The 72,089-nt window shown below is 44.6% G+C and overlaps 2 long non-coding RNA genes across 2 annotated transcripts; both read right to left on the reverse strand.

Annotated features, from left to right (window-relative positions):
* Positions 1-10,529: 10,529 nt before the first annotated feature.
* On the reverse strand, positions 10,530-12,844 carry LOC120846503. The gene is made up of 2 exons (XR_005717042.3): positions 12,782-12,844; positions 10,530-10,787 (listed from the first exon to the last, which is right to left on the reverse strand). It is a non-coding gene; the product is annotated as an uncharacterized LOC120846503 (long non-coding RNA).
* A 19,173-nt stretch (positions 12,845-32,017) lies between these two features.
* LOC120846502 lies at positions 32,018-34,663 on the reverse strand. The gene is made up of 2 exons (XR_005717041.3): positions 34,602-34,663; positions 32,018-32,229 (listed from the first exon to the last, which is right to left on the reverse strand). It is a non-coding gene; the product is annotated as an uncharacterized LOC120846502 (long non-coding RNA).
* Positions 34,664-72,089: the final 37,426 nt, after the last annotated feature.

Below are 72,089 nucleotides of genomic sequence, written 5' to 3' on the forward strand. Positions count from 1 at the left end.
CCTGTAAAGGCCGAATCATGTGCTCCGCTGCTTTCCTCACCGAGTCGCTTCAAGACGTCCTTTAGCAAAGGCACGTTTGGGCGTCAGGCGCTAGAGGTCGTGATGAACGTCTACTTTTAAATTCGGCACGATACTCCGGCCGCGTTGTACCGCGATTGCACTGTAACCAAGAAAAGCGTCCGAACCACTACAATTCATCTGATACGTGGCGAAATCAGGGCACCCCTTTACCTGCCGATCACATTGAACGCCGAGAAGCTGGTGTAAAGGACTGCGCCTCGACCCCTGGTATATAATAAATAATAGGAGTTTATTTTCCAACAAAGTACAGGTTGGAGGGCGGCTTGGATCCAGACAATAAAAAAAAAAAAAAAAAAAAAAACATCAACGGCCGGGTCATCGGGCCCCTTGCAATGTGTACTTACATCTCGAAACTATGCCGAAATGCCGAAGAGGTGGAAAGCTCGGACACAGACACCAGCTGCCAGCCTACGTACTGAGATCCCCTGTGACTAAATTTCAGAACGTGAAAGGTCACTTTTTAAACCTGTAGCAGACGATACCGTTGGTACACCCGTAGTAGACGAAATACTCATCGAGCGCGGGCGGCGCGGACGACCAGCGGCGCAGCGGAGTGATACACAAGTGCAGGCAAGATCGCGTGACGTATTACCGCCGCGTGATTGGCTCCGGCCACACGTAGCTTTGGCTGCGCTCGGACGGAAGCTGGAACGAAGTATAGTCATTGAGTAATATAGTAAACGTAAAGACAGGACACAGGAGCCGATTCGCGGCCCAGATAGTGCGTTTAATACCCTCCGCTACGTGGCGCTTTTCTGCAAATTGGTTAAAATTAATTAAAACTCTTTCTGTGAAAAGTATTTATTTTTTAAATGGAAATGCTTTAAAATTGTTTGAAGTACTTGAAACGACTAAATAGTTTAGATTGAATACGTCACAAAACCACGTGATGAATGGCGCCTGCCATGGCCTGCCTGCCTGCACGCCGTCGCCTCTGCTCGTCCCTGCGTCGTTCGTCTGTGCCGTGCGTGCCGTCCATCTGTGCTTTCTGCTGCATCATGTCGGTCGACTTTGCATCAATCAAGGTGACGCATGACCGCCCGCGTGCTCGCATGCTCGGCGTGAATTCGTGGAGCCGATCGGTTCGAGCTTCTCGCGCTGTTGTTTCTGCCAGGCTGTCTGGCTGCATTTGAACGTGTGTGCATGTTGATTTTCGATGAGATTGTTTTAAAAAAAGAATATAAGTTACGACCCGGCACACGACATTGTCCATGGGTTCACAGATGACGCTGTTGAACGAACCTCTAACATTGCAGGTAGAGGCTTGGTTGTTATGCTGTCTGAAATTTCCAGGAGGTGCGCTTAGCCCCTTGCGTACACTGTTGTGCACACTTCAACAACGTCTTCTGTTTAACGCAGTCTCCTCATTTCTCTCATTCGGGAGCTTAAAGGAGCTGTGCAACAATATTCAATTGGAATGTTTTTCACTTTATACGAGCTTGCTGGCACTAGTGCGACTCAAGGATACTCGCACGCAACGCCACTGACCAAGAAACTCCTTTGTTGCGCTGTAATTTCGAGGACAAAACCGAGTGTTTTCATTCAATCTCTCCTTCGAAAACCCTGATGACGTAGCTGGGCGGTAGCAGTACCGCCCAGTGACGATATTTGAATACGGCTCATAGATTGGACCCGAGCATGGCGTGGACACTCGACTACGGCTCGTGATAATCAATAGCTCGAGAAACATTCAGGTAGTGTCTAGAGCCACTAAATGTTTAGTGGCACTAGTAGTGTCCTGTGTCCAATCGCTGCAATGACAACAGCCGAACCATAACAATGTCTGGAACTCAGCGCGTGTCCTGTGCCATGCCAACTCCAGTGCATGGCTATGATCAACATTGGCGGCATATAATCGGCTCCAGATCACGGGGCCGCTTGTTCTGGCTGCGAGTTGAAGGAGTAAACTCTGCTCGTTTCTTTCTTAATTTTTTTTTCTGAAACTTCGATTGCGTGTGGAGTCAGTGCGGCGATTGTGTAACTTCAATGCTTTACAATGGAAAAAGAACAAGAAATATATATACTTCTGCTTTGTGAAGTAAGTTGAAATATTGTTTGACACATTTTGCACGGAAACTATCGTAAAAATAAAGCAAAAGTGCGTCAGTATTAAAAAAAAAAAAACAACAACAGCGGCTTCGGGAGTCAAGGAGCTCCCGAGAGCCGAGCGAGGCGGGGAGGAAAGAGGGAAAGAAGGGTACCGGAGAACCGGAGCAGAAACGCCGAAACCGAAACCGAAACTAACTTGACCGGAAACGGAATCAGATTATACTTAACACCGCCCGCTAGGAGCGCTACCTGTCACTAGTCTATCTGGGCCGCTGGGGCCTATGGCAGTGTCCGCTCTTTACGTTGTGTATATTACTCTATGGTATAGTCAGTCTCGCCCTAGCTCACTCCCGAACATTCTAGATCAAATGTTTGATATGCCAAGTGCAGTAGAAAAGAAGCTGACCGTGGCCTTGCCAACTCATTTCATTCCCGCGCTAGCCAGCTGTGACGCCGACGGACCGTCGCTCGCTGCTGCCGCCGTCGACGCTAGCTGCTTTCTTGACGTTTGTTCTTTTTTTTCTTTCCGGCACAAGTGCGTCGATTAAACCTTTATTTTCCGTTCATTCTTCATCGTCTCTTCGCCTTCACTCATGGCAATATCGTCTGCGTACATGGTGAGCTTCGGGTGATAATTTTTCCTGATTTCCCTCGCAAGATTCCGCATCACAAGGTTGAAAAGAGAGTGATATAGAATAGTGCTTTTTGGGGACACCGCGGGAATTTTGTAAAAAAAAATATTGCATGCTAGGCTACGAATGAGATAATAAAGGTTTGGTTGTGTAAGAAGTTTTTGATTAATTTATTCATCCGGATTATTGCCCTACATTCATCGAATGCCTGTATACTTGCCGAGTGGTCTACGGTGTCAAAAGCCTTTCGGAGATCAACTGCAACGAGAATAGTCGGGACGATGTTCGTTCCGCGACGTTCTTTCCCAAGAAGTTTTCAAAGGCGACATAGTATACCATGAGCACATAGCGACGACCGGAAACTCGTCTGAGCGAAGTCGTAGAACGGAATGCCTTCCGATTCTTCTAGGATGCATGTGAGAAGGGTGAGAATTAGCTTCTCGAGGAGTTTACACATAGTCGATATAAGGGATATTGGGCGGAGATTCTGTATTCTGTCTGCCTTCTTCCCAGTTTGGGTATGAGGTGGACGAAAGAGGGCTTCCACTCTTCAGGAAGGTTACGTGTTTTCTATACTTAATTTCGAATAACAGTTTCTGCTTTTCCGGTTCGTCCAGGTTACGTACCGAGTGCCATGTTATGCCTTCTTTGCCAGGGGCGTTGCTCTCCTTGACAGATTAAAGAGCGAAGAAAAGCTCCTGCATAGAGAAAAGGACTTCTAAGACACTGTTGCCTGTTTTTTGGGTTTTTTTTTTTCGAGCGTAAAGGTTGTCTGAAGTGTTCAGGGTAATTTAAGGGAAGATTGTGTTTGCTACTTCATCTTCAAATTGTTCTGTTGCTAGATCGGTGGCAATTTGCATGTTGTGTCGTGCCACGTTGGGAGTTTTGTCTTACCCCACTTTGCTCGGTGGGTGTACCAAAGCTTCTTTATGCCAGTACGGTCATCAAAAGAAGCGCAATGCTCAATCCAGCTTGAGCGAGTGAGACGCTTGGCGGAGCATATTGCTTGAGCTGTCTTAATGAGCAATTTTAATTAGTACATATAATATTAAATCTGTATGCAATGAAAATAGCCTATTTTGATTTCAGGTCATTAGAATATCTAAATAGTTCCCGGAAAATGTTTTCCCAAACTTCGCCAAAAACCGTTTTCTTTTCTAATCTTTTTAAAGTAAAATATTTTTTTTAATAATTAAAAAATGAAACTTACCTTGAAAGTCTCACAGAAGAGGTTTAGTGCAGTAGTGTGAGAAGTGACAAAATACCGACAGGGGAAAAAAAAGCGTTAAATTTTGCCTTTACGCAAAAACTGAAAAAATAAAAAAAACTTCAACCTTTACGCTTTTGCTGTTTTTTGTTTTCTGAAATGCTCCCAAAACATTTGTTTTTGGTCAAAACCGAAAGTTTGAAGCCGAGCCCGCGCCTAAAAAAAGCCACAGTTATATATTTTTTTTTTCATCTCTCTTTTGATGCCGAAATTTGTGTTGTGATCTCAAGCAATGATATAGCTATCGAGGTATAATTGTATTTTTTTTGTCGCTGCATCAATATAATATTAATTACAGAGGCCTCAAGCAGTTCTATCATCGTTGACCCCTAACAAGCTCTCTTCATTGAGAGCGGAACCGGCTTACGACGTAATTAGTTCATTATCCACATACTAATTGCCCAATTAAATAATAATCTGTTCATTAGGTAGTCATTACTAATACATATATTTATTGTGCGGCTACTTCATATTTGAACGGGGTACCGTGTCCTTTATTTTACTAAGCTATTTCCTGCGGCATTTTAAAAGGAGGGAAATGGGATTCTTTACGCGTCCGCCTCGCCGAGAGCGACGCTAGCACTCGGTGACGCCAAGACACACGCGTTTTCCGCATCGCCATGAGCTCTTATCGAATTTTAGCGTCTTTTCCCGGTTGGCACAACACACGCTCACTCTTTTAACAAGGACGTAATGCACAGGCCTTTTCTTTTAGGGGTTTGCTACTTCGGTGCCTGCAACGCGTCTTCGACCGGTGTTTTCACGCCTCGTCCTCTAAATTATAACTTTCATTTCCGCCTAATGCAAAAAAAAAAAAAAAAAAAAATTGTTTTTGCCTGTTGTGTTATTTTAGCGATGTGACGGCAGCAGACAGGCGGCCGAAATTGGAAACATGCGAAACCGGGAATACTGCCATGCGTCGTCTGCTATGGGCGCACGCCCTGAAGTGTGGACATCGACGACACCAACCCGTTTCCGGCTCAGCTTGACCTTCCTTGTGAAATGTTTGATGTTTTAGTTGTCGTTTCTTCTTACTAAAGGTTGTGTTGTATCGTTTCACACGCATGGAAACACGGCAAAGCGATTATTATTAAGTCGAAATCTTCCATAATCTTAGTTTGTTGGTTCGTATAGAACAGCTGGTCCCACGTATTTCTGCTATTTTGCACAAACAATAGTTTTAATAAAACATTCAATGCTGATTGGAGCTGTGGTTTGATTGGAAAATTAACCCTACTGATCGGCTAGCCTTTAATAGACGAACCAATTGATAAATTCGTTAGTTGATTTTTCCCCGGTTATATTGCGTGAAAGAAGTTAAAACCACATTTTTTACCATTTTTACTATGACGTAAATGGCACATTGCATTAAAATTTTTAAGCTTCTCGTTGTGACGCCTACAGAAATATGAACACGGGAAGCCATTAAGACTGAAGAAATTTTCAAGTTATTATTATAACAGTGTGATCACGCTCGGTGACAATCACAAGCACGTTGAAGTGGTTTACCGTGCAAGCCTGTGTCATAAATGACATAAAGACGTCAAAAATATTAGAACAGGCATCTTTTACTTTTTGCTAACTTTCTCCAGCACAAGATTGCGATTAAACGACAAAAAAAAACGCAATTAGAGCATTACTTGAGTAATCTAAGAATTAATGGATGAACTGCTCAGTCCCCATATGCGATGGGTCAGGGCGGAGGGTGATCGGAAAGTCTCGTGAAGGTTTCTTTCCCTCATCAGTAAAAGAGTGTCGCTACGACCGATGCTGTATGTGTCGTGGATCGGGTTATTTGCTGGAGTTGCAGAACCTACTGTTTTTTAATAGAAGATTATTTAGCCAGAGACTTATAATATTAGCCTATTGACATCTGCGGCCCTCACCAAGAAGATTGAAGCGGGTAAACCCACACTACCGAGCAACGCAGCAACACCAATGTTGCTGCGTTGCTCGGGTACACTAGCTCATTACACTCCCGGCAGATATATTAGAACAGCTTGTTTCACTTGTTTTAGTTATGCTGCCAACGTGCAGTTTGCGGATTGTAACTGGAAGAGGCACTCTCTCCCCATCGCAACGTAGTAGAATTGTTCCGAGTCCGAAAAACTTACCCACACCATGGCACATATGTGCCATGGTGTGGGTAAGTTTACCTTTACTGCAGTTGAGGAAAACATTGATTGCAGCGGAACTCAATGGTTCCTCTGCCTCTTGCGCAGGGGGTAACGGTGACGTCAGAACGCCGAGCCCTGATTGGCTGATCGCGACCCCCTATCTGAGCGTCGTCTGCTCCTTTGCAACGTCGTCTGCTCGCAACGTCGTCTGCGTCTGTCTTACCTTTCCTGCGACTTTCGGAAGTGCAGAGGCCAGATTCACGAAACTATCTTACGCCAAAAAAGTGCGTAAGACAAAACTTAAGAACAAACTCGTATTCACGAAACAAAACTTTCGTAAGTTTGGCGCAGGTTACGACGAAATCCCACGACAGCTCCGAAGCTGTCTTACGCACTCCTTACGATCAAATCAGCATGGCCGACAGCGTCACGGTCGCGACGACCCACGGACGTTTATTTTTCTACCTGCGCATCTGACGCGTCCCGACTTCAAGCAGCAAGAAAAAAAGTAAAAAGTACTTGAAACAGAACGCGACGAACAAGAACGCTGGATCCATAAACATCCGGGAAAAGCTCCAAAGGCCACGATTCCACCGAACGCGACCAAACGAGCTGGGCAGTTAGGCCTTGCAGGCACTCCGCGACTCGGCGACCGTCTGCCCACGACCGGCTGGCGTGCTGAATGAATATGCCCGCGCGACCCTTGTGAGCCCTTCCCGTATTATACTTTGATGGCTGACCTCAATTTTAGATTAAGAGGTCAATTTCTTCCTCTTGTTATCTCCTTGTTTCCCGAGGCAACGGTGACTCTCGCCGGAGAAAAAGCGGTGAATCTCCGACGGGCACAGGAAAGGTAAAGCCGCCATCGCTTTGACTAGCAGACGTGAAGCAGACGACGTTAACTGCGTCAACCCGCCGACGCCGTTAAAGAGTGAGGGGTCTCGCCGCACACGAATGGAGGGAAAAAGTATTTGGGAGGGAACTTGCGGACACTAACACGCTCACCTATCGGTTCTTAGCGAACAAACCTCAGCGCCTCGAGACACCTTGCCAGTGAGTCCTTTGACTTCCCTCCTTGATGCGCGTCTGCTAGTTGTTAGACAAAAACAACGTACCGCTCGAATTATTTCGTCTGCCCTCTCTGAAAGGCGAAGTCGAGCTCGCTCGAAAAGATACACTTCCGAAAGTCGCAGGAAAGGTGAGAAAGACGCAGACGACGTTGCGAGCAGACGACGTTGCAAAGGAGCAGACGACGCCCAGATAGGGTGTCGCGATCAGCCAATCAGGGCTGGGCGTTCTGACGTCACCGATACTTCCTTCCTCATGCGCAGAAGACGAAAATGAGCCCACTTGCGAGGCGTATAGCACGGCAATTTCCGATAGAGCAGTGACCTCTGCATGCTAAATATTTATATTACTGCAAAATCTAAAAGTAAGAAAAAAAAGTATGGAACCTGCGATTTCATAGGCCACATTACCAGTAATATGTTCTCCGGGTTGGAATTCAATGTTTTGTTGAATTCACACGCTGGTAAACCGATACACGCACACACACACACACACACACACACACACACACATACATATATATATATATATATATATATATATATATATATATGTATATATAGTGCCGTTTACCAGGAGACAGGCACCCGTCGTGGTGATACCACGATGGATGCGGTACCGTCACTAAAGCACCGGACTGTACCGCGCCATTTTTCGCTATAATTGTTTTCCCATCGACACTATGCGACAAAATGAACGCAAGAATCTACGCCGCCTCGCGCGCGAACGTGGAAAGCCGTGCTTCTATCCCCTCTTTGATGATGATTATAGCGCGACAGTAGCGCCACCTCTAGGTGGACCTTGAGGCAAATACCGTGCAAGTAAATGAGAAAAAAAATTTCTTAGGTAGATGATTCAATTAACAAACTGCCTTGGACAACACAAATCGAACATATAAAATTATATTTTGAGAGCTATATGAGTAACCTACAAGACAATGGATATATCCCCTGCCTTTATTACTGGAAAAAGCGAGCGAGTTGAGTATGAATATTTAAAATCGAAATAATAAAACACGGAGGACGAGCACAGGATAACCACGTTCTTGCATTCAGCAATGACATTTATTTTTGACACAAAAACTGCACCCGGAACGAGATCCCAACTAAGATAGGGTGATAAGGCGGAAGGAAATACTGGGGGATGAAAAAGGGGGGGGGGGGGGGGGGAGAACCACGAGGCACGGGCAGTACTACAGCTTTATCAAGATGGGAAATATAATTGATCAGGCCTGAACTTGAAAAATATCGCCACTACCTGTAAAAAACCACACCATCACTGTAGTTCTGCCCGTGCCTCGTGGTTCTTCCTCCCCCTTGTAATCCCCCAGTATTTCCTTCCGTCTTATTACCCTGTCTTAGTTGGGATCTCGTTCAGGGTGCAAGTTTCCTGCGCAAAATAAACGTCATTGCTAAATGAAAGAATGTGGTTGTACTGTGCTTTTCCTCCGTGCTTTATTCTTTCGATCTTAAGTACCTTTATTAATGTGTACTATTTTGCCGAAAACTTCATGCTTTGTAAGCTAACAACTTGACGGGCTGATTAGTTTACAAAAACGTATAATACGAATTGTGTATCAAACACGAACCACAATGCCAACGCCAAAATATTACTCCATGGCTTCGACATTTCATCCTTCACTAGACTACAGCACTATAATATTGGACAGCTAATGATGCACACAAAAAGTCCTAATAGCTTTAATCCAACTCTTTCAGATTTAACGGAACATAAGCTAGGAGTATTGGCAGGATATAAACTACAGCGTATCTAAACCAATTACTGAAGACAAACGATGATCTTTCAGTACCCCAACTGTTAAACACCATTAACCACAACGTAGCACATATCGATACTGCAATTTTTTTTTAAAAGACATTTTTCAATAATGGGGGAAGGAGCGAAAAGATTATGTTAATGAAATGGCATCGAATTTTTTGCATATTTAGTGCTTTTGGTGTTTAGTTACGAAATTATGGGCAGGGGTTCGACGGCATAGAAAAAGGGATAGCGTCGTAGGCGTCGATGGCGGCCTAACAGCAGGATCGAACGCTGGGGCAAGTCCGGCAAGGCCCTCGCCATGCGGAGTTTTTTGTGCACCCTCGTGGCTTTCTGGATCATTCGGCGTAAAACTTTCAGCGCGTAGAACATTCGGAACTCGATCAGACGAGTATGTTCTTAAACTTACAAGAACACCAAGTTGAAAGAATAAATAAAAGAACATTCCGCTGTCTGGAACCGAACCTACACCTTCCGCGCGACAGTCAAGCGCGATAACCATTCTGCCACACACGCGCTCGCTCGGCGACGCGCGCGGCAATATTGTGTGATGCTTCTTTATAGATACAGTATTTTTGTAGATGTCTATATAAATATTAGAATATTAGATTGTAAAGTTCTTTGTTTTGTGTATTTTTGCAATATTGTTTTTCTCCTCAGGCGGACGGTGTTTCTTTTGCAACATTTCCTCTGTTTAATATCGGTATGCACGTATAACCAATTTTCAAAGCATGGAATGCATTTCAAGGGAATCCCTTAATCACAAAAAATTGTCCGTCCGTACTTTCATGCATTTACTCTGCTAAATTTATTGGGGTAATTGACATCCCGTGACGTGACGTCATGTGACCCATGTACCAATTCAGTTTCCCCATTTCGTGCTGAATCAGACGTCCCGTGAGCTACACTCCAATTTAGTTTCCTCGCTTAATTTAGCGGGAAAATTGACGTCTCATAATCTCCCCATCACTGCAAGCATTTTCTTTTTTTGTCTAGCCCTAGAGTGCATGGTGACTTTGCTTCCAGCATACCAATTATATACTGTGCCTCATAAGCATGAATCGCGAGTCCACACTCGCCCGAGCGTACTTCGTACCCCCTCCACCCCCCCCTCCCCCCCCCCCCACACACACACACACTTCCAGCCCACTATACCCCGGAATCGTGGGTTATCAATTCATAACCCTGCCCTTTTCGATCTGGCTGACCTTCATACCGGCGTGCGGTCGCGTACAAGTGCTGGTACGACTGCAAATCTGGGGTGAAAGACCCAGGGCCAGCAGTTGTACAACGCTGACTTAATTTCCACTTTACAACGTAAACCAGTATCTTCTCACCCCAAAGCCAGACCGACCTTACAATGTCTAAGCACAAACGGCTATTTTTCTTCTTTTTTTTCGTCGCGCAGTGTTCTAGTTTAAGAGTGGACGAGCCTTTTGACATTTCACAGTGTGAGAGCGACGAAGTTTGTGGCTCGTTGCAAGACGATGCATCTGCAAGAAACAGAAAATCACAGAGAGAGCGAAGAGCCGAGTGTTCTGGTTTGAAGTTCCGATATATACATTTATTTGGCAGAGTTCATTCCGAGACGACTAGTGCTTAACCGAAGTGGCGGAATTTTCCTCCACCATGGCCGAATCCTCCGCCATGCCCAAATCCTCCACCGTGTCCAAAGCCTCCGCCGTGTCCGAACCCTCCGCCGTGTCCTTTGCCGAAGCCTCCTCCGTAGCCCTTTCCGAAGCCCTTGATGGCCACTACACTGGCAATCAGCAGGCACAGCACGAGCGCGTACAGCTGTAGTGAGGAAGAGCAACGAAAGCACAAGGATGAGACTCAGACGGTTTCTGACTACTGGCTATTCGAGGCAATCCGAAAAAATGTAAAGGAATAACAAAACAAAATGAACAGGCTCGACGCTGTTTTCAATCGCGACGGGCTATGGTTAGCTTGTTATGCAGGGATAGAAAGAAGTATAGTATCACACCCATTCAGTGACTCTAGCTGTGACAATCGCACGGGCGTGAGTGGTACCAAAATTCCTGCCTATGAAACGAATCATAATCGGTATGGGAGCATCTTGCATTCCAGAGATAAAAAACAAGAAAAAATGCGGGAAAAAATGGGCACGTTGGGCATTTTATCTCGCACTGTAAAGGCATTGTTCAGCCTGAAATGTGAACATCAGTCTTTATGTTTTTAACATATATTTCCTTTCTCTGTTTTACATAGAACCCGATTTCCGAAGAATTAACTTGACTACTATAAGCACGCTCACTGTGGGCGTGTAGGGTTTTGGTGAACACTTCAGAGTAAGTAGAATTGAGAAAATTGCAAGTTATATCTATTACTCAATAAAAACAAATAGAAAGACGTTCGAGTGGCGCTCGCATATGATGGGAAATTGCGTTGTGGGCAAGCAAAGACATACATTGGAAAAGTCCCAGGACTGCGTTGTTCATCAACCCTGCGCATTATCTAATTCGTTTCTATTGGCAATCAAAATTTGACTCAAACCTATGTACAACACGAAGAAATCATTGACCACACCGGAATGCAATAAAAAGAAAATGGTAAGACCTAAACAATACCTAATCTACGTAAAAATCTCTCGATATTTCGTCTTTCGAAAATATTTAATATTCTTCAGTCTTCACCATCACCTAATCTATGTAAAAATCTCTCGATCTTCAGTCTTTCGAAAATATTTATTATTCGTGGCGTCTATTTAAGAAGTTGGATAGCGGATTGGCGCCATCATCGGCTAAATGAGGTTTGATTGGATGCACTCTTCTACGTGGTTTTGAATTTTTGTTGCTTCAGGGCTATCAGACCTTATGTATACAAAGGTTTACTGAAGAGGACCTTAGAATGATTATCCGCTTCTCACCGAGCCCGCAAGAAGCGGAGCGTAGAAAGCATGACAAATGTTTAGGCTGCAGATGATCGCATTAAGCATTCTACAGCAACACGGTTACAGTCACTGACAGAATGAAAACGGCAGAGTGTCTTTCGAACGCCCGGCCTTCACCACGCGCTCCGTGCCTTCCGCTGTGATTTGACAGCGCGCGCGCTCAAGCTGCACGAAACGCCGAAGCGTTGTCGGAAGTAGAAAGCTCATGCTTGAGGCGGAACAGCTGAAGGTACCTTCTCTGACATTCTCACCTTGCAAGTGGCTATAATCCACCAATATTTTCCCCATACACTGTTCACGTTATCTTGGGACATGGGGAAATAAAGATTGCAATTATGCATGGCATACCTATTTATTATTATTTCATTCAATAAGTCGAAATTTTTTTTTTTAAACTTGCCAGTTTTAAACGGGACACTAACATATATTATGCTTGTCCAAGATTAATACGTTGTCGTAATAAACTCGCTTCTCAAAGGAATAATAACTCTCTAGCGTCTCGTTCAGATGAATTAAAGTATATTTATATGAATCCTGAATTATTCACCATATTTTGAAAGGTCTAGAGATTATGAATTGAAGTATCTCTTTCTTGAAAATGAGCGCCATCAAACTAAAGGCCGTCTCAGCTGTTGACGTTAAAACTCTAGCAGCATATGACCTATGAAAGCCACGCATTGGTGTCTAGTAATATGGAACGAACTCTTTACGAGATAAGCGTTCAAGAGCTAAGGGTTTGCTAGTAGCCAAGCTTTGGCGATGAATACACACGGTAGACTACTCACGTCGGATTTCGGATTGTGTTTCGCCTTCGTTATCCAAATCCTAACTAGTTCATCAGCTAAACCAGAAAATAAGAGTTCGCGGCAACACTCACCGTAGTCCTCATCTTTTGGTAATATTCAGCAGATTCCTCAGGGGACTTGTTTTGTGAATGTCCTTTCGCGCTCAGACCTCGTGTATATATGCGATTGACAGACATGTGACGTTTTATACGTCACGACATTAAAATAACGTCGGTTGGCTTGAGTACGAGACGGCATTGCATCAAATTTTAATTATAGGTAATACCCGGCCGTCTCAAAACAAGCGCTGGAGTGAGGACATAATTCAAGGAAGTGCAATTCTTCGTATCGCCTACGACCTGAGGGTATTAGAGGGAAAGATTGAATCCGATGGGAAGAGTTTCGTTAAGCAAATTGCGCGACCTTTGGCAGCATGTATACGTAGACGTGGAGAAAAACCAAGGGATACCGCCAGGACATAAATAAAAAGAATGAGGTCTGTATCTGATACCTAGTTTCGTGCGAGAAATTCACGTGAATCTTGAATTAAACCTATGTCTTTTTTTTGTCGTTTAATCGATAATTGATTTCACAATATGAACTGCACAAAGTCCTTTTTTTTTGCTTCTGTTTTAGCTCCTTATTATTTTACTTCGTAAAACAAAAATTATGTTTTTTTGTTTGCATTCTGGCAAAATGCCTAAACTTTTGTTGTCTTAATCAAATATAAAAACATAGCTATTAGTTTAATTATTCTTTTCGCAATGGTGTATAATTACGATGTTTATTGCTAAGATGTGAAGGAGTTGTAATGAGTGGCCAAAAGCAAACATTTTCTCATCGAAGGTAATCGGTTTGCAGCATAATTAGTATTTAACTAACTTATAAATAATATATTAAAAATCAATGAAGCATTCATTAATAATAATACTATCTGCATATATATTTTAGTACTACATTTAAACATGGTACTGTTATATTGGTTTGCAGTAAACTATTTCCTGTGGCATATTAAAGGCAGTGAAGCGTTATACGTCATACTCATAGGTAATGATGTTTTTTACGTAGTATACTATTAATCAATCTCTCAATCAAGGCTTATTTTATGAAGTGAAGAATTGGCTCTCTAATCAAGAATTTCAGTTTCGTTGAAGTTGCAGCAAACATTTTTTTAGCTGCTGTTGTAGCCCACGTAAAGTGTGCAGTAAGTCAAGAGCAAGGCTGGGCAGAGATACTCCAGAAAGTATTCAGAAATACAATACTGAGATATATGTATTTTAGAGCCAAGATACATGTTTTGGAATATATTCGCCCTTTATGTAACTGGATTTCCCTGAAATACTTCGGAATAAACGTCGAAAAAGTATTTGTGAATATAGATACAGATACGTAAATATTTTTTTCCGGAACAGCGGTACGTGCGCAGGGTGCAATTTGTGGCAAAAGCAAATGACATGTCTTGTGTTCCACAAGTTTATGTCAGTTTATGCATTTGCCCTCACCTCAAACGTTTCATTTATTCACAGCTACCATCGCGAATGCCGCTAAAATACATTGACGGCCCCAGTAGCCTACATAGGTACTGAAGACCAGGGACGACCTGCCATGCTTGATAAAATAGGTCTACCCAAATTGAATCCTGTTTTGCCGTGAAGTCGTTTCTTAATTTTGAGACATCTTCACGGCAGAACGGTGTTCCGAGAGAAGCTTATCTTTCTATCCTTTCAAGTGACTGTTCTTGAAACCCCCTTTGTTTTGTTGTTTGCCTTATTCTTTATTTTTTAAATTTTATTTTGATGACTATAATAAACACCAGAGGCTTTCCTCTTGTAGATTGGGTTCTGCGTCGGGTGCATATTACAAATTCTGGAACCTCTTGCACAAAGAAGATGGTGTTCAGTTCATCACAAGTAACTGACAGTTCATTTTCGACAACAAATCTAACGATATCGTCGTATCGTACTTGCTACATTGACGCAGAAAACTGCCAGGAAAATTTGTGGATTAGAAGCCAGCCCTACAGATTCAGTGCATCAGATGTTACTGGCGGCACATGACCTATGATCACAAGATGGCATCAGTCAGTCAAAGTTGCCACTCGACCAAATTGAACACTGACTTGACAGGAGCGTCATCCGACAACAATGAGCACAGGTACTACGGCGGAGCGCGCCTGGCTCGAGACTGTCGCAGAAAGAACTCGTTAAGGAACCGTTTGATAAGTTTGATAAGAATCAATATTTATGCAATCAAGTGGTAATAAACATATTTGATACACTCCAAGTATGCATAATATTCCCACTACAGCCTTTTCGCCCTCAGAGTTTACACACCAAGTATTGTGTTCACTGCGGGTGGTGGAGCTTTTGAGGACAGTCGCATCTCTGACCCCTTAATATTAATAATTGAGACATACGAGACTGGAAGAGTTGCTGCATAGCTGCACTCCTTTCACCTCTCCTGAACATGTGCTGCATTCTAAAACAAACTCCAGTGATGTAAAAATGTTATTTATTAATTTCTTCCGTCCAAAGGGCTTTGTAGGCATTGCAGAGAGGTTACTTAAAACTCCAACATGATAATAACATCATAGCATACTGACGTTAATGAGCACAAAACAGACCCAGCTACCGAAAATAAATATTACACTCGTAAGAAATAACTATTGCTGTCACTTGTTGATTACAAAACCAAACACAACTCTGAGCATCTATTTTAATAGTATGATAGTATGTATTGATGCTTTGTGATATAGGAGGATATTTAATATACTTATGACACAATAGACTCTGCGAAATCTCATCAAGCAACATCGGCTGTCACCATGTTGTTTTTTTCGGCGTAAGGCACACGAATAGGCCCTAGTTCACGTCGAACGCTATTGCAGCATTCGAGTCAAATAGGCGCTGAGCCGAGTCCACAGTGATTGCTGACATAATATTCTTGTCAAACAAATGCTCAAAGTACGAAGCCTCGGGTAATTAGCGCCGTAGCCATTATACTCCGTTTCACGACAATTTGGCAAAAGGCGAAGGCTACTTTCCCAGTGAGCAAATATGCACGTTGGAAAGAGGCACGTGAAAACATGTCATCGGAGTGCTCCCCTGTAAAGATTTGTGACGTACAGTCCAGTGCCTTCAGTCCGTCTCTTTGATTGGCTCGAGGGGGCTTCGGCGATTGCCTTTTGAGAAGTTATGGTGAAATGAAGTATAGGCAGCACACACTTTTGAAGAAAAAAAATCAATTGAAGAGACTCAAAGTAATAATAGTCAAACTTTTGCAACGAGAGTGCTTCTTCGGGCAAGGCACAAGCACAAATATAAGTTATCTTGTGTAGGTAATTAGAGCAAGTAAATAATTGACCGACTGATAAAATGCACTCTTGATTAAAGCAATTATGGCTACAATAACTGATACGAAAGGCAAAAATATGCAGTAGTCGTCTATTTCCAAGTTGCATTAAGTTTCATGAATTATTGAAGTGTGTGGTGCTATCTCCAGACCTTTAAAAAGTGGGGCTGCATTTTCGTAAAGAATCTAGATGTTAAAATGATGGATTAGGTTACCATCAGAAAGGACTCCAATCAATCACATGGAGGTTACTGAGGACTATTGATACCGATCGTCAAGATCAAAAGCATACAAATCTCTATGGGTCGAACGATGCAGTATTTTGTGCACTGCTCAATCAAAAATGTGACGACTTGCAAATTGTGCTCTGAGTTCAAATGGGATAAATGAACTGTTTTATGAACGTTAGTAATGAACTCCTTTTCCGAATGATTAGTTGAAATGCTTTGTAAGAGTTCGCGTGCACATCACTCAAACAAACGCCAGCTTTTCACTTAACAAAAAGGAACTGCGATCGAATGCAACCCACTGCAATGTAAGCACGTTATATATAATCTTTAGAACTGCCAATTTGTAAAATCGTCGTATAGCACAAAAGTTTAAAGATCGCAGAAGTTTCCTCGCTAAATGTTGCTGCAGTTATGCGGTGACAAAAGGCTGAAACAACTTCCCCTAGGCCCTTCATGTAATGTATACCTTTCGCTTTGATTCTCAGACATTCTGACGTTCAAACAAAGCTAGAAAAACGCGACAAGCTTATGCTAAAAGTTGTATCGTAAAATCGTTGCTTAGTACAAAACGTAAACATCACAGGAGCTTCCTCGCTAAATGTTGTTGTGATTATGCGGTTACATAGGGCTTTAACAACTTCGCCTAGGCCCTGCTTGCAACGCATACATTTCGCACAGATTCTCGGATATTTCAAAGTTCAAAAAGAGCTAAGAGAATGCGAAAATTTCATACGAAAAGTACTAAAAGTTCTACCAATCCTCGGACACCTCCGGGAATCCGAGCACCGCTACGGCGATACGATTGATGCTGTCTCACAGGTGCTATTAGGGAGTTTTAGAATAGCGCACGCTAAAGCTTTGCGTACGCAAAGAATAGCGTCGGCGCCACTGCGCATGCTCCGAACGCAAACCAGGTTTTGCGCTTTGCGTGCGCAATTTTAGCGCGCGCTATTTCTGGGAAATAGCGTGCGTACGCAAAGAGTCTTTGCGCTTCTCCAAGGAGGATTCGTGATGAGAAGTTGGCTAAAGCCAAGACGAGCACCGTTAAAAAAAATGGCGGCTTCCAGGATTATGTCGGCCGCCGGCGGCTGCTTTGGCGGCGTCGCGGGTGCGACGTCGGCGGCATCCTCGCGACTGCAATTTTCAATACGGGACGAAATTGTACTCGGTTTAGCAGCGCTCACCGGCGACTTGATGCTTGCGACGCGCGAACATTTCACGGCGAAGGTCAGTACACGAGACCTCTCTTGCGGAGGCGACGCAAGCGGACACGACCGGTCAACCACTCGCGTCGCGTTCTTATGTTTAAACAAATTAAAATGCTACTCTGGACCAAAAAAACTCGTTTTCTTTTCTAAAGTTACATCATTTCGTGTGTGAAATAAAAGTTTTTACTGTATCTTGGTGGCGTCGCAAGCGCGAGATGCTTGGGCTTTTGCGTCGCGGCGGAGAAACGCTATTCTAAAACTCTTCTGCGTCGCGTGCGCTAATACAAGCGCTAAATTTAGCGCTAGCGTGCGCTAAAATTGCGTACGCTATTCTAAAACTCCCTATTATCCAGAGCGATCTTGCACAAAGAGGGGAGTTTTAATTTTTCAAATCTTCACGTTATACCTGCATCAGAGAGCACGAAGAAACCCGAAATCGTCGGCAAGCAGTGGCACATCACGACTACCACTCACCGAACAAACTCGCATCCATCAGCCCTGGGTGCTGCCATCAGTCCTGGGCGCCTGTATGTGAAGGACCAGACATTTGGACCAGCTTTGTAAGATTTTCTAATAGTGCCAAGTCCTTCAGCAACGAATTAAGGAGCGTGCAACACATAGAGGGGTGCGCCGATCCGCATTGGCAGCCAACTACACTTACGGACTGCTTGCTCAGACCTTTTCTAATGCACTCGCAGAGTCTTGGCCGCGTTTGGCACCTTAACGTTCTAAAACGTGTCCGTGTCCAACGGTGCTTTGTGTGTTTTCTAACGTTGTTCGACCCTCAGGAGTTGCTCGAAGTCAGTCTTGTCCCCGGCAATCGTATGCAATACCGACGGCCAGGCACCGCCATTTTTTTTATTTTTTTTTTGTTTATCCGCGCTGGAATATTCTCCTACGAAGAGTTTCTGTGTTGGACGGCTGAGAAATCAGTACAATATTACATTCACCAGTGTCACTAAGTGGCGCTGATGAATGTCGTCAAAGGCTCTGTTAACGCCTCCGAAGGCACTACCGGAGCCTTTAAAGCATGCTTTTAAGCGCACGCCCCGCGATCACGGTATCACCGGGCGCATGCTTGAAAGCATGCTTCAAAGGCTCCGGTAGTGCGGGATACGGAACACGGTAACGCTCTGCTAAAAGTCCCTAGTGCTGGAGACATTAGACAACGCCGTCGGTAGCTTCATGGCAGACCTCTCTATTGACACATTTTTACGCACTTCGAGTGTTTGCAGAAGTCGCCGCAACGCGGCACAACCCGTGTTCAAGAGCTGGCTAAGTCGGTAAGTGCCGCCGCATTCATTCCTCCACCCATCCATTTACCTTTAGTGTATATGCGCGTGTGTATGATGCGTATGTATGTATGTATGCGTGTATATATATGTATGTATATGCATATGTATATATATATATATATATATATATATATATATGATTTTTTTGTTATCTTTAACAGCGTGTTTAACTTATGCTGTTCTTCTGGTTCTTTTTTTATTTATTTATTTATTTATTTATTTATTTATTTGCTTAATGTTAAAAGCTGAAAACTTAATATTATTACTTTATGTGTAGTATGTCGCCGTGTGCCAATTGTAAGGCTGCAGAGGCCTTGTCAAGTCAAACTTTTGACTTTTTGCCCCTGCAGCCTACATCAGTTTCTGATGTGAAATAAAGAATTGATTGATTGATTGATTGATTGATTGAGATATAGTCTTCAGTTTTTTTGTTTATTCACAAACAGTGAAGTAACAAAGAAGTGTGGTAATACCTAATTGCAAGTGCTGGCCGCATTTGGCCATTATACCTGGTATTAATGCGAAAATGTTTAAAGATGGTGTTTGAGAAAAACAAATTTAACACTTTTGGGGAACAAACTGACATCCACAACAGACGTCAGGGATTACAAAAAAAAAACATAAAGATTACTAAATTTTTTATCAGAGCTTGGCAGAGATAATAAAAAAGTATCCCAGAATACAAACACTGAGATACACGTATTTTAAGGCGAAAATACAGGTAGTGAGATACGTCTTTTATGTAACGGAATATTCCTGGGATACTACGCAAAAACGGGGAAAAATATCCCGAAATAAAGATAAAAATACACACTAAAATACATTTTCCCCGATCGAGGCCATGCTCAGTACACACATATAATAATGCAGTGCATCTCAAACAGCTTTAAATGTATCGCAAGTATCAAATACGGCACGAAATAGGAACATCAAAACTATAAAGCAATACAGATATTCAATTGATCAGAAAGCTAGTTTGTCAACTCCCACAGTGAACTAATTACACTTGAGCATAGGTAGCTTTTCAAAGAGCTTATCATCAAGGCACCAACGATTTCGTCGAAGTGCCAGACTATCGAAAGAGAAAAGTCTCTATCGCCTCCATAACTAAATATCGTCTTCATTCTTCCATACTTCAAACCACATTTCTGTTTCAATCTTGCTGACTTCTTTGTGCAATATGCAAGGCAAACCCTTTCTCTCTCTCCCTTTCTCCCCCTCCTCTTTTTATAGAAAGTGTTAAGTGGCGGTTTTTATTATGAATTCTCGGACCCCTCGCTCAAGTCAATTTTTGACTATACAAATGTATCCAAGTACCAAGCCTGGCAAAGTATCGCGATACAACCGATGCATCGCAAACATATTTCACTACTAAAATACAAGTACCGCACATTTTTCAAATGTATCTCGATACAGATATATTTAGATAGTCGAAGGTATCTCTAAGATACTATCGCGATACATTTGTATCGCGATACTGCCCAGCCCTTATATTATCTAAATGGACTAATTAACTTTCTAATGAGTGAAAGTAAACATATGGTTTCAATTAAAACTTGCTGAGCGTAATCGAAAACCCAGATATCAGTCATTTGAGGATGGCTTAAAGCACGCGAGAAGCGCCGGTGTGCGCTAAACTCACCACTTGTGCAGCAGGCGCAAGGCCGGTGACGCGAAAACGCGAGTGATATTCTTATTCGCGTTGTTTGCATCGCCGACCTTTCGCCTGCTGCACGAGGGATGACTTTAGCTCAACCCTGCGCAACTCTCGGGTTTCAAGTCGTCCTAAAAAAGACTCATTTAGGGGGTCTTCGATGACGCTTAGCAAGTTTCTGATTCAAACCATGTTTCATTGTCAGTAATTCAAATGTTAGTCAGTTTTAGGTAAATGTGTTTCTAATTAGTTTTTTTTTTTTTTTTTGCAATCTCTGATGTTTACAGTGACTGTCAGATTGCGCCGATAAAGAGTTTCTATTTTTCTTGTCCACCTGAGTTCTAGGAATTTTTTAAAATCTTCGCAGAAACACCAGGCAATATATTTGTGGTTTCCAACGGCGTCGACCAGCCATAGCAACAGCAACGTACGGTAGGGACGTTCTTGCAGTCTTCATGGAACTTGCTGTTCATGCAAGTAAACAATTTTTAGTTGTTACTGAAAATAGAGGTTCCTGTGAGCATAAGAAACGTATCACGCAACGATTTTCCAGCTCGTTTTACGCTATTGAAGAATCGATGCCACCATATGTATTAGAAGACAAAGATAAAAGATACGGTTGCATCAGGCGCTCAAAACATGGGAAGTTTGTTAAGTATTTTCTAGAAAAGTGTCCTGCTCCTTGTCATGTAACGAGATGTGACAACAAATAAAACTTGATTTGATTTGATATGATTGAGTATTCTTTCCTTTATCTTTCTATTATAAAAACGTAATCTGGACGCCCCGTCAATTTTTCTGCTTGTTGACTAAACTGTAAGGCTTCAAGGAGAGCTACGCCAAGCTACGCGCCGAAACACCGAGGGAGAGGAGGGAACGAGAGCGCGGGGGCTTCATAACGCCAAGCCCTGATTCGATAGATTAGTGGGTAGACCTAAAGCTAACTACCCTGTCTTTGCTGCACTCGCTGAACGCGTTAGAAGGCGGAACGCCGGCGACCGGCGCTTGGCCCTCGCATTCGACCGCGTTCGACGAGCGCAGAGGATAAAAAGGCATCTAGCTTGAGGTTTGCCCACTAATTATTCGAACCAGAGCTCGGCGTTCCGACATCCCCACGGGCGCACGCTCTTATGCCCTGCTCTCCCTCAGTTTGTCGTCGCGTAATTACGGACAGCTGAGGGAACGCAGGTCGTAGTTTATTATCTTCATACGTTTTGCTTCATGGTTCGCTCTTTCACGTTCTAACGGCGAATTCGGCTACCTGCAATGGCCTCGCAGCGACAAGCACGACGCGTCGCGCCCTTAAAAAAACTCCGCAAGGCAAAAAAAGTGTTTTTTTAAAAGGCATAATTAGAATACTTTTTTTTTTTTTATAGAAAGAGCCGTTTTAGGCGCCCGTTTTCCGTTCAAGCGGCGTCGCCGTCGGTGTCGGCGTCGGCGTAACCCCGTATTGCATTATGAGACGTTTCCCGCTAAAGTTAGCGGGAAAATGTTTCCGATAAATATAGCGGGAAAATTTTTCTGCTAAATTTAGCGCGGAAATGTTTCCGCTAAATTTAGCGGGAAATTAAGCAAAACTTTCCCGCTAAATGGGAGCGGAGCAGTCGAGGAAAAGGGAAGGGTACGAAGGGAAGGGGGGCATACCCTCCCCTCCTCCTCCTCAAGAGCTGCGCTCTAATTCGGCATTACAGATAATTGTAAACGTCTTTCAAAGTTTTTCAAATACCACGAAAGAAAAAAATTCGCACAATATTTACGCCGTTAGACGGATATAGGTGGAGGTCACAGCCCGCTCTAAGCCATGCCCACAGATCAGTGGTCCCGCCCTTTACTACTGGACTGGCTTGGCTGCTCGACCGAACAGGCTTACAAGCGCAGTGTCTCCCTTTCGCGTGATCCGGTGCTTCTAGTCTGAAAGTCTAACACCGCCTGTTAGTCGCGCGAGCAGACGAGGGGCAGCTTTCGGCTTCGTCTGCTATTTCACCGCCGTCTACCGTCGTCTGCAATGCCGTGAGACACGGACACAAAAGGTGCGCGTCGGCGTCCGTTTTCGCCTCCGTCCGCCTGCTGTTCATCCGCCGTCTAAAAACTTCTGCAACGCTCCGAAGGCGCGACCATGAACGCGGTTTTCTGGCATTTGGCATGTGCGTCTATCCATGTGCGCAGTAAGTGACCAAGTGAACTAAAAAAAATCAACAAAATAAACATGAAGTTTTTCTAGCTTTACTATTATTGTTATTTTTTCGCATGGCATCCCGAAACAAGGTGGGTGAGCGTCATGACGCACAATTAAAACGCGACGTAAAAATATTCGCGTTGGTAGTTGGGAAACTGCCATAGATCGTGTTCTGAAAAGGTGGCACCGATCCGTACTCGAAGACCAAGCTAATGGCGATCGTAACACCGCCACTTCTTCCGCAGCGGCCACTCGGAGAACTGTACTGCTGCTTGTATTGGTTGGGGAATATCGGATTCGATAGCGACCGCTGTGACTGTTCTACTTTGGATTTATTCGGCCATTTTGGCGGCGAAACATATACGGTGGAAGGGGTTTCAGGGATGCCAACCCCCGACTCCCAAGCGGACGCGCCGCGAACTACCCAAGATAGGACGCGCCCAGGTCGGGACGCGCTACCTGAAATCACCTGTGAAACATGGTTGTATAGAAGTCGTCCCGCAAAACCTTGTAAACTAAAGAGCTTAGGAAACATCACGCGTCTGTTATTTTGTACCAATCTCTAAATAAAAGTTCCCACAAAAACAGTGTTTTACGTTTGTTTTTATGCAAAAACATGCTTTCTAAAAGCACATGATGAACACAGTAAAGAAAAAAAAGATTGAGCCGCCACCTCGAGCCTGGGAGTTTCGGTACTCTGAGAAAAATCAGTGACACTAGCAGTAGCCATATACGGATATTTGCCACAGACTGCTAGGAAATTTGGGTGTTCCTCAAAAGACTGTTAAGAATTTTGGTAGGTCAAGTTTGAGAGCTCACCCCAAGAAAAGTTTACATATTAATGACACGCGAAGCTGTTGTAAGGTTGCTCCATATTTATTTGACTTTTTGAGTACTACTACGTCTTACGACGCTGGCTGCGACCACCATTTCAGTCGTCCGTGGGACCACGGATGGTCCGTGGTCCCATTTTTGAAGCAGCTGTAAGAAAAAAAAAGAAGAAAAAAAATTAGTTGAAATTAGATATGAGCAGTTACTTGGCAGAGCTCGTTCTGAGATGATTACAGCCTATCCGCGGTGACCGAACGTTGCCAATCCCTGTGACAATCTTCCGGAACGAAGGATTCCTTCTACATTGTGTTTACCGACGCTCTTATTGGCCAATGTGCGGGCGATCATCAAGTACAGCACGAGCAGGTACAGCTGCCGCAGGGAAAAACAACCAAAAAGACTAGGCTAAACCTCAGACGGTTTCAAAGTACACAATACTCAAAGCAACCCAAACGGGGGATTGGTGGCCGAGTGCGTTACCCAGGAAGGGCCTACAACGGTTTATCCCATGTCATTTAATCCCAGCACAGTTCACCCCGGTCATTTCATACCAAAACCATTTTATTCCGATATACTTTCATTTATTTGTTCCAAGACCTCTTATACCAGGACTTTTTATACCACGGTATTTCATGCCGGCAGAGCCTATGCGCTTTCAGGATGTGTAAGGTATTAAGTATCCCGAAACGGAACATTCCTGGGATGTAGCGTCTTGGGATGCAACATCCTGGGACGAGACTTCTGTGGTCTGAAATATCCCGGATGAACAATCTTGTCTCCGGATGAAGTGTCTTATAATAAAATAAATTGAACTGAAATCTATTTCGATAAAATATGTAATGGTACCAAAAGCAGCGTAATGATGGGGAAAACATTTCACTCTTGCGGCTGACGCTTCACGCTCCTGAGGTTCTGTACATGTGCAGCATTTTAAACTTGGGAATGCACTGGAGGCCAGCAGAACATGTATCGAATTCTGCACTCACTTGTATTTTTAGAGAAAGTTCGTGTGGTAAGACGTCTGAGATTTGGCTCGGCTGAATATAGATGAGATAATAACCCTTATGGTAAGTGGTTTATTAAACATAGTGTTCATTAACTTTCTAATTATTAGGTCTATGGCTCATGTTGCAGTGGGATTATTGACGCCAACTAGTACCAGAGGCTTGATCAATTTACAGCATTTGCGAAAAAGTATAGTTTCGTAAATATTCATCGGTCAGCTTTCGCTTTTCTACTTCCGATTTCAATATTATATCTGGACATACGACATACAAAGCCGACGCGCAATATGCATTCCCAAACTAGGGACGCAGACGATGCAGGACTGCGCTCGTCGGCAGTTACCTGGGCAGTAGAGTGAAATGAAGACGCTGGTATCACTACTTTACCTAAAGAGGATACGCATTCATAGAAGTCAGGATAACGTTCATTTTTAACTGAATAAAACGTGTTTTTAAGAAAGTTATGAAGACCTTGCGGGGGCGTCTCATACCGTTGACGCCCCGCTGGCGTACGCCGGCGTGCGTCACCGAGGAGGCGGGCGCCTGCATGGAGGCATGGTTGGAGAGGCTCATCTTTAAAGAAAATTTTGTTATGTTAAAGAAATAAGCTGATTAGAGCCTCTGGCTATTTCGAAAGTTCCGGGCATCGTTGCCCACATTGCTTTTTCTCGCTCTCAATATAACCGTTTCTGCATAAACTGGAGATTTTGTCTTTCAATTAAAACACAACCAAACGAGACTTCCAGAATATAACCCATGCAAAACAAAAAAACAAAAATAAAAAAAAGCGTTTTGTAGTTGACACCCAAATCCAAGTTGACTAAAAATAACTAAGACATTTTTTTAAGTGTCTTCTTTTGGGAGCTCCGATTCGGACACAAAATGCCGTCTTTCAATGTTGACAGTTTAGTGTAAGATAAAGCATATTATCAAATAATTTGGCGCCCAGCTAAATTCGTGTTGTACGGAACAGTTTTTTCACAATGTTTTTTCTTAACTACATGAGTCTTATGTAAATTTCAGAAATTTAGAGCTTCATGTGAACAAAAATAACATTCATCTATTTTACAAAATCTATACTTCTCTTGGAGGTGAGAGCTTCTTTATCCAAATTAATTTTTAGTACAAATCCCAGACATACCAAAATTGCTGTCCTTTGGAATGGAGTGACCCCCATCGTAAGGGGAAACCGAGTGTAGCTCAAGGACGTGATTCAAGGAAGTGCAATTATCCATTTCTCTTGCAGCCGGGACATTAGTGGAAGAAATGTATCAATGTCAAGTATTCAATGGGAAAACTGCATAAGCTCTACTAGTACCGGGTCTTCAGGTGGTACTCCAGAGTTTCAAGGCGAGAGCGTTAAGGACCTCGCACAAAATCCGGCGTCGGCGGGACTGGAAAATCCTGATTGGTCACTAGGGTCATGACGTCAGAATTACATGCTCTCGCGCGGGAATTTGAAACAACCCACAACGCTCCCGTGAAACGTGACGTGACGCGTGGAATGAAAATGATTAAAGCATGACATGGAATGCGAATTAAAGGTCGCCGCATGTCTCAAATAATTTCACTTTATAAAGAAATTAATTTTGCCTTGAGTAAAACTTGTGGGAGCCACGTGTTTCCCGTCTCCCTATCCAGGCCTAGCACAAGCAGGCCGTGGGAGCGTTATGGCGACGTCATCCCGGATACGAAGGTAAGGCTGCATTCCTCGAAGAGGGCGTGTCTTCCCTCGCCCTTTTGGGTGAAAGTGCCTCCGGCGCACCCTTCGGAAATGATTGTGGACGCGGCCCATCTGCGGGATAAGCCACACTACCTACCCCGGGCGCGTCCACTTTCCACTGGCTAGATAAGCGGCCGCGAACGGCGGCCCTGGCTCTCGTCCGGGGAAGGCTCTGGGCCACGGAGCCTCGTTCTTTTTGGAGCTTTCCCCTTTCAACGAATCTGCCTAATGCGGCAGCGTGGGCCCCCTCCAGGGGAATCTGTCTAATGCGACAGCGCCGACCCTTTTTCCGTTCTTTTCTTTTATTAGTTTTGCCGACGGGCACAGCGTGGTGGCACAGCAGCCAAATAAACTCGCTTCTTCAGTATCTTTGTGTTTTGGAGTGAATCCTCTCCTCGGAGTCCATGGCAGCCTCCGGACGGACCCGACCGTAGCAGTCCTCAACATCGAGCTACGGAGTGGGATCGACCTCGTGGTGCAGTAAGGCAAGTCGAATCCCACATTTGGCGCCCCAACGTGGGGCCTGTCCGGCGACTGCAAACAAAGCAGCACTTTCGCAATGACAGCGAACCACGCCAATTTCCGGTCAAGGATCAAACAGGTGGACAAAGGGAGAGGCGGACGCCCGACACCCGATGCCACTCAACGGCTTAGTGGCCGCGTCGGCCACGCAAAGAGACAATGAATAAGTGTCTCGGCCGAACGCCCTCCCACACGGACGTGACTCAACGCCCGGAATGCGTCCGAGGCATTCCCTTTCGGGACGACGCCAGCCTACTTCGCTGGGGGAGCGCACCTGCGCTTTTCGGGGTCAACCCCGTTCCCGAACAAAGTACGTTGACGCAACAAGAAGCAAGTGCAGCTTTTTGCCTTTGAGACGGGTCGCGGGGCCCACCCAGAGTGGACACCCCGTCAGCGCACAAACTAAAAGCGTATCTCGGAGCGAGAAAATGCGCTGTGCCTGCATTCCCCCACTGCTGGAATACGCAGCGCGCGTATGGAGACCGCCGATGGTGCCCCTCTACGCTGCGACAACGGACCAGAGGCCGGATTCTCGAAGCGAACTTACGACGAAAAAAATGCGTACGACAAATTTGAGAGAAAATCCGTATTCTCGAAACAAAATTGTCGTAACTTTTGCGCAGGTTACGACAAAATCCTACGACAGCTCCGAAGCTGTCTTACGCACTTTCTACGATCAAATTAACATGGCCGACAACGTCGCTCAGTTGCTCGGTCGCGACGACCCAACGGCATTCATTTTTCTACCTGCTCTTCTTGCGCGTCAAGCAGCAAGAAAAAAATGAAGAAGTACTTGAAACCGACCACGACGACCATGAACGCTGGATCCACAGACACCCGGAAAAGGCAACAAAGGCGACGATCCCACTGACCAAGCGAGCTCGGCAGAATATATAGGCCTAGCAGGCACTCCGAGTCTCCGACCCGTTCCGGCGCAGCATTGCTCAGACGGTCCTTGGCCAAGACCGCCTGCCCACGACCGGCTGGCTTGCTGAATGGAATATGCCCGCGCGACCCTTGTGGACCCTCCCCGTATTAATAGTTTGATAGCTGAACTAAATTTCAGAGGTCAACCGATTCCCCTTATCATCTCGATCACCTTGTTTTCCGAGGCAGCGGTGACGAACGCTGTCGTCGAAAAGGGACTCCTCGATTCTATCTCCTTGTTTTGTGTGATATAGAGCTCAAATAAACGCCGTATGGATTACCTTCGCAACACGGTATGTACACTTTGTTATTAGTATGCCATTTTCAACTGTCGAGCTGTATCAGTTTGTGGGAGCTACGCGATGCCGGTCCAACCTTTCATTGCCGAGTGTCACGTCAGTATCGAGTTGCAATCGTAGAAGATCGGTCCCGAAGCGCTTACCGAAACGCAGTCTGAATCCAGCACTTCGATCAAACGCACGCGTCCGCTCCGAGTGTGAACAGGTATTTGCGTGACTCTTGCTGACACTCTCGTAGTTCAGACGTATCTTTTTTAACGTCCGCTCACTCCTGCATTTCCGAGGCCGCGAGAAACGCCGCGGCGGTTTGTTTCCTTCTACGTCGCTTTGCAAACGACTGGCACGGGGCTTTTACCAACGATGACAGTTGTGTTGACTTCGTAGCGACCGAGTTTGTAGCAGTCAACGAAGCGTTTAAATCGTGTTAGCGTCGATTTATCACTGCACGGACACGAACCCCAGACAAGCGGTGGTGGAAAGGTCGCCCGTGTTTATGAGAATCAGCTTGAACACAACACATTTACACACAGACAGGACAGGACATACACAGAGCTGTCTATCAACGAGTGGTTAGCCTGTGTTTGTTATTAAAAATCCGCGTGCTCCGAACTATGCCTAGCTCTCTAATTGGTTGTTCGTCCTGCCGAAGACGCCATTGCCATAGCAACAACACCGGAAGTCATCGTTTCTCCGTAAGAGGTCGTAACTTTCCTCCTCTCACTTAAGAACGCGTTTGTGAATACCGTTCTCGCCTCATCTTACGATGATCGTAACTTTACGAACTTCGTAGCTAAGTTGTCGTAGGTAAGAGGTTTTTTATGAATCTGGCCTCAGCAGTCAGCACGTCGACGGCGGGACCTTCCCGGATCCAGAAGCGAGATCGACCATCCACGGAGAACTACCGAGTGAGTCCTTTCATTTTTCTCCCAAGCCTTTCCGCCCCCATCGAGGGAACAGGACTGGCGTAAAAACGGTTTTCGGAAAACTAACTTTAAAGATTTCCCGATCACCCGCGATTGATTCCGGCAAGAGTCAATGAGCGTCGCACGTACCGACATCGTTAGAAACGTGTGACTCCAAAAAAAAAAAAAAAAAAAGCGACGTCGAAAACGTTGCGGAGTTTGGGAGACGTTTAACCAGCGCTACCGGACACGCGCGAGAGGTTGAACAGCATCCCGAGAACGTGGTAGGAACCGCGTCGTAATTGCGTGTCATAAGGTGACCGCCATGCGGTCACTGGACGATATCGTGAACCACGGCACTCGAGGTGTTCGTTGGGAATGGACCGTAGCACCGATGAGTTTTTGATGCTCAGCAGAACGATCCGGGGTGTAAATATGTGAATAGTTGTAAATACTTTCGCGGACTCTGCGGAGTCGGGCGGTGCGTCCGCCGGGCGGTACGCTTGCCACTAACGTCGCTAAGCAACTTGTTTTGTTGCAGACGGGCTTTGGCAGCCGGGCAGCGTACCCGCCGTGTCGAGCAACTCGTGTTGTTGCCGACGTGTGTGCCGTGAACAGTCTCGTATTGCTGTTGGCACGGGGTTTTTATTTGGGATCGGTTTCTGTTCTTGCTGCTGCGGATAAACTCGTGCTACGGCGCTTGGCCGCTACGAACATTGCAGTTCAAGGTGGCTGTCCTGTGCGGCTGGGAGTTGCATTCGGTGCTCTCCTAGTTCGCGTTGGCCAGGGCAGCACGCGGCTCCAAGACTTTTCGAAGTTAGGTCGCTGTGCTATACCTGGCCACAGGAATTTGTGTTTTAGCCTAAGGTAAAAGCTAACATGTTTGGAAAATAACAATGTTGGCGAGCCTGCCCGATTGCAGCCCTGCATCGTTTCAATATCACAAGAAAGGACAGGACAAGAGCCCCCCACTGCAGCAACACTGGTACGAGGCGCGGGGAGCGAACTGACACGACGCAAGCGATGCCGAGTAACTGTGGGATTAGCGTCGAAGACTGACGTTTCTTTGTGTCCCGAAGCTCAAGGATACTTCACTTATTTGAACAAAGGGTTGGTCCCTGCTTCTACCCAACGTACGAACTCTCGCCCACTACAGGAGGCGTGCACACTGTATCCTCACTCAAAGGAGGCAACAAAATGCAGCACCCGCTCTGAAGTTCATCAGGGTGCTCCCGTAGTTTGTGCTGTACTCGAAGAATCACGTGCTAAAAAGCACCGCAGAGGTGACTTTTTTGCGTTGCCTTTCCTCCAAAAGCTCTGAATATGCAGATCTTTAAAGATATGAAGATCGTTCGAAAAACCTTAGTAAATCCACAATATTTTATATATATATATATAAAATAAACAAGCAGTGTTGGGAAGTACTCTAAGTACATGGTACTTAAAGTTCTACTGTGTAGAAAACTTGTGCTTTACTTTCTCTGAGGATGTCCTTGTACTTTACTAAAGTATATTTTCTGGTGCTTCCCGAAGAATTTAAAACTCCCGACTTCAATGTATACATTCCCCGAATTTGAAGATAAAAAATGACCAATCGTCATGTGAAAACGCGCTCTTTGGAGACGTCATTGGGTCATTTCTCTGAGTGAAGTAATGGCGGCTATAAGAGCGACACAAATATTTGCTTTATATGTTGATTGTGTCAAATGGCTCGTCAGCGAGAGTAAAACAACTACTCTGTGGCGACTTTAATTAATACAAAATTTGCTGCCATTTCCATAAAAACCCTATGCAGCTCCAATTACCCCTGGAGCAATGCATACCAATTAAACAAACACTGTATAGGGAAGGAAAGGGCATCTTGATAGATTGTGTTAAAAGTACTTGTACTTTACCTTGAAATATATTGTATTTATAGTACGTTACTTCAAGTACATTGAACCCGGTGTACTTACTACTTTAAGTACATAACCTCTCATTTACTTTGTACTTTACTTCAAGTACTTTATAGATGTAAATTGCGCAACACTGTAAACAAGCAAACGCTTTGTGAAAAAAAAAATGCAAGACGTTTACAACACCCTGTAACGCCGAATTAGAGCGCAGCTCTTGAGGAGGAGGTGGGAAGGGTACTGAGGGGAGGATATAGCCCTCCTCCTTCCTCCTCAACTGCTCAACCTCACTGCTACTCGTTCTCCTTCACGTCCGCCTCCCCTCATCCTTCAAGCTCCTGCCAAATACTTTACTAGCTCCTGCCCTCCTTTCCTTCTCCCCCTCCCTCCTCTCCCATCCTCATCCCTCCTCCCCCCCTTCTCTTCTCCTCTTTCCCCTCCTCCTCCCCCTCCCTCTCCTCCTTTCTTTTCCTCCTGCTCCTCCTCTCCCTCATCCTCCTCCCCCTCCCCGCACGGTGCATTATGGGAAATTTCCCATAATGCACCGCGCGGTTACGCCGACGGCGACGGCGACGCCGCTCAAGCCGGAAACGGGCGCCTAGGAGCTAATGTCTTGATAACGGGGTGGTGTGTACAAAGGTTAGCTAAGTATAAAAAGTGCAACCTAGAATACAAGGCCTGCGCATGACGTCATCGGTCGTAAGCCACCGACCCGCCTCAAGCGGCAAATACGCGGAAGCTCAACGACACTGGCCGCAGAGCGGAAGACGCGTCCGTCTTGGCGTTCCCGCGTGCTAGCGTCGCGAAATGGACGCCTCTCCACGTGGTGAATGATGTTGATTGGGGCGAAGCTCTGGTGGTGCTGATGATACTGATTTTATTGTTCATGGGTAGAGCTGATGGTGCTGATTTTTTTCCGGGTTGCGCGGGTTCGTTTATCTAGGTGGTGCTGCTATAGACCATTCCAACACATCGCCTTCAGAGTGCTCTCAGTCTTTTTCTGGTGGAATGGGGAACGCGTTCTGAGTGTACGCAGTAGCTCTCTTATGCCGACTATCAGTCATCGCACATGCGTCCACAGTACTAAGGATTTTCCACCAGAGCGATAGAATCCCTGGATGGAAAGGTGGAAACAAACGCTCAGAACCGCTGTTTATTCGAGCATTTATCGGGCAAAGCATCAGACGAAGGGCGTTCAAGCATCGTGACCTTTCATAGTGTCAAAACCGCAAAGTTTGCAGTTCGATACAAGCGAAAAGTCCACAAACATTTGAAAATCATAAGGAAAAAAAGAGGAAACAGATAGGCAAGTTGTCTGGTTCGGAATTCAAGTATCTACATTTATTTGGCAGGGTTCATTCTGAGATGAGTAGGGCCTATCCGTAGTGGCCGAACTTTCCGTGTCCGAATCCTCCGCCATGTCCGAATCCTCCACCGTGTCCAAATCCTCCTTTGTGGCCGAATTTGCCGAAGCCCTTGATGGCCAGCGTGCTGGCGATTACCAGGCACAGTACGAGCAGGTACAACTGCAACGGGGAAGGGCAGCGCGAAGGCAAGTGTGAGTCTCACGCAGCTTCTGACTACAAAATATTCGAAGCAAGGCAAGCAGACACCCTTGGGGTAAACTAACGTTCCGTCGTCTAAACATACATACAAGACAATTGCTCTTTAACCAGAAAAAAGGACAAATAAAGAACAACAAAAGGGATCGGCATGACAATGTTTTAAACCGCTCCGAGCTTTGGTCTACGGAGAGACCCCGGCAAGCGGGTTTGTGTGCTTCTGATCCCATAAGTCCAAATTCTCCTCAATATGTTTTGCTTTCTGCTTGTTTGTTTGTTTTTTTTTTTTTTTTTTGCTTTTTTTTTGGGGGGGGGGGGCAAAGACAAATTTATTTTACCAAGGATTTGTCCGTACTTTCTGTAACTAAACGATGGGTTACGCGTTTTAAGCAACCTCAACTTACTCCAAGGTTATTAACAAACCTTTCTAAATACTATTCGTATAGTTCACTGAACCACTGCTGGACCTACAGACGCTTTCAAGCAGGAGTGCATAGGCGCCGCCATAACCGACCTTCCGTTCTGACCGGCCAATTCAATATTGCCATTTTAGATCATAATGTGTCCTTCTCCCCAGCCTTGGCCTTTGTGGAGGCTTGTCAACGCCCCTTTCAGTGGCTCGGTAGTTCGGTAGGACAAAAAAACAACCGCATCTCCACGTGGTGAATGATGTTGATTGGGGCGAAGCTCTGGTGGTGCTTATTTGCGTAGACGCTGAGCCGCAGCATGCCGAGCCTTTGGTTCGTTTTCATCCATGTAACGCTGCGGTCGAATGCTCAAATGCGTATATAACCACGTTCCATACCACGCATTCTCTTTCTGACATGGATGAAAACGGACGAAAGGCTCGGCAAGCTGCGGTTCACCGTCTACGCAGACAAGCACCACCAGAGCTTCGCTCCAATCAACATCATTCACCGCGTGGAGATGCGTTTTTTTTTTTTTTTCCTCTACACGAGCACGGGAGTACTTGCTCACGTGCTCGTGAGTCCGTGAGCGCGTGAGCTCACGAGTAGGAGCACGTGCACCCGACGGCGGACGGACATACGGACATGGCTAGCCCCTAAGGAGCTTCGCCCCTAAAAGAAGGTCGGAATGGCGCCTGTAATCTGGCACGTATTTAAAGCGTCTATATCGTGTACCACCCTAAAACACTCCGAATATACTAGGCTCGTTCAATTTTCCTGCACCTCCCGCAACAGCGCAGAATAGTATAGGGCAGTGTTCTTCCGGTCTTATCTCAATACACGTACCGGAAGTATACACTGCCCCAGACATTCCTGTACCGGTGCGGTATAAGTGCAGGTCAATCGAACGAGCCGACTAACACGCTTGTTGCGTACGCATCGTTCCTGTTAGCACCCTGTAAAGTCGGTTTTATAAAATAGATGGTCAATATTCTTCGTAAACAAAACACGATGGTAACTGCCTTTGAACCTCAAAGAAATCTCCTTAAAAAGTTTCGCGTCGTCTCGTAAGCAAATAATTATCAAAATAAAAAAAATAAAAAACATTCTAAAGTAGGCATTGTGCCTTCACCAGGTCTATTAGCGAATTACTAATTTATTTGAATCTAGAACGTTTTTTTTTTTTGTTTTGTTTCTTTTCAAACCTACACTTGAAACAAAACAAAAAAATGGTTCAAGATATCGGAATTAAAAAAAGAAGATATTTCAAGAGGTGAAAGCAGCGCCTAATATATAAAAAGGGCCTTTAATGCGTTCTTAGAACATCTTCATGCTCCGCTTCACATCAAGGGCCAACGCAGCCAACGCATGATCCGTTGGACTCAATGTGGAGCGTAACTTCGTCTGCTTCTTTTGCGGGAGTTGCGGTGACGTCAGAACGACGCCGGGCTCTGATTGGCTCAGATTGAACGATAGTGGGTAGATCTCAAGGCAGCTTGCTTTAAGGCGATTTTGGTGACGACCGAAAAAATTAAAAGAACTCTCTTTCAATGTTGTCATTTCACCCAACCAGACAGATCTCTGTCAAAGATGTTTACCTTCAAGTGGTTGATTGAGGAATCAGTGTCGTGCAACATGCATAAATATTAGACATAAAAAAATGTCGACAGCTCGTTAGTCGTCGACGATAATTTTAAAGGGCCTCTCGACATACCTTAAGCAACAACTGGTTCCTAATAATATGAGATGAAATATTTAGCGGACAAACGTAGAAAAATGTGTGGTTTCCTATAAACCGAGCTGTGGCTATTGATACGCTAGGTAATTGTTTACGCAAGATTCGCGATTGCGCTTCACTGCCATTCTACAACTCATTATCGGTTCATTCCCTAAAAGATAAAGTCAGTGGAGGTTGCCAGAGACACTCACCGTGGTCTTCATCTTCTCGTGATGTTCAGCAGGCTCCTCGAGGCAATGATTCCGTGAATGTCTTTTCGCACTCAGATCTCGCGTATATATACGATTGGCAGACACGTGACGTCGTATACGTAACGATATGTACTCGGTTAAACCCTAAGCTGAGAGTACGATAAAACCTGCGCGTTCTCCGGACCGATTAACCGCCTCCCGTTCATAGCCGGACCCCGCTTTTCGCGCGTGGGTACACGGGGCGGGAGCGTGATCACGTGGTCAAAGATAGACGTGTGCGATTGGTCCAGAGAGTAGCTTAGCTACCACCACACTATTAGCTTAGGAATAAACGGAGTCTGGTAATAGTCATTTAGAACACAAAGGATGGAGTCTAGTAATAGCCATTTAGAAGACAAAGGCTGCTGCGTCGTATTTTTCTTTGTTGATGGTAGGTAATCCCCGGCCATCGCAAAAACAGGCACTCTGCTCCGTTTCAGCTTACGATGGAGCGCGGAGGTTCCTACGAGCCATCGAAGCCGATTCGATGGCGTCAAAGTGACACGGGATCCTCGGGAGAGGCTCGGCGATGTGCGGGACACGTAGTCACGTGATAAAATCGCGGCGCTTCATTGGCTGGGATGACTCGTAGGCGTCCACTCCTGTCCACGGTAAGCTGAGACCGAGTACGCGTAAGCAAGGGGTTCAAGGAAGCGCGCTTCTCCGTATCGCATGCAGACGGAGGACATTAGTGGGAAAGGCCGCATCAGTGTCAAGTGTCCGTCTGGTTAATGGCATGCGCTTAAATAGTATATACCTGGAGGAAAACCAAAAATGCTACACACGGGGAAGAAAGAAAAGGACTACACCACATACATCTAGTTCGTTACATTCACTTTCTGGGCAATGAGGAGTTTACGGCAATATTTGAATGAAACCTATGGGTCGCTTAATCGGGAACAGATATCATAATCTAGATTTCGGAGAATCAATATTTCTTCGTTCGTTCCAGGTATCGCTTTGCTTTTTGACGCTCTAAACCTATATCTTGTTTTGCTTTTTATTTCTGTCAACCCCCTTATTGTTGTTTTTCCTTCTCCGTCAGAAATCTGTCTTGCCTATATGGTTAAGGATGTAATTTAAAATTACCGGTTTAAGTAAAGAAAATGATAGCTCATTGAAAAATAATTATTAGAACAGTTTGTATTGATATTTCGGCACTATAATTACGAATCTACTGTTCTCTTGATTTCCACTCAATTACATCCTGTGTGCAGCATTTTAAAAGAAGGGATGTGCTGTCGATGTATAGCAGCTTCTGTTCGCTTAGGCAGGTATCGTGAGAGGTCATATGGGACGTTTGGATTCAGTGGCTATACGAGAGGGTAATAATAGACAGAACTCTTCCAATATCTGCTGCATTTCTAGAACGGAGAACCTCGTATCAAGAAAAAAGCAAGTGGACGAAGCGCATAGTGTTGCAAGCCTACTTGATTACATTAGTTTTCGGTAAATACATTAGCTGTTTTGACTCAGCGTCAACACGAGTGTACTAAACGAAATATATACTCTTTCAAAACTAATCTTGACTCAAAGAACAGGAAAATACAGTCACACCCTGCTACTGCCCATATCTAATGCGCAAGAAGTTAGCTGTCTGTACATATTTTGAATTTCTTCATTCATTTGTGCCTCCTTAATGGCCCGATGGGGGTATTACATAAAGGGATAGGAGGGGGGGGGGGGGGCTAACAAATATAATAGAACACTAAAAAAAGTAATAAAAACCGCATACAGTGACAATCTGGTAGGACAGTGGTGGTTAGCAGAGCTGTAAGCTGATGACTGGCTGGAGGAAAATGGATGGGTCTGAAGTAAGTACTATTTCCTCGGGGAGGGAGTTCCAGATGGTTACAGCCTGTGAGAAAAAAAAATGTGTTAACGGCTCGTGTCTTTCCTGTTATACGTTTGAGGCAGCAACTGTGACGACATTCTTAGTGTTAAATACTTAGCCACGTCTAACGTCTTTATATTTATGCTGATAAATTCATAAATTCATAAAATCGGCCATTCATACTAATATTGCCTATATATTTATTTATTTATACTGTTGCTTACTGGCCGTTACAGGGGCTAGTTTATACCCACATCCGCAAGAAATTAAAAGCACAGACATTACTCGGCATACGCACACTGATGACTTTGGATGGAAACAAGAAGTAACAAACACTGGGGAAGTTTTAAATTTTCTATTATTACGATTCTCAAAATATTTTTGTTAATTCTTGCGCGATTTGGGTCGCAAACTTCACCAGTAATTGAAGTAATTAGTCATTAGTTGTTTATACAGAGGGAGGTTAGTCTGCCAGAACATGGCGACATTGTTACCCACTCTAGATGAGTCATTTAGCCAGTGCAGTACAACTGCTAGCGTGGGGTCTTTGACGTGCACCACGTAGTGGTGATACACGGCCGTACGCCGGTACGATGCTCATCCAGTTCGAAACGGGCAGCGGTGGGGAATTAACCCAGGATCCCTGCAAACTTTACCAGCTCGCTGCGTAATCACCCTTATTTCTTCACGGAAGGGGAGGAAAAAATGGGGAATCGGTGGCCGAGTGGGGGTTTACGCACACCAGCTCGGAGCACGTGGAGGGAAAGGTCGCGCTGCAGAACCCAGGGATCCCTGGGTTCAATCTCCTCCCTTGCCCTTTTTGATGTGGATGAGCATCGTACCGGCATGCGGTCGTGTATCACTACTGCATGGTGCACGCTAAAGACCTCAGGCTAGCAGTCATACTGCTCTGGCTAAATTGCTTATCTACAGGGTGTAACAATGTCGCTATGTTCTGGCAGACTAACCTCCTGCTGTATAAACAACTAACGACTCATTTGACGTTTTTGAGGAGAAAATAAGGGGGAACCAAGCTTAAAATGCTTCATCGTTAGACCGACGGTGCGCATAAGTAATCGTTACAACGTTTAGAACAAAACGTTCAGCCCACCGGACGCGTGACACGCGTCGATGATCTCAACAGAAAAGAGACAAAACAAACGTCAACAGCCGTAGCCTGCAGTCGTTGCGTGAGCACGCGAGTAAGGTCAGTTCGACCGGATCGCGCAACGGACAAGCGGAAAATACAGAAACAGAAGAGCAAAAACGGACACACAAAGAAACAGAAAGGACGGAAACTGGTTACGAGAGAGAACGTTGCGAGAGCGCGCTTATTTGGCCGCCGCGCTATTGCGGCATTCCAGGGAAACCCAACGGCAGCGAAATTTCCTGCTCCGTCGCTCGGCGTGCCGGCTGTCCGCTCGTGTATTGATTCCTAATGTCCCTGAGAGGCTACTTGGAGGGGGTGGTGTTTGTGCAGCCGACCATTCGTCCACTGACGGCTTCGTCGGCCAAGAGCGCTGGACGTCGGTCTGGGCTGGATCGTTTCGAGGTCGACGCCGGGAAATAACCGCCTTTTTCGCGGAAGTGTTGCGTCGAAATTCGAGGGTGGCATTCTGAGTGAAGTCAACATCGTTGAAAGGTACTGCACCTCGGAACCCCTACCAGCGCGACCTCCGCGGAAATTATACCGTATCACAAACACCACTCTATGCCGGGGGTTTCTACGAACTATTTTTACTCGAATGGTGCTGCTCCATGAAGGATCAACGGTGTCGTCACTTGAATTATACGAATTTTTTTATTTCCTAGACGATGAGCAAAAATAAAGCAGTTATGTTTTGTCGTCTCTTATATAGGAAGGGAGTTTCCACCTCTTATCTCATGATGGTCCGGGTAATAAATATATATACATTTATTTTCTTTTAATATTGATGTAAACATTGTATGCGAAGGAGGTGCCCTTCGAAGTACTTTCAGCTATGTGTGAACGCCCCAGTTAACTTTCTTCCTGAGATATAACATTTCAAAGCTCGAGGCGTGGAGATTGCCAAGTCGTCATTATGGTGCATGGCACAGTTGTCCATTACACAGCGAATTATGCATGTACTAATATATTTTAGTTGTTGTTTTATGAGAGGTTTACATCATGTAAAAATATTAAAAAGTCGAATTAAATGTTTCTATGCAAACAAATTCACGAAATGCGTAAAATAAACGCGTTTATGGGCGCATTTACAAATTACGCCCCAAAAAACTACTTTATATGAAGCGGCGAAAACCATATCGAAATGATCGAGCATTTTAATAAAAAATAGGCTTAGCCATTAATTGACTTTTGTTATTAATGCAGAAACGCAGCTCATTTCTCTAATTGTGGCTGGATTGCATATCAATCCATCTTCTATCTTGTTTAAACTCTTCTTAACCGTTTGCAGTGACTTGTGTTGGTGATCGAACATTGAGTAACATACGACCTCCCAAAGAGGAAAACGACAACAAACCATCATTCATTTTGGGCCAGCATGTCTTCGTTTTGGAGGCTTTGCCGCATTACGTCGGCTCCAATGATACTTTTTTGACAACAGGGCGTTTTCAGATAAGATTGAAGTCCAGATTAGAGCCCCAGAACGGCGACTCTTGGAGACGGTCAGAAACCGATGGAAGTCCTTTGCAAAACTGAAGAGGCGGTCAACACGACGTAGAGCGTGGGTAGCCTGCATCTAGTCGGTGTAAAAAAGGAACATGAGGAGGGTGAAGAGTAGCAATAAAAAACGAAAGAGCGGACAGACTGCCCCGAAGGGGCGGTCTGTCCGCTCTTTTATATGTAATCGTTTATTTTCACTCCAACAAAGTGTGGAGAGCAGGGAAAAAGCTGCAGTTGCAGCTTGACAGGCCCCTGACCCCCAGCACTTGACATAGAGTACACTATAAAATTCTAACTGAATAATCACTCAAAGCATAGCAGAACGTTAAAAGTCTAACCGACGAAAAGGTCGAGTGACAATAATACAGACATAAACGCACAAAAATATATATACCGGGTCAAGTAATAATCAAGTAATGATAACGCAAATATTATAACTGATGAATCAGCATAAATAACACACTATACATGCAACATGCCATACATACATACATCACATACATGCCTACATACCTAGACAAGTAAAACAGAAGGTGATAAAATTGCAGACATCACGATAAAAAGAACCATACGTACATACTATACAACAAGATCACATAAGAAAAATACTGCAGCGAGAAACCATATAAGCATAAAGAAAAATTCGAAAACGTCGCATCAGTAAAATATGAAATGGGACTTCAGGGACTGTTTTGTTGATGTTTCGGGTGTAATGTTTTGTTTTGCGAGGTTGTTAAGGAGAACAGGCAAGGTATGAAGTATAGATTGATGTCCATACGAGGTTCTGACGGTTGGTATTTTCCATATTTCTGGCTGTCTTATATTATACGATGGTATGTGTTTTATTAGATTAAATAATTGTAGCTGTGGTGCGTTGTTGATTGTTACTGCGTTTTTGTAAAGAGAAACTAGTCTGAAATCATGCATTTTAACACATTTATAATATTTAATTTATTAAAATACTTACGAGTTGATGTAAACCATGGAACGTTAGTTATAATACGTAGAGCCCTTTTTTGTGCGACGAGTAACTTTAACATGTTCTGATTTGTAGTTGTTCCCCAATATGACATGACAGTAAGTGAGAGTCGGCAGAAACAAAGAATTATATACGAGTTTTTTTTTTGTGTTTTGTGGCAAAATATGTCTGTTTATTCATCAAGCCATTAAGTTTGTTTAATTTCACGCCAACGTGGTTTATGTGTTGGTCCCACGTGAGATGTTCCGAGAAGAAAACATCCAGAGCTTTAATGTCCTGAACGAATTCAATATTTTGTCCGCCCAAGCAAAGATTTGTAGACGCACGTGCTATTTTATTTCTGGGTCTAAACAATAAGGCCCTTGTTTTATTGGCGGCGTTAATTTTTAAGCAGTTCGAGTCAGCCCATATTTTTAAGGAAGAGAGAAAATTGTTAGCAAAAACTAAGTTTATCGGGGACAGAGTCAGTAAAAAACAAGGTTATATCATCAGCATATGCTATTGACTGTACTTCGGTATTGATATTGAAAACGTCATTCATATAAGTAATAAATATTAGGGGCCCCAAGATGCTGCCTTGTGGGACGCCTGATTTAAAATCCTCAGTAGATGATAGGAATGAATTATGAGATACGCACTGCTTACGGTTTTGGAGATACGATTTAATTGGTGATAACATTGTTCCACGAACACCATACATGTCAAGCTTAGCAATTGAGATGTTATGATTCAAGTGGTCAAACGCCTTAGAAAGATATATAAAAATGCCGAGTGAAACCAGTTTTTTTTTCAAAAGCTTCAATAATTATCTCTTTCTGCTTTATGAGCGCAATCTCAGTCCACATATTTTTCCGGAAACCAAACTGTAAATTAGACATTAACATATGCTTGTTAAAAAAGTTAATTAAGCGTGAATGAATGATTTTCTCAAGTCCCTTGGAAAATACAGGAAGAATAGGAATAGGCCTATAGTTGGAGAGATTATTTATATCGCCTCATTTATGAATCACGGTTACTTTTGACCGTGGGACGGGCGGGGTTCCGGTGAAGCTCTCTCTCTAGAGTCTAGAGCATGGCTTCCGAGATCCGGAAGCGCGCGGGATCTCGGAGGCCATGTCTAAAGCCATCAGTGAGCAGCGAGAACTCACCCGCTCGCGACAACGCGACCGCGTGCTTGCGCAGCGCGATCAACATGGCGAGAGGAGAAAAGTCTCGTCCGGGTCGGGCCAATGCCTCCTGCTAGAAGGTCTGCACGGGTACGGGCCAGCCTGCGGGCCACGGGCCGGGCTCGGGCTTCGCGGCGACATTCATGAAGGGCCCGGGCCGGGTATGGGCATAGCATTCAAGTCTACAAAGTAAGCCGAGGCGGACCAAAAAAAAAAAAAACTGACTTGATTTTTGTTTTGTTGGGAAGGGGGGGGGGGGGGGGGGTCGTTTTGCAGAATGAAGTAAACAGATATGATAAGGCAAAAAAAACAAAAAAACAATTGGGGTGCGTGTGTCGTTTTCGTCGCTGGCGGCACCGCCGTCGAGGAAGCGCTCCTCCCCATCCAGCGCCGACACAAATGGGATACTCAGACCTCTACCTCGCAGGCTCGCGCCATCCGTGCCTACAAGTGCGTGCATCCACAATATGGGTAAAGAGATACTGCTTCCGCCAAGGTCGTTGTCTCAAAGGCGCTTTTTCGCCTAACCACTTTCTGGCACACCACCGGCGGTATTCTTTTGATGACAATTTTTTTGTCGCTTGTGCAGGGCGGGTGCAAGCAATTTAGTAGACTCCGTTCACTCCATAGCTGAGACTGTAATGGGAGCTACGTTCCCGCTGGACCAATCAGCCGCCTCCCTCTTATGACCTGACTCGGCTTTCTGCGCCTGGATATGGGCTAAAGCCTGGAGTAGGCACGTAGCCAGGATTTTGTTTCGGGGGGGGGGGGGGGGGCGCCTATGACAAAATGCTGTGAGGGGGGGGGGAGGGAAGAAGAGGTCCCAGCAAATTCGAAGATTAGGGGGGGGGGGGGCGCCGGGCCCCATGGGCCGCCCCCCCCCTGGCTACGTGCCTGGCTGGAGCGTAATGACGTGCCGAAAGAGAGGTGTATCACTGGTCCAACAATGACGTATAGCTTCCATCGAAGTCTGGATGAACAGAGTATAATTCGTCGTTTCTTCATCTTTTTTTTTTCACTTTCAACTTGGGGAGACCCGTTCCTTCTTTTGGAACTTATGGCACGTCAAGGAGTGTTTTCAATGTTATTTTTGTGTGCTTATATTTTACGGTAAGCATTTATTGCCTATTGGGTTGTAATGTAAGTATATGTGTGACAATAAAAAATGATGCTGACTTTCAAGTACACTGTAATAAATATGCGCAGTAGTGGCAGGCGAGCCTGCCATTCTGCGTAAACTCAGCTTGAAACTGGCGAAAATGAAACGGCCATGAGCGGGCCTGTGTAGTTAGTGTCGTGCAGGGCCGGGCCGGGCCGGCTGTCGGAAATTGACAGCGGGCCGCGGGCGGGCCCGGGCCAAAGTAACAGCGGGCTGGGCCGGGCCGGGATCTTAAACATCGGCCTGTGCAGACCTCTACTTCCTGTCCCCGTCTCCCTCCAGCTTCTGGCGGCTGTTCGCGGTAGCAGATAAAGATGACGGTTTTGTTTACCTCGGCTGGATGGCGCCACCAAAGCTCCGTATAATAAAAGTTTTGTCGTTGATACCAGGTTTTTTACCCATTTATTTTTATGTTGGAACGACAAGATTTATAGAAAAATTACCTTTTATCGAGCAGGTATTTGCACAACTTCCTGTTTTTTCACAAGTCCCCCAGTGACATCCTGTCGCGTGGTTCTCATGGCCGCCACTCGCGGCTCCAGGTCGGGGAATATTCTAATTTTTGCCACGCGATTACGCGGCGGAATCGTAACATTTTGAAGGAAGAAGATGTGTTTTCTGTCTTTTGCAACAAGATAAAAAATGTCAAAAGCAGGAGATGCAACTTCTTTCAACGTTAATATCGTTGCACAGCTCCTTTTTAGGCTCCTGTGACAACAAAAAAAGATGCGGTGAGCTTTATTATTTAAGGTAGACACTGGACAAATTAATATTCGAACCTACCTCCCACATAACTTTTTCACTTCCTAATGTGGGCTTAATTAAGTCATTACTAATAACAAAATGTTTCAAAGACTCTTCAGGATTGAAGTACCAAAAATAATTGCACACATTATACATCTGCACGATACTTTTTTTTAACTATTGGTTCACATAAAAATATTACGCCCTTTCGCGTGGTTCTACATATGTGGACCATTTATGATCGATAGAGAGCTATAATAAAATAAGAGGTGTTTAGAGCACCAGGCATTATGATTCTTGTTTTGTAAAGGAAGAATAATCCTTGAGTCACAATTTCTAGATCAGCTCTTGCGTAAAATACAAACTACGTGGATTTCAACCACGGACTGAGAAAAAAATCATCGTCAACAAATCAGATTCTCAAGTAGTAAGTGGAAGCCAAATATGCTCCCAAATGTTCGATTATGTTAATTTGATGACATTAAGTGCATTGTGATAAAATCATGGGCGAACCCACTGGCTGACTGCTAATATTGCATTTTAACTTACACTTTTTAGCATTTAAGTTACTTATGACTAATTTGTAATCTCACTGTTTGTGCACCAAGGCATCAGCGATTCATGGGCACAAAAATAAACAAATGAATGAATGGATGGATGGATGAATGAATTATTTAATGCGTTATGTAATTAACTACTTAATGGTAGAATATACAACTAAAACTAAGGATGCAACCTTTCCGGGATATACATTTACAAAAGCTTCCATCCCCAAGGTTTTCGATTTATTATTTATATCGAAGATTGGATTCGATGCGAGTGAGCTCATGGCAACACGTAATTACGCGGCTGAATCGTGGCTGTGTTACAAAAAAGACTATTACTAAAGTTGATAATGCGTACCTAATGGTAGGCTGAGATACCGTACCCCGTGTTACGACACTGAAACGTTAATCGTTCTTAATGGCCGCCCCCAATATCCCCTAGAAGACAAGGCCTGCGCCATCCACCCCTCCCCTCCCCGTCCGTCATAACTCGTGGGTCCATGCAGCACCACCTACCTTGCATCAGCGTCGCCGCCAGTACGTCTTGCTGCGTTTTACAACGAGCTTGACGCTAGCTTGACGTGTGCCGCTTTGTGGCGACTCTCGTGGAGTTTCGGCGTGTTCGCCGCTTGGGGCGGGTTGGGGATTCACCTACGAAGACGTCATGAGCGGGCCTTGTCTTCCAGATGGTATTGGCGCCACACTGTCGGCTCCCGTACAGTTATCCACGTGTTACCACACTCAGTCACCTGACGCTCAGAACCGTTCATCTATTTCTTAATATTCGTCGTCGTTTCTCTATACGGGTCGATTCAAGACAACTCTTGATGACTGCGCTTCCATTTTGTTTTTTTGTTTTTTCAGCGTGCTTGTGAATGTTGGAGTAGATACTTTTTCAAAACCGAGTCAAGCAACGTTGGCGGTCACCATTTCTTGGGCACGAAGCGTGCGATTGGATTCGAGTCTTCGCCGAACGCTGACGCCACGTTCGTTCTCGATACGAGCGCCCAATAAGCGCCCAGAATGCGCGCCCATACAATGGCGGACTGGGATAATTGGCGCAGCAGCTACCAGCAAATGGTGCACACATCTGAAAGGGATCCATTGCAAGGACCTTCCGTCTGACTAAGGCGTGAAACAGACATGAGCAAGAATGGCGTCGCGTCGCGTCGCTAAGTGGCGTAACGATAGGAAAGCTATGACGTGGCCCGATGTCGTGCCGTCTCGTGATAACGTCAGCGACGTTCGCTATTGTTACGCTGCTTGGCGGCGCGATGCGACACGATTTTCGCTCACATGTGTTTCAGGCTTTAGAGGGTTGAGTTTATCTATCTTTCTACACGCGTGATTCAGAAAAGCGTTTTCCAAAGCACCCCAGAGCCGTATATGTAGAGAGTTTGGCCATTCGTTGGGAAGTATAGGAGACAAATGCGGAGGCGCCATTGGCCGAAAGCGGGCTAGGCGTGTTCCAGGGCGTCTTCAGAAATTCGAATGTGACCAGCCAGAAGCCGGAAATAATACCCTGGCGGTGGTAGCGAGAAGCAAACCTGATAACTGCATTGAAGTAACTCTTGATGGCTGAAAATATGGTACACGTGATGTTTCAATCACGCTCATCCAAAATGATGGTGGAAGAGTGCGACTAGCGGAGCGATCGACATAATCCGTACGCCAAGCGCCGAGGGCCGGGAATCTGCCGTCCGAGCGGTCACACTCTGTCCGCGCAAAACAGAGTTTAGCGGCGCATTCGTTTCTTACATCTTTCTGCATGATCATGATCAAAACAACACGTGAACCCTATTTTCAACCACAAAGAGTTACTACAGTTCGCTCTTACGCGCTTATTAAAACCATATACGAACACAGACCTTTGATCAGAACTGTTTCTCGCTACCACCGCTAGGCAATCCTTTTCGGCTTCTGGTTGGTCAAGGGAACATGCCAAGCCCCCTTTCCGAGTCTGGTGCACGCCCTGGCTCTGCCCGCGCCTCCCATTGACCAAACTCTCTACATATACGGCTCTGAAGCACCCTTTCCATCTCTATGCGGTGCTGATGGTCCTTTGTTTCGGTCTAAATTTGGATAAAATATCATCAACCAGCTAGTTTAGGTAGCGGTAAAGACAAAGAAATGTCGATAAAGTTTAAAAATTGCGAAACATGTGACATGCAATATGAACGTTGGAACAAAAACTGGGACGTACTACACCTCGATTTGCGACATTCTTACGCTAGAGGTGATATCATGCTTTACTTGTCTTTTTGTGGAAAGTAAAACGTCCATGCACGGTCAGCAATTATGCGCCATAAAGGGGCAGCATCAGTGAGGAAATGATATCAGTCAAGTATACTGCGAATGAAACAGCGCCATTGAGGGCTCTCAAAGAAGGATTTCGAAGTAATGCTTTGATATTAAAATAAAGAAACAAGTAACATGTCCCTAACGCAACACTGTATAGGGTGTCCCAAACGAACCTTCCGTTGTAAAACGAGCCGAAAAAACCGGCCCCTGCACATAGAAATCTTAAACTTTCACCGAATGTGCACAGAGGAAGTCAGTTTTACTGTGTGAAATTTTAAGGTGCAGTTCTGTTCCTGTAAATTAATTAGAGCAAAGAACTGGACAAAAGCGAGAATGGGCACATTTACAGACGACCGAGTTAGGAACGCTATTTACTTGTGGCACCATTTCCCGATAGGCGCAGCGAGCAGACAATGCACTTTGTTGTCTTCTCGCTGCGCCTATCGGGGGCGCCACAAGTAAATTGCGTCGCTATATCGGTCGTCTGTAAACACGTCCATCCTTGACTTCGAAAAGTCTTTTTGTGTTAATCTTTTACAGAAAAAGAACTGCGCCTTGACATTTTATACCGTAAAACTAACCTCTTCAGTGCACAATCGGTGCAAATTTCATGTGCAGAGGCCGATCTTTCCGGCTCGTTTTACAATAGAAAGTCCGTTTGAGAGACCGTGCGCATTACTGTACTAAAAGTTTATTGTTTTGTATCTTGTCTTGTAGAAGATAAACTTAAACTACTAATCATCTAGACAACATACCCATTGGGGTTCAAATAAAATAGGCTTCGTTTATTGAACAGAGAAAGAGAGGAAGAGAGGACGAGTTTGCCTTGCCAGCCTGGTGTTTGCGTAGTCATAGCCAGTAAATAGTAAACTCTAAGAGATAAGAGAATACACCAGTCGAAGGAAGAAAAATTTTGATCTTTTATAGAACCTAATTAATCGGGCTAAGCATATGTTTCAGCGCATAGTGATAATGGTTCACGCCACGACCCGAGACTGACAATAGAGCATGGTGTTTTGTCGTGGTGTACCTTTCCTAAACAACCACGGAATTTACCTCCATAAAGTTTCCCGAACGGTTGTGTTTCTTTCTTGAGCTTTATTGGATATGAAGTTCATTGTTGATTTTGTACCGTATTTATTGTAATCCAGGAAAACGCGTTGCTGCGATTTTTTTAACCTTTGTTCATGTCTGTATATAATATCGATTATAACCCGTTTGCGTTTTTTTTTTTCACCCGCAAATGTTGCTGACATATTGCTCAGCCAGCGCGAACAAAAAAATGAATAAGAGCCTTTTTTTAAACGTGTAATGCGTCAGAACCTAGAAAACCTATTCATCTTCCAGTGTTTCTTGACCAAATCAAATTATATACTACTGAAAAGTTTACGTCGCTTTCGAAGCTCTTTATGCCAATTAATAAAACCGTTACCGTAGTATAGTGTAAAGTAAACAAGAGCAAACGAGGCATTTTTTTCAGTGTGCCACAATTAGAACGACTATAGGTAGTTCATGCATCGCAGTTTTTTTATATTTTATTTATTTATCCATAGTAGCCATGTCCGTATCCACCGTAACCGCCGTACCCCCCGTATCCTCCGTAGCCCCCGTATCCGCCATATATGCCATATCCTCCGTATCCGCCATATCCACCATATCCACCGTAGCCACCGTAGCCGGCGTAGCCACCATAACCTCCGTACCCACGACCATATCCTCCGTAACCACCGTAGCCGTATCCCGCGAGGGCGCTCGAGATGAGAAGACACGCCGTAGCCAGGAAGAACTGAAAGGGGAAAAAGCGAATATTTGTTTCTAAAGAAAGAGAACGTAAGAAAAGGTTGCGGATAGATTAGCATTCTCAAAATTGCACCGGCTACTAGAACTCGAGAGGGAGTAGTCAAACAAAAAATTAGAATAATATGAGATTATTGCATGGCCTATATTGTTTAAGAAAAACTTATTGCACGACAACTATTTTAGCTGGCTGACAAGAAAGAAAAAAACAACAATTTTATTTATTTTAGTTATGTGCCGGAGAAACAAATATGAAGAGGAACTCAACGTTATAGGTGAAAACAACGTTGCAACCAAGGTATAAGTCAGAACGTACAAATTATAAACTTAATTACATTGTCAGAACGTTATTTGAGGACAGTGGGCAGACAACCCGCTGTTGGAGCGACCAAGTGTTTGTCCGCAAGTAGATCCAGTCATACGCTCGGTGTTTGCCTTCAGGAATAATTTAGAAGCGTCATTTTCACAAGCAGTTAAATATGTTAAGATAATTCTGCAGTCACTAGAATATTTGATAAGAGACACCTTTCCTAAATAAATACTCTGTACCCTCTTTTTAGCATCCTCAAGCATATAAGTATTTTGTACTTGCATTGTGTGTATGTTTATTCAACCGGATGTTAGTCTGTCTTAGTTGGCGTCTGGTGTCTGAGCTGTAAATGAGTAATTTAGCCAGTGCAGTACAACAGGGCTAGCCTGGGGTCTTCGACGTGCACCACGCAGTAGTAATACACGACCATACGCCGACTCGATGTTCATCCAGATCGAAACGGGAAGGGGTGGGGATCGAGCCCAGGATCCCTGGGTTCTGCATTGCTAGAGCTTTCGCTCCACGTGCTCCGAGCTGCTGTGCCCTAGCTCACTCGCCCACCGATCCCCCTCTCAAAAATATTGATGAGTTTGCCTCATGTTTGTTGTTTCACTGATAAACTACAATAATTATAAATAAAAATAACTTACGGTTGTCTTCATTTTGGTGCTAGCTGGGATACAATGTGCAGGGAGTCCGAACACTGGTGGTTTGGCTGCGATCTGATCGGTTTAGATCTGAGCTTCGACTTTTATACTCGGTCGAGTCAGTGTAGCGAATCATAAAGGCAACCTAACCTGAAATTGCCGCACACACCACCCCTCCCCGCCCCCCCCACACACACAATAAATAAATAAATAAAGTTGAAGGAATGTGGTTTTTAGGCTGGCGTTTTTTAAGTTTTTAACCTTGTCTTTTCTTTTCTCACTTCGCGTGTTGAATGAAAGCATCACAACGAAAGAGGCATAACTGTTGCCATCGAGTCTTAGGAAATGTAAGTTAATAAATATAGGCGCAAGTATAAAGTGGCATAGAGACGACAGAATGCGGCCCTTGTCTTGATGCTCGTTTAGTTCTTAACTTTCTCTTCTGTTATCATGTGCGTGTTGTACGAAGGTACCAAACGAAACGGAAAACTTGAACAGAGCAAGTCCTAGAAAATGTGAGTGAAAGAACATGGGTGACATGCCAGAATGTTTTCGCCTTTGCTTCGAAAATAAAACTGGGGCAAATACGAGTACCTTCACTAACTTCTTTTTGCCCTCCATATTTTATGTATAAAGTGAGTATACGGTTAGAGACGTAACTTCGTGACAGGCGGGCTTTTCGCTGTATAACTTCTACTTTGATTTAAGAAACCGTGGAGGGAAGCTCAAAGCTAGGCTAATAGTATACGAGGGACAAAAAATAAAAGTTTGATTTTTGATCCCTCGATACTAAAAGCGGATATGGGGATGTGTAGTAGCTAAAAAGGATTACAACGTAACCACGTAAACTTTGAACTATTCTGCCAGCTTGACTAATGAATTGTCGTTAATAAGCCGACATCACGACTCCCGTTCATTCATGTGTGTGTCTCTTCTCCAAGATATTATTTCTTGCTCTTAACTCTTTACTTCCTTCGTCACCCTTCTTTCCTACTTCCCCATTTCAAACAACCAGAACAGGAAACCTCGTCTACACTTTATCAATCCGAGAATCGAATAGATAGCACCACCGTAAACATTGCGGAGATGTGACGCCGTTTTCCAGAATGCAAGATTACGGTTTCTAGAAGTTTTACAATATATGCTAACTAAATGTTGGACAGTAGATTTGTCTCGAATGCATGAACCGCAGTTGCCAATTCAAAGGCTAGCATTACCACGTCTTGAGTTAAGTATTGCTTTCCTAATACTCAATCGGCCGATTATTTTGAACGTACTCTATATTAATACTAACAGATCGACTCTCGTACTAATAAGTCGCATGAGCGGGTACCGGTAAATGACCCATTGCTTTATGTGTTGTTTGTTTGTTATTGTTGTGAGGAGGGGGCAATCCCCCAGAAAATAACAAAGGGGGCAGAGAAAATCAATATGACAACGCAGCGGTGTCTCCTGAACCTCGAGCGCGGACGCGCAGCCAAAACACGACCGGGAAGGCAACGAGAGCGTATTCGAGGCTGGTCTTTCGAAAGAGACGCCCTACGTTTCTTTTCCTGCCAGGAATTTCCAAAACCGTACCGTCGTAGTAGCCGCACCCGTGCCCATAACCGTGACCATAGCCTGCGTATATATATATAACCGTGTCCTCCACGCCCGCCGTAGTCGTATTTATTTATTATATTTATTAAAAAAAATTCAATTGTGTAATGAATTGTGTGAGAAATGCGCATTTAATAAATGTTTTCTACTGCGTGTATGTTTTCGACGAGGCGCAGAGAAGCAGGAGACTGGGGTCAGGCCAGAGTCAATCCCGCCTTGAATATTCAAAGCCTGTGCGCTAGAATGCTGACGTCAACATAGCGAGATCGAGCGAAGTCACCGATTGGATACGAGTGCTGCGTCAGTGCTCGGCTGGGCCTCGTGTCCAATGAACGCGTCGAAGAACGCTCGGCATCTGGCTCGGGTCCAATTGCCGAGTTGGTGCCATCCGACTGTGACGACGTTCCATAGAGGAGGAGCGGAACGCTCGGAGGCCTTCATTATTGTAGATGGTGTTACCAGAGTACGCTCGTGTTGGCCCGCGATGCTTTTTTCTATAGCGTCCGTTTGGGCTACATCACAGCCTTGCGTTATAGCCCAATGTCGCATCTTACGCACCCGCTGGCTGGTGGATGGGGAACACAAATTTGGCTGCTCTGTTTGCCCAACTTGACTCAACTCCTTTGTGACCGAAGAAGAAGAGGGTTTCAGAAGGTTCGCGATATAGTGCCTTCATACAAACAGCGCGTTCACTTGAGTAAAAAAAGGGAATCATTTTCCTGCCCAATGTTTTCTTTTTTTTTTTCTTTTGTGTGTATTTTCAATAACACTCAAACCGGTGTGACCTAGCTTGATGAGCACTAGCTTGGCTAATGCTTTGGCCCCATTTTACCGCGCGAGTCAAGAGCTGAGTGGGCCAGCGCGTCACGCGCTGGCCAACTCACTGCAACAAAGGATGTCTTCACTCTGACACAGGCAGACATGTGGGCCCGAGAGTTCGCGTCGCGTTTATTTATTTACCTTTAAAGGCCCCGGTTGGGGCATTAAGTAGAAGGGATACCATAAGTTATGTGCATAATTGAACAAATATTATCAGTATAATAAATAAAAAAATGAATTGTTGAATGCTACAAATATAAATGGAAAATGTGGTATACGTTGAAGATAGCGACGGCCCGGTGGGGTTTTGTCCGTAGTAGGTCAATCTTTTCATTCGTACTAACAGGCGAAAGCCATTATTGGCGAGTTATCGGAGCGGATCCCGCGTGAGCTTCGTGTAGTTCCGTGACGTCATCGTGTCACGCGTGACACGACACGACATTGTGACACGCGCGACACCGTGACACATCGTGTCACGGTGTCGCGCGGAGTCACAATGTCCCCTGACGTCACGCTGCCACGTCGCGTCACATTCGCAAGTGTCGTCACCGTGTCACGTGATGTGTTGATCCCACGTGACGTCATGGAGTCACATGCAGATAAGGCGTCACGCGAAATGATGGTATCTGGTGATGTCACGCGATTACTGTAACATTACTTGTCACGCGACATTGTAACGTCACGTGACACATGACACTATGAAGTCAAAGGACGTTGTGGCGTCACGTGAAATCATGGTGTAACGTGAGGTCATTGAATCACATGAGGTCACGGTGTCTCGCGGCGCCACAGTGTCACGAGACACTGACGTTGTTGGTGTTGTCTCCTCCCCCTCCCCCCCCCCCCCCCCCCTTCTTCCCCGTCCCGTTTTATTGTTTCACCACCTCTGGGGGTGCGTTACTTTTGGGCCAACTCGTGTGTATCATGCTGTGCAGATGGACGTCATGGCATTCTGTCAAACGCGTTTAAATGAAATAGCTTTATAGGTTGCGTGGTGTTCTTAATGTGGGTGCTGGATAGGGCAGGATGACCAATGTAGGGTGCCTTCATGTGCGCACAGTCTTTCACGCGCATGAAGCGCACATGAAGGCTCCCAAGACCAATGCACCACCCACAGTGCATGGGGCACTGGGTGGTGCACAGTCTTTCAGTGCCTGGGGTGCGTGGTGCTCTTAGTTCAGGTGGTGCCCAGGGCAGGGTTTTGTATAGAAACGGATTACGTCTCACCATTTCCTCCGTGGCGCTGCGCGCGCTGCCCTTCAGCACCACCCGGATACAGAGCCTTTGCGCAGCATTTTCTGGGCCACCAAGAGAAGGGAAAGGCGCTTTCCTGCCCTCTCCACTCCTCCTTGTTCCGCGTGCTCTTTTTACACCAACTGTTCCTGCTCCTTTCTACGTGCGCTTTCCACCCCTCTTCGCTCCGCGCGCTTCCTCAGACCAGGAAGAATTGGACGAAAGGATGCGCATTTGATGTCCTTGCTGCAGGCAGGATTCGTAGCTTAAAACTAAATAAGAATAAAAATGCGTCCGCGGTCAGCAGCGTCCTTGACTTCAACACCGGTGACCGATATGCAATCCCTGGCCCCGGTTGACGTTTTTTGACAAAGATCAGTTAACGATGACGGACTGGCCGATAGACACATTTCGTGCTTACGGCGCTCATGAGGGTGGCTAACATCATAAAGTTTCTGCTTAAAAAAAAACAAGAAAGAAACGTGAAGTTTTTGGTTTTTATTTTTTTTTCAGGTTGACGAATGGATAAAAAGAAAAAGATTATATAATGTAAAGTACCTCATTATGGTGTTAAGTGGGCGACAAAAGCATATTGTGCCACCGTGACATTTACGGTTCGTTTTGTCATTTTCTAGTACTTATACACTCTCCATTGCTCTCGTTTTTATCTTATTTAAAATGCTTTGGTTTTCGAACCTTCCTACTCGGTATAGAAGTATTTACACGGGCGGTTTTTTTATTATGAATATTATTTTACAAGGAGTCAGACGTAATGTAATATTAAGCGCCGTTCACATACTTGCAACTGAGTAAGACCGAGAGAGCTAGACAATACCGGTTTTTAAGCCTCTCACGACTCCAGAGGACCGGATGCGCTGCTGCGGAGCAGGTCCTCCGCCGTCGTAATTAAGAGGCTCAAAAACCGGTCTCGTCTCTCTCCGTCCTACTCGGTTGCAAGTGTGGGAAAGGCGCTTAATATTACCTTCTTAAAATTGCAGGGTAAACTCAAAACTGAGTAGACAAATGAACGCATTAAAGCCTTTCTCTTTATTTTGAACTTCAATCGACCAGTTTCTTCTCTTTTTTTAAGGAAGTAAACGAGCTTACTGAAACGAATTGAGCTGTCCTCTATTTAATAAAATCGCAAGATGCATTTGCCGCCACCCTCATCATCGATCTTCGCACAATTTTGTGAATATTTGACTGTAAAGCACTACGGTTCCAAACTTCTTGAAATACTCAATATTTTATTAAATGTAAAGGGTACTAGAATTAATTTTAGTAATTAAAAATTGTTATTTTCTTAAACGATCATATAAGCTCTCAATTTAATTTCTTAATTTGCTTATTTGCTTAATTTAAATAAATACGACATTAGAAATCATGCGCGTGTCTCAACACGTGTGTAAGATTTTGTTAAACCTTTTACAATAACCCTTATGCACGTTCACAAGATGGTCGAATATGCAAACTGCATCCTAATAATATTCTTTGACTTCTAAAGAAGCGTTTATAGTGGCCAGAAAGTATATAAAATACATTGTACTGCCAGAAAATGTCAAAAATAAATAGCTTCAATATAAACACAATTTTGTTTAGTTAGAACTTCGATGTAAAATAATGTTACGGCACCAGATTTAAATATAAAAACTGAAAAACTAAAAACCACCGGCGCGCTGCTGACAAAGCTACGGACCCAGCACGCAAGAACGGTAGGAGCAGAAGCAGGTGGTGTGAGAAAGCGAGTGGAGCGGAGAGGGGTGGAAAGGGCAAGAAAGGGAGAAGCAGAAACAGGTGGTGAAGAAAGAACGCGCGAAACGAGGAGGAGTGGAAAGGGCAGAAAAGCGTGCTTACCCACTCTTAGTGACCCAGAAAATTCAGCGCTAAGGTTTTGTATTCGTGTGGTGCTGCACGGAAGCGCGCGCAGCGTCACAAACAGACAATGGTGTGACGAAGTTTGTTCCGAAACAAAACCGAAACAACAAGAGCACCACCCACCCCGTGACTGAAAGACGAATGGCGAATTCGCGTGGTTCTTTCTGCGCGTTCTCCAGCGTCCTATTCAGAGCGCGCGAGATCGGGTAGGCGGAGAGGGAGTGCCTTGGCCTGCTCGGCTAGTTTTTTTCAGAGGGCGCCACTTCCTTTCAGAGCGCTCCATAGCACTTCGTTTCTATCCTCCGTTTCAAATTACATGTGGACGCAGCGGACGCTACGAGCTCTCCCAGACAATACCGCTCTGTCGACGTAGTCCGTGATACGCTTTCCGCTCGTCGCTTTGCGCTCTCTCCTGGGTCACGTGACCACACACGCCCTTGGATTGGCTTCGATGTCTCGTAGCGTCCGCTGAGCTCGGACGTAAGGTGAAACGGAGTATTCGCGACTCCAGCAAAACGGACGCCGCCAAGCGGGAAAACCGGGAACCAGTCGGTCCAGGTCGCTCCGCGCCCCGCCGCGTCTCTGATGGCTTTCGCGGACACGTCCTGTCGGCGCGGGGGCGAGCAATGTAATTTGACGAAGGTCCGAAAATTTCTTAAGTTTGCCTGAGTGTTCATTAGTGTGGTGAACCCTCAGTAGATTGTTTCTTTCCATCACGTGTTTGAAAGCCCGATTGCTCCACAACACACGGTCGCGTGCTTTCAATTTTTTGGATGAGGAGGAATCACGGAAAAGCGTTTTGATTTCTCGTCTGTCTCTAATCACATTCAAAGTGACGACTGCTTGGTAACTGATAAGTGGTTTCTTTATAAGGATGTAGAACAGTGGACTGAGGTCGACAGACGAAGTGTCACTGGAGGGAACACCAATGTTGCAGTCAAGTGAATGGGAAGGTTCGATAGCTGCTTTCCTTGAGTTTGGTTGTGCTCGATTAGCTTAAAGCTAATTTCAGCCACTAACGCCGGCCGGTGCGTTGGCTATTCATCTTGGCGGCTTTTCGCCGAAAAAGACCACATTGAAGGAGTTGGGCTAATTTCACAATTACTTGATTCAGAAAACCTGCTCGCTGCATATGATAAATAAGGGAAATTATCTGCTTTCAAAAGGTGGGGGACACGTCTCGCAAAGTTAGAAGCTGTCACGTCATTAGGATCTATCGCGCCTCCAATATTTATATTATAAACCCTGTCGAAGCCAGCAGCAATATACGTCTACATTGCTCAGGTTGACCGGCCACAAAAAATACTCATTTTATCCGTTCAGGATTCAAAGTCAAGTTCAATGCAGAGAGGTCTGAGTGAATCTCCGATGAACTCTCCTCAGTTTGTCCGCATTCGTCTCCGTTCTACCGGCTAGAACCATTTGGCTAAGTTTAAGTTGTATCTCTCTGTCTGTCAAATATACTCTTATTCAGCAGTTCACCTAATAATTAGTCAACTAAGTTCATAGTTCAACCCGAAGAATATACTAATATCGCTTTAGTGGGACCCCCATGTACGTAATATAATACATAATCCGCATATTCGTCAAAATGACTTCTCGATTGCTACTAAAACCTGAATTGAAATACAAGTATCAGCTGCTTAGTGAAGCGCCAGCGAGTTACCATGCTCCTTGGCTCAAGAAGCGCTTGCTTAATTTTCGTAATTTTCCTGCAATCTGTGTTCTTGACCAAGCACACGACTGGAGCTGTTTCTTGAAACGCGGACAGGCGCAAAAGCTCAATTTTGAGGACAGATAAGTCGCATGGTCGAGGCATGCGAGTTAGCCAAAAATTACTCTCGGTGGAACAATTTTGTAGCCCTCGCCGCTTTCCTTAGATGATCAAAACTAATTAGAGTCCATTACCGTTTCTCCGGAGTCCATAGTTTCGGTTTTGATCGAAGTCTCCAAAACGAAACTTTGACATGAAAAGAACAAAAACACCGGCAAAACAAAACTATGCTCGGCAAGTTTATGCGCACCGGCTAAACTTAACTGTCTCAGTTCAAATACCCATAAAATTCGGCATTCAACAAAAGAAAATTTGTTAAATTGAATGCGCCACCCATTCAGGCGGCACGGCCGAGCCGACGCGACCTGGACTCAGCCGCCATGTTTGTTTGGTGGTGGCGCCCCCTATAGGTCGCTGGAGTCGCGAATAGCCGTCCGAGTGCGGAGCGGCGCAGGCGTCACGTGGGTTGTTGACGCTAGCCGGCAGTGGTCTGCTGTGGTGCGCGGGGGGCATGGCAGCGATATATATCTGGTTTTACAAAGTGCTTGTACGTTCGACGGTGCGGGGATTACAATGGACGGGACGACATTTGCTTGTGATCGTGACAGTAAAACTCGACGTGGGAAGTATTCCCAGTGCTTTTGCGAGATCCTTCACCTCAAGGCGGTGAACCCGGTAAGCCTAACCAGTGAAGAAACAGCTCTAAAAGCTTATCACGTCGTATTACACCTGAGACTGCGGTGGAAGAAATCGGAAGAACTTTCAGTAGAAGGAACAGACACAGAGAACGTCTCAGGTGTAATACGACATGATTAGCTACCACCACGCCTGCACACTCACCGTCTTTTCTCTAAAAGCTCGCCACTGTTTTATTGGGTTCCAGGGGTAAAAGTGCGTTAAAAGGTTTCTGTTGTCAAATAAGAGGAGAACCGACTATAATACACAGCGATTTGTGTCACATGGCGATACGTGCTATGTCTTGTTCGTGAAGCTTGCACGATATTCCGCCGTGAGAAAAATGCGGTTTATTAACCATCTGATTTTGCCTCTTATGCCGTACGCATGACCGCTATCGCATCGCGTTCACTGTCGAAAGCTTGATGAGTTGACAACAATTTCCAAACATTGGCGTTCGTTCCGCTCTGCGAAGATCGATGCGCATGCTACTGATTGCTTTTTTTTTTTTGTTTGTTTTTTGTCTTGTTTAACATGCCGATGCGTTGAACAGTTTCTAGTACTTCACAACCGTTATTTCATCACGTTGCGATTGTACATTTGCTCTATCCTCCATCGTACGTTGAAAAATCAGTTTTTATCCTTTACCAATGTCAAGATGTTTTATCTTCTGGACTGGTCCGAGAATGCCAGAGCGCTCTGATCCCTGCAGTCGTGATCGGTTGAAAAGGATCCCGGGTAGCTCTGGCGGCGAAGAGGGGGCGCTGTGTTCAATCAAGGTCAAAGGAGAGAGGAACCCACCAAATCCACTATAAGGGTAGAAACGGTTCGTAGATAGTTTGGAGTTGGACCTGCGATGGTTGAGCATGGCCGGCGATCGATGAGGTACTCCCCAGGCGATGGAAGCTCAGTGAGTTAGAGTTTCAACTGTTTATTTACATTTACAAACTATGTACACTGGCTGTGTACAAAGTTGAGGATTCACATTTTGGGGCAGGATGCCTCAAACAACTCCCAAAGTTCCGTCAAAATCAGCTTCTTCTTCTTTCGACCGTATTTTATTTTGATCCACACGCCTGGCTTGGGGGCCTCACTCTCGCTCGGGCATCGGCCTTTGGGGACCCTCACCCCCTCTCTCTCGGGCATCGGTTAACCAATAGTTTTAAAACCCGTGAAAGGCACGTGGGGCACATTGCCCAATGATCAGCCGGGGGTCGTCATAAGTATTCGTCAAGTTCGCAAGGGCCCTCGGCTGACAGCTCCGTAGAGTCGCCCCGCAAGCGGTCGCAGACAGACCGGCGCCGGCTCCGAACGCCTCGCAGTTTCCCAAGTGCTTTGGGCATGCCGTCCCGACGACGCAGTCAGCGGGTCCCTCGGGGTGGAACCCGACCCGGCTCGGCGACGCCGACATGCGGTGGACACCTACGAAACAAAAACACAGACACCTACCGGCACCGTAAGCAACAAACACTCCGCAGGGGGAACAACCTACTGTCCTCCAAGACGCTAACACGGGTGAGCCTGCGACCCTAACCAAAACACCGCAAACAAAGCGGTTGAGGGCAAAGAAAGATACCGATGCCTCCTCCCCCCCCCCCCCCCCCCCTCCCGCGTGACCGCAAGCGTGACCCAAGGAAAAAGGGGGCCGCCACAGCTTCCTTACAAGGGTCATCCTGCCCTATAGGGCAGGATGACCCTTGTAAGGAAGCTGTGGCGGCTTGTAAAGAAGCTGTGGGTGGTGCATATATGCACCACCCAAACTAATGATGAATTCCATTTGCAGATCTCGAGCTCTCCAAAAGTGGTCCATTTGGAGCGCGCATATTCCGCTCGCAGATCTGGCTCGAGTTGGTCATCTTCCGCTCGTAGATCTCTGGCAGCGCCCGCTCCACGGAGCGCACCAAACCCCGCCGAACCTGCTCTGCGGGATTTCATAGATCTCTCCGGAAGTTGACAGAGCGGCCCACGTGATTTCCGTCTAAATCGGCAGTGCGCATGCGCAACGAGGTTGGAGAGGTCGGCGGGCCGGTCGGGCCGTCGAGTTGGATCTGTGCGGGTGCGTCGGTTGTTTACGCGGGATTGTGACGGCTCGAACGCTTCTACCTCGCGTAGATTAGGGATACAAAGCCGGGACTGTGGAGCGTGGTGAATCGTAAGCGCTGACATCTGTGATCGTGAGAGGAAGAACGACAGGAAGGCCGGAGGCAGACGCACTGTTAGGCCTGTTCATTCTGCAGCCGATGATTGTTTACCTTTTTACACTGCATTCCGCCGGCGTTTTCCCGTGAAATAAAACAAGAAGTGATTAGGCAACGACCGCGCAAGGGATGGGTTGTTACCTTTGTATTTATTAAAGTCGTACACGATATCTGAACTCCACCGCTGGCAATCGCTGTCCGTGCCCCGCCGCTTCGAGGCGGCCGAAAGGTATGTGACGGTGCCGAACGCGGACGTTTTCGTTATTTGTGACATGGGCGCCGTGGTACGTATAATTTCGCCCGGCCTGTGTCGCGTGTTATTTCTGAAGTTAAGCAGTGACAGTCGTCACTGATCATCCGAAAGATCAGTCGGCTAAGGCGTTGGTGGGCTTGTCAAGTTCGACCAGCGGCCATTTTGAACGGCGGAGGGGGAAGCGGTGGGGAGGGGTGTGGGAGAGGTCGCTCCAAAAATGCAGGTTTATCTTCCCCTCGTCGATTCGGAGCGGGTCCCACGGAGCGGAATTTCGCCTCCCTTCCGGATCTCGGAAAGCGCTCCGGATCTACGAGTGGAATTCACCATAAGAGGATTACCCTCCCTACACTCTAAGAACTGCCTGCGCGTCTACTTACTCGCAAAGCACTCGAAGAGCCAATCTCTGCGATCTAGGAAATCAGCTCAGCGAATGATGACGCGGAACATCTGTCTATAGACCTCAGAATTAAGTCTGCGCTGTGGCATTACGCAATCCAAGCATGACGCTTTGCATTGCGTAATGCCACAGCTCAGACTTCATTTTTAGGTCTCAACAGATATTTCGCCTCATAATTTGCTGAGCTGATTTCATAGATCGTAGAGATTGGCACTTTGAGTGTTCTATGGGTAAATAGACGCGCAGGCAGTTCTTAGAGTGTATAAAGCTACCGCATTTAAACGCATTTGGCAGGATTACTAAACATGCGGCCAATTTTTCTTTAGCCGAAGTTTTAGGTCCTAAGCTTGACTTAAAAACAGAAGCGTATATCAACCTTGTTAAGTGATTTTTAAGTACAAATAATTAGCGACTAAATGTTAGGTAATATAACAGTGGAACAGTAAGCGAGAATTATTTTTAAATATTTATTTTGATATTAATTTTTTCTCGCATACTATAATTTATACCTTTGTCATTTATACTACATATGCCTTATCGAGTGATCTTTAAATGCTTCGGTTCTGTTTATTTCCGGAGGTATATGTATAGTTTAGTGTTTAATTAAATGTGTACATATTTTACAATTGTAGGTCATATCATACAACCTATCCGAACAAATTTGCCATTTCATCTAATAGGAACTGGATTGACAAAACCTTATTAAAATGAAAACTCCACTGGGTCAGAGGTCTTATTTTAGCATGCACTGTCTGTCACAACAAAAAAAAAAATGGAGAGAGAGTTCTCCGGGTGTGGCGCTGTAAAAGGGCTGACCGAGCAATAGGTCCACGCTCTGGCAGAGAGTCTGACCAATGAAGAGAGACAGAGACGTATCTCGGGAACACAAAGAAGCTTTAATTTAGCGGTAGGCAGAAACCTAATTATGGTAGATACACTCTGCACAAATAGCTTCTGTAATAACGGGGAGAACGCTTACAAAAGTAGTTTACAAATCAAGGTTTACAAAGGATTATGCAGTCACTAATGAAGATGTTACGATTCACCGAATCAAGAGAAGCCAATTAAAGAAGTAACAGCGAGTGCGGAAAGTCTCATCTGACGAGTCGATGGGTGACGCCTCCCTGCGGGGTCCGTCCAAGGTGGAGGAAGTTCCGGCGGTCGGCTGGCTCACTATGGGCGGGGCCCCCTGGCCTCGCACCCGCTTCTTCAGCTGACACGCTCACACACAGCGGAACTCCGTCCTGTACTTGGCGTGGCCAAAGGCCCTCGACAGTGGTCTCGTCACCCCGCTCGACGACGCGATGCGTCCGTTTGCCTCAGAGTCTCTTCTCGCACTCGCCTTTGTTCATCGCACTCAAACCCAGGTTCGCACACCCAGCGTGGAAACTCCCCTCGCCCACACGGTCATTGCCCAGCGGATCTACCCTTTGGCCCTGAAAGCTGTCTTCCCTCTAAACCGAAATGTTCCCTGCCATTTGCAGAGACACAACTCTGTTAGGTTCAAGGACCTCATGTTATATTGTTGTGTTTAGTTTGTTTTTGGGCAAAGACAGCGTGTTTCGCAATATTTATGCTGTGGCCGCCACAGACGCGGCCGTCTGCGGCCCATGGCCTCGGGACTCACCCGAGCCTCCAGAAGGGCAGTCAAGAACCACGGCCACACGCGTTCCCCCACTGAGCCCGGGAGGGCAAGGTGAAGGGAAGGGAACCACCGAGCAAGGTGCCGAAAAACTCTTCCCGCATGCGTCGGAGAATTGGAAGATGGGGGAAGACTCCGGGAAGCCAGGCGACCACTCACGTCGACAGAGTCTCCCTCTCCGACCTCCGTATACTATACTTGCCGTTTTATGTGACACTGTCATTGGGCGAAGATCAGAAGAAGCGGATAACTTATACATAGGGTTGTTCGCTTTCGGGTAAAACCCGATTTTACCCAATTTTTACACCGCGAACATGTTTCAGGAAAATCGGGTTAAACACGATTTCTCCCCGAATTCCAAAACCCCATAACCAACCTATTTATTTTTACGCCGCACGGAGTTTGCGGTGCACACACGCTAGCTACCTTACTTCGGGACAACAGTGACCTGTAGTTCATTTCGCAAGCTGCGTGCAGCACCGTGGACGTTACACGGCTCTCAACCAACCGCCCAACGAGCGCGCCTAACTCACCGTGCCATTCTACGGAGGCCGGCTGAGGAAAAGCAACAATAGGCGTTGGGCCTCGGAGGGACATTTCCGTCCCCCCGCTGTGCAGGTGGAACCGCCTCGGCACGCCACGTAGCTTCGGCCCTGCTGCACGGAGCTTGTGAAATGCACTATCAATCCCCCTTCGACCGGTGAGGTGTCGGCGCCCCACAGAGTCTCTCGGGTAGCATGGCCATCGCGCTGACGTCCAACCTTTCTCACGAATAACGTCCGAGCCGGTCAGTCACGTAAACAGATCGGGAAAACTTAACAAGTTTATTTCATAGCGAAATATCTGGCCGTAGACAACCGTGACCCGAACGGTCGGGATTCTTGTTGACACCTGAGAAAGAGGAGGATTCCGTGGGCGGTACTTCACTTGAAGCGACCGACGGCAATCGAAGCTGGAAAACGCTGATGTTCCCTCCGATTACCAGGTTGAAACACATCCCTAACTTTAACGCGTTAGCATCAAACAGCTCGTAATACCCTCTAACAACAAAACAAGAAAAAACACAAAAAAAAAAACGAATGTATTATTGAGTACGTCTGTATATTTAACCCGAAAAAAAACCCAGATTTCGGAATGTTTCCTCAAAAATCCCGATTTCTCCCCGATTATCAGCCTGAAAAATAGCACCCGATTTTTACCCCCAAAATTTAGAAAAATATAAAGCCCGAAAACGAACAACCCTGCTTATACACTTTCCATTTCAACTATGCAATGAAATGAAAAGTAACGTTATTTGTTTCCAACATTTACAGTGATCCTTTTTCAATATGCAATGAGCCAATAAGGACACCTTAAATAGGCCGTTGCTGTGCCTGAAAAATCTAAAGAGGGGCGAAGTAAAATATGAATCGAAGCTTTTGACTAAGGAATGATCACTCTTTTTTTGTGTGTGTGTTTTTGTTTGCGCGCCTGTACTGCACAAGAAATTTGTTTTTGTGGAAAACGCAGTGTTTCCAATTAGGTGGTCTAGCGGTGAAGATTTAAAGCGAGTCATTGTTATCTCTACGCACATTTCTATCAAATAAAGTGCTGCAGCGAAATATTAAAAAAAGGGGAAATAAGGGAGGTACAACATATACTACTTTGAGATATAATAATTAGTGACGTAGTAACCAAACAAAGAGAAGAATCATAAGACGGACAAACAGAAAACTGCAAACACATGCAGGTAATATTTGATCGCCCAAAAACTTAGGGGAGTCTTGGGGTAATGGCATTCAATAAAGCTTAAACAATATTTTCCCAAGCGGACCGATCAGTACAGTGTATTATGGTAATATCATAAATGTTGCAAAAATACAAATAAAGCAGTAAAAAAAAAAAGACAGCGATTCTAAGAAAAAAAAAAAAAAAGAATTAGTGCCAAAAATTTGTCAATCTATCAGTCTTGCGGCGTTTCATGTAAGTTAATTATCTACGATAAAACTTTTAGCGCCTCGGGCAGTGATTCGCTCCATTTAATAAAACCGTTTCTTTAGGATCGTGCGAAGTAAACAATGCGTTTGTTTTCATTTTGACTCAAATAGAACGACTGTAGACAGTTCATGTTTCTAGTTTATTATTACATTCCAGTTTTCCATCCCAATGTTTATTCAACCATAGTAACCATGTCCGTATCCACCGTATCCACCGTAACCACCGTATCCACCGTAACCACCGTATCCACCGTAACCACCGTATCCGCCGTATCCACCATATCCGCCATATCCGCCATAGCCTCCGTATACATGACCATAACCTCCGTAACCGCCATAGCCATATCCCGCCAGGGCACTTGCGATGAGGAGGCACGCAACAGCCAGGAAGAGCTAAAAGGGAAAGAAAAAGAAAAAAAAAATGTTACGATATTTATGTCTTCAGGAACTTAATACACGGCCTATATTGGTTCGAAAACGTTTGTTGCTCGAAAGATATTTTAAGCGACTGAAAATAGAAAAGCCGATGTGAACTATTTTAGTCTGCTACCGGAATAACAGCTATTATGAGAAAGCTAGTTTTATGACTGAAACCAATGCAGCAACAAAAATAAAAGTCAGTATATACAAATGAATAACCTTAATCTGTCAGGTTATCCGGGAACTGTGGGCAATTAAATGATAGCTCACAGTGGCTGAAAGAATGCCTCTAAGGAGATGCAGGCATGTGTTCAACCTTCGCACTCTTGAATCATTAGAATCTAATCCACCTTAAATATATCACAAATATGAAGTGTGAATCAAACGACACCGTAATCCGTTAAAAAAAGGCTTGATAGTTGTTTGTTTTGCGAAACTTGTTAGAAAAAAAACTGTCTCAATTAAAAAATAAAAAAAGAAAAAGTAAATTTTTAGTTACTCAATATAGACCTCTTTTTATTCGAAGTGGAAAGAAAAACCGTCCTTGTAGCCCTCATTAATGTTTGATTTAAAATAGCATAAATAATTATTTTGACTTTACTTTCATTGTTTCTTTTGTCCAATAAGACTATCCACAAACTCACAAGAATATTTTATTTTTATTTTAGCTTAAGAAAGCTTTTGTCTTATTGACACATTCAAAAGTATTTTTTATTCAGGCAAGTATTTTCTTTAATATGTTTCAAAATAACTCGATCGTACAAACCTCTCTAAAGTAAAGTTCAGTATCGCACTAAGCGAAGCTGAATGTTACGATTTATTTGAAGTGGGTTGAATCCATCTGGCCCACGTGGTACAAGTCAAGGTTAGCCAGCGCTCACTAGCTTGAATACTTGATAGCCGACCTATTTTCTAAATGTGGGTATAATCCTTAACGTCTTTTTCTAACTTCCATAAACAGCGTTATGTGTATAGCCGTGTGTATCCCTAATCAGCAGAGTTTGGAAGCACTTTAAGTACATAGTACTTAAAGTACCACTTTAAGTAGGTTTAGAAAATGTGTACGTTACTTGAAGTACATTCTCTGAATATGTACTGGACTTTACTTAAAGTGTGTGTGTCTTCGTGTGTGTGTGTGTTTTTTAACTTTTCGAGGAAAGTAAAACACCCGTCTCAAAGTACATTCCCCAAATTTGATGTTGTTAAATTTGTATCCCAAAATCATGCTTTGGTAAATCTATGGGCAATACTGGGAGCGATATTGTACTCTCACCTAAAACGCGAGCAGACGACGCATTGCTCACCAGGTCATTTCTCCGAGTGAAATAATGGTGGCTATAAGACTGGTACAGATATGTCATATCCATCATAACCTTGAGACGTAGGAAAAATTAAAAAAAAAACGGACAGTACTACGAAGTCTCTAAAAAGACAACGAAGTTTCTAAAAACGAAAAGTACAACGAAGTTTCTATAGACTTCGTTGTACTGTCCGTTTTTTTTTTCTACGTCTCAGGGTTACTTTGGATATCATTTACAAGCTCGCATGTGTTTTTTACCTTTCTTCACAGATTCGTTCCTTATAAATTTACTGTGTTAAATAGTTTGTCAACAAGAGCAAAACAGCTACTGTGCGGCCACCTGACTTTATCCAATATTTACCGCCATTTCCGAGAATAACTGACGCACCCTTGAATACCCCTAAAAAAGTGCATAGCAGATAAAGAAAATAAAAACGCTGTATAAGGGAATGAAATGGCATTATGAGACTGTGCAAATATTACTTGTACTTAGAAAGTACATGGTATTTAGAATAATTTACTTGAAGTTGATTGCGCCTGGTGTGTTTTTTGCTTTACTTAAAGTACAGAACCTCTCATTTACTTTGTACTTTATTTCAAGTACTTTTAGATGTAGCTTCCTCAACATTGCTAAACATAAACAAGAACTGAAGGCCTACGTGCTAGAGTGGTACAAGTTCAAAATCGCAGCTTCAAAATAGGGCGCAAAGTTTCTTCTCCTTTTGCTGGTCAAGATTAGCATTTCCATTGCGCTTAAAGGGAATGATCATGCAGAATATTATATACGCACAAAGAAATTTGCACAACTACAATTTGCACTTACGGAAGCAGAGACATAAAAGATTATTTAAATCAAATTGTATCATACCTCTAGTCTCTCAATTGTCAATCAAATTAACTTACGGTTGTCTTCATGCTTGTGCTGTAGGTAGGCTACGAGTTAAAGGGAGTCCCAACAGCGGCGGTCGTGATCTGATCGGTTTGTCTTGGAGGTTCGGCTTTTATACTCGGTCGAGTCAGTGTAGCGAATCATACAGGCAACCTAACCTGAATATTGGCTGCCCATAACAAGAAAGAAACCAGAAGTCGAAAGAATGCCGCCCTTACCCTGGGCTTCTTTTCTTGTTTTTATGTTGTCTTCTCTTCTCTGACTTCGCGTGTTGTATGAAGCCATCAAAACGTAGCAGACATAAATGTTACTGCCGAGTTTTAAAATGTGTCGGTGAAAAAACATAGGCACTTGATTTTAAGTGGCTTGACTAAATATCATTTGTATTTACTTCCAAGATAAACCTGGGAAATGCTGGAGTGTCGGGCTTTAAGACCACCAACTTCAATCTGCCTTTAATTTTTTTTTCTAAAGTGTATATATGCTGGACATTACTTAGGGACATACGTGCTTTCTGTAGTAAAACCAAGACAACAGTAATTCTACTTCGGTCTAAAAAACAGCACTTGATTACGGAAGCCTAGAGCCGAGTTGAAAGTAGAACTAAATATCTAAGTTTCATTAAAACAACGGTGAGGGCTCGTGTAGGGATGTATAAGAGCTAAAATTACAAACTGATCTCTCAAATGTTGAACAATTTTGACAGCTTGATCAAATAATTGTCTGTGAGGGCTCATGTGGGGATCTATAAGAGCTAATATTACGAACGAATCACTCAAACTTTGAGCGACTTTCTCAGCTTGATTAATGAATTGTCGTATACAGGCCGATATCAAAGCTACCATCGCCACTGGGGCCCACTTTTGGAAACACTGATTCTTCATGGTTCCTCTTCACATGCTTTTCCTCTCTCAATTCCTTACCTCTCGTCTGTCTCGAGAAGCCTACCTGGAGACCTGTCCGAATGCACTGACTTGGTAGACAAGCTATAAATATTGCGAAGATCTGACCGCGTTTCCCCGGATGCCTATTTTCAATTTTCAAATGGTTCACAAAAGCCTCCTCACCGATTTATCGTTCATGCATAAGCACGTAGTGGCCAGTTCAATTGCCAACTTTGGCCATAACTTCGATTTAGTACTGTTTTCGTTATCCTGCTTCCACCGATTTGTTGGTAAAACTTCAGCATACTAGCGCTGGTTTTGTGCGAATATATTAGCTGAACGTGTAATGTAGTGACTGGAAGAATGAGCACCGCAGGGAGGAGTTTCAGTTGTCCCGCGTCCAAGGTGAGCTTCCTACCTTCAATAAAGCTTCAGAGTCTCGAGAGCCTTGAGAGTACAAAGGAAGCCAATGCTGGGAAGAAGGTAGCGAGCACTTGCTGGAGGCCAGGCGTTTGAAAGAGACGCCCTACCGTTCTCACCTTTACAGTGACCATAATAGCACACTGCTGAACCCATTTCTCGCGGCTGGCGGAAAAATACAGAGAAAATCAGTATGACAGAAGTCAGAATTTGTAACATATCCCATTTACATCTTTTTTACAAAATGCCGTCTTATTTAGTACATTATTGTAACCGATGCCTTGTCCACAACAGTCCTTAGCCACCGTATTTAACTCGAATCAAATCAAATTAAATCAAGTCATATCAAATCACATCGAAAAAAAACCTGTATTTTTTCATTTCCAGAGAAAAAACGGATGAAAAAAAGTGAAAGCCGTTTACAACTCTCTGTAACGCCGAATTAGAGCGCAGCTCTTGAGTAGGAGAAGGGAAGGGTACTGAGGGGGGGGGGGGGGGTCCTGTGACCTCAAAGGGGGGGATCACGTGACCCCCTCCACCCCCCCCCCCCCCCCCTCCTCGAGGTCGCCGAAGGTACCCGAGGTCCTCCCGAGGTTCTCCCGAGGCCCTTCCGAGGTCCTTCTGAAAGTAGCCGAGGTTTTCCCGGAAGCACCCGAGCTCCTCTCGAGGTCCTCGGGGAAGGGGGGGGGGGGGGGGGGGGGGGGGGGCTCGCGGTTACGCCGACGCTGACGCCGACGCCGCTCAAGCCGGAAAAGGGCGCCTAAGAGCTGCGCTCTAAAAAACAACAGAACACTTGCTGGACAGGTCTCCATCTCCCCGCAGCTTCAGCAAAGACAGAGCAGCCAAAACAACACACAAAAGGAAATAGTATATGTAATTATTCGTTGGAAAAAAAAGCGATGAAAATGGTCACACGTCATGCACTTACACTACCATTGGAGGATCAACGAAAAATGAAAGCAAATATTTGTTTATCATAGACAAAATTTCTATATTTAATTCCTTCAAACGATTGAAGACATGGGGAAGAGTACTTCGCAACGTCTGATTTCCTTAATTTGTTCCGGAGTGCGGCACTAACCACGCATGTGCGCGGTGTGAATCATAAATCGTTTCTGTAATCGTAATCTAGAAAATAGACAGAAATACGTTTTCTTTGTGAGGAAGGGACTTTTCATAGGTGATGCGAAGTTCTTAATTATAGTAATTTGGGATCTGTACAACATGAAGATTTGTAAACAATGGTTTCTTATGAGCATCGTAGTCAAATAGCATATAATACGCACAACTTTTAAAAAAAATATTTAATTGAGGTTTTGTGGACGTGGTGTTCCCCCAAACCAAAAAGCAGTAATGGTGATGCAATCAGTTTGACCATCTCCTCCGGGGTTACCGTTGTCATATCCCACAAAACCGCTTCCGGTGATCAGATGCATCATGGCCAGCAGGAGCTGAAATAAAAACATCAGCAAGGAATCAATTGTTGTTTCTTTCTTTTCCTTTTTGCAGGGAGTGACTTTGAAAACAGATGCTACGTCATAGACATATCTGACGTCACGGACGAAGACTGCATCTCTCTCCTCAAACTTTAGCCAGATTTAGAGAGAAATGTATCCGTTGTACTCTCATTTAATCTACCACTCAACGGTGACGGAGTCTCCGATCACGAGAGTTTGGTCGGGCGCCAAAGCATTTTTGTTCACAGTATTGATCAGCAGTTCAATTGTGTAATGAACCGTACAACATTCCCCATCTGGCAGAACACGTTAGGAAAAATAAAAAAATGAATCCCCTCAAAGTATGCCCGTACAGTACGTTCATGGAGGAAAATATGCTGAAACTACTTGTAATTGTAATTAAATTACATTTCTGACGTAATTTCCTCAAGTGTAGGTTTTGTACAATAGCCGATCTCATCTTAGATTAAACTACTTTGCCGATTTGTCAGTTATGTTTCCGCTCCATTTGTGAAACTAAAAATTCAAACAGGCTTTCTGGAAACTTCCGAGTAAAACAAAAATATTTCTCTTGGGAACGGCCTTCATTGTGCCTTTGTATCTATTGGCCATATACTTTCACTGCCACTTTCTCGCACCCGCCCGAAACAGGATTTTCGTTTCGTTTTGATTACTTCAAAAATCACGCGAAGTTGAAAACAGAATACAAAGTTAAAAAAATAATAAAACGACGGAGCCGTACCTTTTTACCTTCTTTTTTTTTTTTCTTGTACGTCGGGCAATATCCAGTTTAGGTGGCCTCTATGATTTGCTGCACTGACTCGACAGAGTATAAAAGCCGAAACTTTGAGTCAAACCGATCAGATCACAACCGTCACTGTTCAGACACCCTGCACCTTGCGACCCTCCTAGCGCAAGCATGAAGACCACCGTGAGTCACTTTCGTTACAATTATTGCGTCGGTAAGACAACAAACAACATAATGAGTATTTCAAAATCTGCTCGAAGTTTAAAAGGCGGTACGAAGCATTCCTACATTTAGAAAATATGTCGGCTATCATATATTAAAGTTAGTGAACGTTGACTGACCTATCTGGCTCTTAATTTGACTAAAGACATTTTTTATGTCCAAAGTTAATTTTGGTTGTATATTTTTATACGGATATGTATAAAATTATTTAAATTTGATATTCAATTCTCAGCTAGATCGAATATTGGTGTGCTAAAAGCGTTTTCCAAACATTTGAGGCCGTGCATTAAGTTTAAGAATTCATAAACATTCTAACAAAACTTTTTTGTGCCCTCTCAGTTCTTCCTGGCCGCTGCCTGCCTACTCATCGCCAGTGCCTTGGCGGGATACGGTTACGGTGGTTACGGCGGCTATGGTCACGGATACGGAGGATATGGTGGCTACGGAGGTTACGGTGGCTATGGTGGCTACGGTGGACACGGCGGATACGGAGGATACGGAGGATACGGCGGTTACGGGCATGGCTACTACGGATAAAAAGGAATTCTTACACAACACTAGAATGTAATAAACAATAAAGCTTGAACTATGTACTTTCTTCTTTTGAGCACAAATTGAAAACGATTGTTTGCCTTTTACTATTCAATTGCCAACGTGTCGACGATTGAACCGGACTTTACTGCACTAATCCCAGTCGGCCGAGAGTTAGCCATTCACTGTACAGATCTCAGTCACATTATGTTATTCTTTTACTTCATCCTTAGAATAGAAGAAACTCTCACTTTAGCTAGGACACCCTCTTTGCCTCCTGATGGTGCAGTGTCTTCGACAATTGCTCAGATGTGCCTCCACAGTCGGCGCACTGGTGCAGTGTCGGCACCTTGAAAACGCCACGACTTGACAACGTGGCAATGAGGCAGACGTTAATCGTCGGTCCAACTTTACAACAACAAAAAAATATTCGTAATTTAACGTGTGCGATAGCGGAGGCCGAAAAGCAGGTAAATTAGAAGAAACCTCGCGGACACTTCAGTGGGGGCCGTACGTGTTACCAGTCAACAGGAAATAAAGCCGTAAAGTGATTTCTTCCCGTAAAGTTAGGGGGTTTTTTTTCATGAAAAAAAACAACTCGAATTCGGGTTTTTAATTTTCCCCACGATTTTGACAAAAGTTGCTCGGTGGTAATTTTTGTGGATTATCGGTATTTACCGAAAAGCAGGACACTATTCCTAGAACTCATGCTTTCCCTTCAAACTGTACTTTTTTAACCCGCTATAAAGTAAAACATTTCCAAAAACATGTTTCTTCAGAATCACATTTTTACTTTAGTTATTTCATACAAAACTATATGATAATTTTCTCTTAATTTAAAATTAGTATGTTTTTATTTCATAATTTCGCCGTTACAATTAAAGGTTGGTTTTACTTAATCAAGACTTTTTTTTTCATAAAATATAGCGCAACATATTATTTAATATTGTCAATTTGAGCAGTTTGCACAAAAATTAAACGAAATAATAATTTGACCTCCAGGTGTTGTTTGTTGCGCTCTCACTCATTCCTGGTTATCTGATGTGTTCATTTAGGTGCTTTTCACTGTGTGGTATACTGTTAGGAAAATCATAAAGGGCCGGAGCTATAAGCCAATTCGTGTTCATAGTGGTTAACACGCACACAATTCATTATAACTTTGTTGAGTTTCATTTTTAAAGTGTTTTTTATGTATTTCAAGACAAAGACCGAACGAATGCCGCAATAAAGAATGTAAGAACCCTGGGCCCACAGTCTGCAGATGCTTTATGTGTGACAGGATTGACGCCTGCGGTTCATAATAGCGTAATGTTACCACACTGTACCTGTCAGGGTGACGGAGCATATCGACGATTGGCGTGCAGTGGCGTGAGACAAGCCAGGGTGCAAAAAAAGAAACATAACAAAAAGGATTAAGAACTCTAAATTTAGTAGCCTTTCTTGCCCTATTGCGCTGACCCGCAAGTAGAAACTTACTGACTTTATTAGGCGTTCTTGTGTTTTATTTATAAAATGTAGTTTGTTACAAAAATAGTGCTGACTGTTGGTCAAATTGTTACAAACTTTTGTGCACAACACAAACAAACGCGAACAACCAAAGCTCTGTGTTGTTCGTTTCTATTACTCGTCCGTTGTTTTTGGCGCTTTTACCCTCGGAAATATGGATCACCAACAAGCCCAAGTGCATACCCTTCCGCAATGTATACGCCATGACCTTGCGCTTTTAGTATGCGTGTCCATGCCTGTCTGCTTCTTGTCTAAGACACTTCCCAGACAGATGTTAAATCGAAGTACTAGTGTCCTTCGTAAAAAAAATCAGGGCTGGGTTTATAAAATTATAGGATAATAACCATGACCCTGATCTGGGTTTGTATTATGTTATTACTTGCAAGGATATAAAAAGGAGGGCAGAGAAATGCTTCTCCTGGCGCTACGATCCAGGACATCGCGCGCAAGGCAACAAGCGCGTAGGGGAGACCGGTGGCCGAGCGTGGTAGCGCACCGCAGC

This window comes from Ixodes scapularis, unplaced genomic scaffold (assembly GCF_016920785.2).
Source record: "Ixodes scapularis isolate PalLabHiFi unplaced genomic scaffold, ASM1692078v2 PGA_scaffold0__279_contigs__length_252992795, whole genome shotgun sequence".
In the NCBI taxonomy this organism is placed as follows: domain Eukaryota; kingdom Metazoa; phylum Arthropoda; class Arachnida; order Ixodida; family Ixodidae; genus Ixodes; species Ixodes scapularis.